General features: G+C 41.4%; 2 long non-coding RNA genes across 2 annotated transcripts in view; both read left to right on the forward strand.

Moving 5' to 3' along the window:
- The window catches only part of LOC132662964 (uncharacterized), a 10,735-nt gene extending 4,396 nt beyond the window's left edge, over nucleotides 1-6,339 (forward strand). Inside the window, exon 2 of the long non-coding RNA XR_009602774.2 lies at nucleotides 6,048-6,339. This is a non-coding gene — a long non-coding RNA (uncharacterized LOC132662964). The remainder of the gene's footprint in view (nucleotides 1-6,047) is intronic.
- A 33,887-nt stretch (nucleotides 6,340-40,226) lies between these two features.
- Nucleotides 40,227-60,076, forward strand: LOC144615812 (uncharacterized). Its single transcript, XR_013554424.2, has 3 exons — nucleotides 40,227-40,424; nucleotides 44,299-44,372; nucleotides 59,953-60,076. It is a non-coding gene; the product is annotated as an uncharacterized LOC144615812 (long non-coding RNA).
- Nucleotides 60,077-71,993: the final 11,917 nt, after the last annotated feature.

Below are 71,993 nucleotides of genomic sequence, written 5' to 3' on the forward strand. Positions count from 1 at the left end.
TTTAATATAGGTACTGAAAGGTCTCAAGGTAGCAACATGGCACTTTTTTCTGGAAGGTCATCAGCCCCATCAACATCACATTCTCTTGTGGGAAAATCACACATGATTAATTGAAGGTACAGAGTCATCTGGAAGATATATTCAGATGATGCGTACATTGAATAAAAAGCATTGCCTTTTGTCTCATCCTCAGAGGAATTTTTAGGACCCATCTCTTTAAAGTGCATTGAAAGAAATGATCAGGACTCAGTTAATTTCATTCAAATCCCAAAGACACCAACACAATAGATTTGGCAAGGGACATTTGCGATTCTCCTCTCACATAGCTCAGATTTCTTCATCATTCACAGCAGTCATGTTCAGCAGCTCTACTGCTTACAGGGAACTGGTGGGCTGCCAGCTGCAGCATTGTGTGGATCTGGAGATCTTTCCAATTAGACAAGAGTGGGAGGCTGCCTCCAAGAGAGATGGGAAGATGACTACTCCATTTACACTGTGAAAGGGAAGAGAATTTGGCCCTCTGGAGGAGAGATCTCACAATGTATTGGACATGGCTGCATCTTCACTCAGGTTCCTGCAAAGGATCCATGCAGTGGACCAAAATATAGGCCTTCTTTTCTCCAAGGGCTGAGCTGAAGCTGAGCATGGCAAGACCACACTGGACCCCTACAGTTCCCAAAGCCCCCCCGCAGCTACCTCACACCCCCCCGCAGACTGCCTTTGCAGTCTCTCCCCTACACCCAGATGGGAATAGCCATGGATTAGGCACTGCAGAAGAAAAGATGTATGAACTGGGAGATGAAGGCATAGCAAAATAAATTACCCAAATGTAGAACAGAGAGGGGAAAACTTTAAAAAGTGAACCAAACATCAGTGACTTGTAGGACAAATCAGGCAGTCTAACTTACATGCAGTTGGAACTCCCAGAAAAGGGGGAAAAGGGGAGATGAAAAAATATATATGAAGAAATACTTATTTTCCAAATTTTATAAAAGCTTTATAAACCCAGAGATCCATAAAGATTAGAAACCCTAAGGAAGATACAAAGTGAGCCACACCAAATCACACCATAATTAAATTCCTGAACCCCAGTCATAAAAAGATTGTCTTAAGAGCCGGACAAAAATGATGCTTCATGTACAAAGAAACCAAGAATGACTGTAGATTTCTTGTAAGAAATTATAAAAAAAAAAAAACCCATAAGAGAATGGAACAAAATGTTTAACATAGCAAAATAAAAAAGGGCCATCCTAGAATTGAATACCAAGTAAATATCATTAAAATGAAGAAAAATTGGAGACTCTCCAGACAAATAAAAAAAAGCTAAGATAATTCTTCATAAGCAGACTTGTATTATGAGAGGTGGTAAAGGTGAAGGAACATGATCCCAGATGGGAACTCAGATCTCCACAAAGAAATGAGAAGCAACAGAGATTTTAAATATCTGGGTAACTATAAAATATTTTTTTCTTGGGATGCCTGGGTGGATCAGTCGTTTAAGGATCCGACTTTGGCTCAGGTCATGATCTCACAGTTCTTGGGTTTAAGCCCTGCACCAGGATCTGTGCTGAAGCTCAGAGCCTGGAGGCTGCTTCAGATTCTGTGTCTCCTTCTCTCTCTGCCCCTCCCTGGCTCATGCCCTGTCTCTCTTGCTCTCTCAAAAATAAACACTCAAAAATTTCTTTTAAATACTTTTCATTATTTTAAGAAAATAAACTCCTTAGAAGATAGTTAACTGTTTAAAGCAGACATAATGACAATATACAGCAGAGTTTGTAATATAACTAGAAATAAAATACATAACAGTAGCACAAAAGATGGAAGGAAGAATTCAAAGTATATTTGATTGTTCTTATGTGTGAGGAAATATATCATAGATTTTGATCATTAGAGATGAATATGATAAACTCTAGAACAAACATACACATTAAAACAAAATAAGGGGGTGCCTGGATGGCGCAGTCGGTTGGGCGTCCGACTTCAGCCAGGTCACGATCTCGCGGTCCGTGGGTTCGAGCCCCGCGTCAGGCTCTGGGCTGATGGCTCGGAGCCTGGAGCCTGTTTCCGATTCTGTGTCTCCCTCTCTCTCTGCCCTTCCCCCGTTCATGCTCTGTCTCTCTCTGTCCCAAAAATAAATAAAAAACGATGAAAAAAAAAAAATTTAAAACAAAATAAGGATAATAAGCCAATGGTGGAGGTAACAAAAAGGGAAAAATAAAATGTATTCAATAAAAAATGAGGAGGGAATGATAAAAAAAGGAACAAAGGAGAAATAGAAAATACAAAATATAGAAAACAAATACAAGTTGGTAAACTTAAGCCCAAATATATCAGTAATTACCTTAAATGTAAATGGTTTAAACATATGCTACAATACACTAACCATTGGCCACATGGAGCTCTTTAAATTAATTAAAAATTTACTAAGATAAACTATTCAGCTCCTCAGTCACACTAGCAATATTTCAAGTGCTCAGTAGCCACCTAATTAGTGGCTAGCATATTAAATAGATAATCTATAACATTTCCATCATCAGAGAAAGGTCTATTGGAAAACTGGTATAAATATTCCAATTGAAAGCAAAATTATGAAACTGAATAAAGAAAGCAAGATGTATCACCCAAAATAAAACACATGTGCACACAAGCATAAAGATGGGGAGGGTCAAAAGTTAAAGGATGGAAAAAGATATACCATGCAAACACTAATTATAAGAAATTTGGAGTGGTTCTATTAATGTTACACAAAGCAGACTTCTGAAAAAAGCACACAACCAAGGATGGAAGAGAACATTTCAAAATGACAAATGATTCATTCTATTTAACAACCTTTAATACTAAAGAAGATTTAACAATACTAAACATGTTTGTATCCAGTAAGAGATTCAAAATTGCACTGCATATACCTTCCTGCATGAAACAATATGAAAAGTTGGATAAAATATGTGAAACAATGGTCTTCAAGGAATTAGCAGGCAACAAAGGATGGTGGTTCCTTTAGAGACAGGAAACAAAGAGGGTGAACCCTATAATTGTTTCATCTACAGGCACTGATGCAGGGCTGGGGAGCACAAGTGGAGCTTGGTGGCTTGCTGAATGGAAGACACAGAGCTGATGATTGAGGGAGATGAAAGCAGCTAGAGATTATAGGACAGAATGCCAGAGAAGAGAGAGTTGTATGAAGAGAGAATTCCAGAGATCACAGAGCTACACATATGTCAAAACTTTAAAAACTGTAACTTAAATATGCGCAATTGCTGCATGTTAATTATAGCTCAATAAAGCCCCTTTTAAAAAAGATAAGGACATATCTGAGCAATTTTATGCCAATATATTCAAACAACATAGATAAAATGGAAAAATTCCTTGAAAAACACAAATACCAAAACTGTCTCAAGAAGAAATAGACAACTGAAGAATTGTATATGTATTTAAGTAATTGCAATTGCATAATTGCAGTATGCTCACAAAGAAAATTATAGGCACAGATGACTTCATTGGCAAACTTTCTGAAACATTTAAGGAAGAAATATACCAATTCTATTCAATTTTTTCCCCCAGAAATTAGAAGAGGAAACACTTTCCAACTTATTTCATGGGGCCAAAGACATTACAAGAAAAGAAAATTGCAGACCAACATCATTCATGAACATGGATTCAAAAATCCTTAAAGAATCTTAGAAAATCAATTCCAGCAATATATAAAAATAGGAACACATCATGAAAGCAAGTTTCATTTAACATTGGAAAATCTATTAATGTAACTCACTATATCAACAAATCAAAAATTAATGAAAAACAGATTTAGGAAAATCATTTGACAAAATTGAAAATCCACTTATGAAAAATCTCTCAGCGAGCTAGAAATAGAAGAGAATTTCCTAAACTTGGTAAAATGCATCTATGAAAAACTTACAACTAATATCTTTAGAGTAGTGACAGGAAAAGAGTATGTTTCATTCCTAAATTCAGGAATAGGATAATGTATCCTAGTTCACTGCTTTTATTCAACATCATACTGGAGGTCATAGTCAATGTAATAAGGCAAAGAAAAAAAAGATACAAAAGACATAGATATTGGAAAAGAAGAAATATAATTCTCATTATTTGGAGACAATATATTTGTATACAAAGAAAATCATTAGAATCTGCAAAAAAATAGTTATTAGAACTGAATAACTGATTCACAGGTCAATAAAAAAGTGAATTCTATTTCCATATACTAACAACAAACAATTGGAAACTGAAATTTTAAAACAATACCATTTACAGTATCACCAAAAAACAGACACAGTTAGGGATAAATTTAAGGAAAATATGTCAAAGAAATATACAGTGTACAGTATAAAACATTGCTGACAGAAATTAAACAACACCTAAATAAATGGACAGTTGTACCATATCCATGAGAAAAAAGTCTCAATATTTAAAAAAAAAAATTTAGTGTTCATTTATTTTTGAGAGACAGTAAGAGACAGTGTGTGAGCAGGGGAGTTGCAGAGAGAGAGGGAGACACAGAATCTGAGCTGTCAGCACAGAACCGGATGTGGGGCTCGAACCCGTGAACCGTCAGATCATGACCTGAGCTGAAGTCCAATGCTTAACTGACTGAGCCACCCAGGCACCCCAAAAGACTCAATATTTTTATTTATTCATTTTATTTGAGAGAGAGAGGAAAAAAAATTCCAAGCAGGGTCCATGTGCAGCGTGAAGCCCGTTGTGGGGCTCGATCCCATGACCCTGTGATCATGACCTGAGCCAAAATCAAGAGTCAGAGGCTCAATTGACTGAGCCACCCAGGAGCCTAAAAAAGACTCAATATTATTACGATGGCAATTCTCAAATTGATGGATAGACTTAATGCAATCCAAATCAAATTCTCAACAGACTACTTCTGTAAAAATTAGAGAATTCTGAAATTTATATAGAAATTTAAAGAATCTAGATTATCCCAAGAATTTTGAAAAAGAATGCCAAAGTTAAAATATTAACTGATTTATTACCTGATATTACCTGATTTAAATATTACAAGTTTACAAGTTTACCTGATTTAAAGACTTACCATAAAATTTACAGTGATCAAGACAATGTGGGTATTGGTGCAAGAATAACTATATAGGCCAATAGAATCAAAACATGAGTAGATAAAGACCCATATAGCAATGGATTTTTAACAAAGAGGTCAGAGTAATTTAATAGGGCAAAGAATTTTTCTAAAATATGGTACTAGAACAACTGGATATTCATATTGGGGGGGAGGGGGCGGGAAGGAAGCTCATTACCTTCCTTCTAGCATAAACAAGTAAAATAAAACTCAAGGTGTATCACAGACCTAAATATAAAAACTAAAATCATAGAGTTTTTAGAAGAAAATATTGCAGCATATCTTAGTCATTTGAGAGAAGACAGTGATTTCTTAGAACATAGAAATAAATAACCAAATAGGGAAAAATTATACATTACACTTAATCAAAATCTAAAATTTTTCACCAAGTCACCATGAAGAAAATAAATAGGCAAACCACAGATTATGATAAAATCTTAGCTGAACCTTTATCTGACAAAGGGCTTATATCCAAAATAAATAAAAAATTCTGCAATTCAGAAATAAAATAAAAACTCCATTTTAAATGGTGGAAGGAAAAGATATGAACACACATTTTATCAAAAAAGATACACAAATGGCAGGTAAGTTTATGAAAAGATGTTCAACATATCAGTAATCAGAGAAATGTGAATTAATATCACAATGATATAGCAGTATACATACACTAGAAAGGCTAAAATAAAAAAGATTAATACCAAATGTTGACAAGGATGTGGAGTGTGGCAGACAGACTCTAACATGGCTCCCAATGACCCCTGCTTCTTGATATTCATGCCCTTATGTAATCCCTTCCTTGAATGTGGGGGAGACTTATGTGGGTGAGCCAACAGAACATGGCAAAAGTGATGGAATGTCACTTCTGTGTTTACATAAGATTACAGCTTCTATCTTGCTAGCCAACCATCTCTAATGGCTATCTCCCTTGCTATATTTGATGAAGTAAGCTGCCATGTGAAGAAGCCCATGGGGCAAAGAACTGAGTGTGGCCACTGGCCAACATCCAACAAGTTGCTGCAGCCTAACAGCCCACATGGAAATGAATCCTGCCAACAACCACATGAACTTGGAAATGGATCCTTACCCAGTTGAGCCTCGTATGAGCCACAGCCCTGAAAAGACCTTGATTGCAGCCTCTTGAGAGACCATGAAACAAAGGACCCAGCTAAACACTGCCCAAATTCCTGACCTGCATCAACTGTGTGATAATAAATATGTGTTGTTTTAACCCTCTACATTTGTAGTAGTTTTGTATGCATCAGTAGATAAGTAATAGATGGAACAACTGGAACTGTCCTACATTTATGGTGGCATAACCATCTTGTAAAACCTTTTGGCAATTTCTTATAAAGATAAACATGCACCGAACTTACCCTAAGACCCAGCAATTGCACTCTAGGTATTTACCCATGAAAAATAAAAGTATATGTCCAAACAAAGATTCATACATGAATATTCATAGCAGCTTTACACATAATAGCCCACAAGTAGAAACAACCTGAATGCCAATCCATAGATGAATGAATAAAGTATGGAATATCCATACAATGGAATAATACTCAGAAGTAAAGGAGAATGAACTGATTAATACATGTAAAAATGTTGATGAATCTCAACATATCATGTTCAGAGAAAGAGACTAGGCATAAAAGAATATGTATGATGCCATTTATATTAATTCTAGAAAGCACAAATCTAATTTATGACAATAGAAACAGATCAGTGCTTATCTACACCTAGAAGTGTGCAGTTAGGATAGCAAAAGCTTGCAAGACTGACTTTTAGGACTGTTGCCATATTCTAGATCTTGGTACAACAGTAGTTACAATGAGTTGTCATAATTCATTAAGCTGTTCACTTAAAATTGGCACATGATTTGTATATAAACTATTCCTTGATAAAGTTGGTTTTTAAAGAATATAACTCAAAATGGATTAAAGACTGAAACATCAGACCTGAAACTGTAAAACTCCTAGAAGAAAGCAGAGGGTCAAAGCTCCATGACATTGGTCTTGGCAATGATTTCTTGGATATGACACCAAAAGCACAGGCAAAAAAAGCAAATATAGGCAGGTGGGACTGCATCAAACTAAGAAGTTTCTACACAGCAAAATGAATAATTAACAATGAAAAAGCAATGTCCAGAATGGGAGAAAATATATACGTGAACCATGTATCTGATAAAGGGTTGATACCCAGAATAAAAAACTCCTACAATGTAATAGCAAAACAACCAAATAAACCAGTTTTCAAAATAGGACAAAATAGGACAAAGGGGCATCTGGGTGGAAAAGTCGGTTAAGCATCTATCTCTTGATTTTGGCTCAGGTCATGATCTTGAAATTTGTGAGGTTGATCCCTGTGTCAGGCTCTACGTTGACAGTGTGGAACCTGCTTGGGATTCTCTCTCTCCCTCTCTCTCTGCCCCTCCCTCACTTGCATGCACTATAAACAAACAAACAAACTTAAAAAAAAAAATAAAATGCAGAAAGGGTTTAAATAGACATTTCTCCAAAGACAACATACAAATGGCCAACAGGTACATAAAAAGTTGCTCAACACCAATAATCTTCAAACACCTGTTAGGATGGATATTATTAAAAAAAAGAAAAGAAAAAGAAAAAAACAAAAAACAAACAAATGATAAGTATTCATGAGTCTGTGGAGAAATTGGAATTCTTGTATGCTGTTGGTGAGGATGTAGATGGTACAGCCACTATGGAAAACAGTATGGAGTTTTCCCAAAAATTTAAAAATAGTAATACCATATGATCCAACAATCCCACATCTGGGTGTTTTTCCAAGAGAATTGAAATCAGGAATCTTGAAGAGATATTTGCACTCCCTTGTTCATTGCAGCCTTATTCACAATATCCAAGATGTGGAAACAACCTAAATGTCCATGGACAGGTGATATATATATATATATATATATATATATATATATATATATATATATACACACATACACACACACACACACACACACATTAGAGTATTCAACCTTTAGGGGGAAAAAAAGGAAATTTGATCTTCTGCTACAAAATGCATAAACGGTGAGGTTATTGTGCTAAGTGAAATAAGCTAGTCACAGAAGGACAAAAATACTGCATGATTCCAGTTATATGAGGTATCTAAAGTAGTCAAACTCATAGAAGCAGAGAATAAAATGGTGGTTGCCAGGGGCTTAGGTAGGAAGGGGAAATGGGGAGTTGATAATCAACAGTTTTAAAGTTTCAGTTATGCAAGATGAATAAATTCTAGAAGTCTACTGTATAACACTGCTCCTATATTTAACAATACTGTTTTGTACCCTCAAGAAAAATTTTAAGAGAATGGACTTTATGTTAATTGTTCTTACCACAATTTTTTAAAAAAATAGATCTTCTGGGTGCCTGGGCAGCTCAATCAGTTAAGCATCCAACTTTGGCTCAGGTCATGATCTGTGCCCGCATCAGGCTTGTGCTAACAATGTAGAGTCTGCTAGGGATTCTCTCTCTCTCTCTCTCTCTCTCTCTCTTCCTCTCCCCCACTTGCACTCTCCATCTCTCTTGCTCTCTCAACATAAATAAACTTAATTTAAAAGAGAGAGAGAGAGAAAAATACGTCTTCAAACAGACAATTTGCCCAAGCTGTATCTACTCCTGAACCTAGACTCAGTAGGTGCACCTTGGCTGCGCAACCCTGGGACCCTGGATTTCCCTTTCCACAGCACTTTTCATACACTTGTGTCATGGATTGTTCAACTGTGGGTCTTCCGGTCTATAATATAAGCTCTCTAAGCACAGATCTCCTTGGTACTTACACAGTGCCTAGCCCAGAACAGATATTTGTGGAATAAGTATAACAATTTTTATAAAATTTTGTGGAATTAATTGAAACTGTCTTAAGTTCTTCTGTCATCGTGTAGGGTCAGACAGTCTGTACCAAGCCATTGTGTGGTCTTCATAAAATTCTCCATTAAAGACTACATTCCACTCTGAGTTGTCCACAGCCAGGTTTCTGTGCCAGATTCACTTTGATGGACAGCTGTGATAAAAGTGTGATGCCAGAAGTGGGTTAAACTAAATTAAGAAAACCATATCCCCAGCTCACTTCTGTTGGGGCAGGCTACTCATCACACTTGACAACTCTCAGCCCTGATTAAGAACAGCTGGACTGAGCTTCTTTGCACATTTTCCAGTTTTAGGGAATTGAGGAAGTTTCTTACCAGTTGTTGCAGGAAGGATTGGTAATCTCTTCTTGTGTGATCACCATCACCCCAACCCTCCCCCCCCACAACCGTCCCCCCCCAGAGCTCTTTGTTCTTACTTCTGTTCGAACATTCAGACTATTTGATTGTCATTATTGCTTGTGTATCTGACTCTCTAGTCAAGCCTGATCTCTGTAAAGGGAGAGTCAAATTCATCATTTTAGTACCCATTTTTTCATTCATTTCAACATTTCTGAGTATCTGCTGATTGTCTTGGACTGAGCTAGAGACATGCCTAGTATGGTTTATTGATCACATAGTGGACCTTCAATAAACATGTGCTGCTATTAGTCTCTGTGTCTCTGTTGGTAGTATTCCCCAGTCCATTGGAAATCAAGGTTGGTACCTTTCAGAACAACAGTCTCTCCTGGTCTGCCCAAGGTGGCCTTACAACTAAATATAATGCAGTGATTTTTAAAGAATGAAAAAGAAGACCCTGTAGCAGAAACAACAAACTCCTTTCTGAAAATCTTCCTCTCCTTCTTCCTTAATAATGGAACCTGGATTTTTACTGGGGCACATTGCCACCTCTCTGAAAGACTGTTTTTCCCCAGACTCTTGAAGCTACATGTAGCCATGTGATTATATTGGCAAATGAAATGTAAACAAAAATTTTATGTCCATTTCTTTATTTTTTCCCTATTTATGTTGATTTTCTTTTTTTAAAGTTTTTATTTTGAATTCCAGTTAGTTAACATACAGTGTTATATTAGTTTCAGGTGTACAATATAGTAATTCAACACTTCAATACATCACCCTGTGCTCATCACAAGTGCACTACTTAATCCCTATCACCTATTTAAAATTTTTTTAATGTTTATTTATTTATTTATTTATTTATTTATTTAAGGTGTGCACATGTGCACAGGGGTGAGGCAGAGAGAGAGGGAGAGAGAGAATCCCAAGCAGGCTCCGCACTGTCAGCACAGAGCCTGACACAGTGCTCAATCCCACAAACTGTGAGATCATGACCTGAGTCAAAATCAGAGTCAGATGCTCAACCAACTGAGCCACCCAGATGCCCCCCATCACCTATTAAACTGATCCTTTCACCCACCTCCCCTCTGATAACCATTTATTTGTTCTCTGATAACCATTGATTTCTCTCTCTCTCTTATTTTTTTTCTTTGCTTGTTTTGTTAAATTCCACATGGAATTCCATACCATCATATGGTATTTGTCTTTCTCTGTCTGACTTATTTCACTTAGCATAATACTCTCTAGCTTCATCCATGTTGTTGCAAATGACAAGATTTCACTCTTCTTTCTAGCTGAATAATATTCGTGTGTGTGTGTGTGTGTGTGTGTGTGTGTGTGTGTGTGTGTGTATCACATCTTCTTCATCCATTCATCAATTGATGGACACTTGGGCAGAAAATTTATTTGAAGAAATTATAGCTGAAAACTTCCCTAATTTGGCGAAGAAAACAGATATCCAGATCCAGGAGGCACAGAGAACTCCCATCAAAATCAACAAAAACAGACTTACACCAAGACATATGGTAATTAAATTTGTAAAGTATAGTGATAAAAAAAATTTCAAGATCTCTTTAAAGGGAATGAGCATTCCCTTCTTCACTCTTACCCAGCTACTACCTGGAATAAAGATATGATCATTGGAATTCTAGCAGCCTTTCTGGACCATGAGAAAGTCAAACTTTGGAAATAGTAGACTGGTGATCTGGAGGGAGCCTGGTTTCTGAGGACTTAGTGTAACTTTCTTGACAGCCCTGGACATGCCATGTCCATACTTTTTTCTATTAGATGAAAATAAACTTCTGTAATTGTTATAGCCATTGTTATTTTGGGTTTCTAAAAGGACAACACTCAGCCAGTAATAATGCTTGAATTCCACCTTTAGACCTTTCCTCTTTGACCTAAGAATTGTAAGTTTTTAAGTTAATGCAATTACAGAGACTTCCACTCAAGTCTGGAAGGTGCTCTGCAACCTGAAGTGTGTGCAAATGAGGAAAAAAATTCTGTAGATGGCAGAGGAGAAAAGAGAGACATACATTATGACAGGTTGACATCTAACTATTGCTGTAAATGTCATCCTGCTATACTTAGGACACCATCCTTCACCAGAACCACAAAGCTCTGCATGATCAGCACTCTGCCTTTTTCCAACATCCTCCCCTTGTTCACATAGCTCCAGCCACACTGACTCCCTTGCATATGTACTCTCGCACAATCTCTCTCTCTCTCTCTCTGTCTCTTTCTCTCTCTCATGCACAAAGCTTTAAACCCATTTCCACCTTAGGGATTTTGCACTGGATATCCCATAGCCTGGAATGCTCTTCCCTCAGATCTTCACGTGACTGGCTCCCCCTTGTAGTTCAGGCTTCAGGTTTACATGTCACCCTCCCACCAAGGGCTTTCTTGATGTGTAAAATAGCCCTGCATGATATTTTCTCATTTATGTATTTATTTATTGTCTATCTGCCACTCACACCAACTGAAGGGATGTTTGACAAGTCACTTTATTTACTCTATTTGCCACTGTATCCCAGAACTTGAAACAGTGCACATGACTATTTGTTGGCCACTTGTTGATTGATTGAGCAAGACTGAACATGAAAAGCCTTCTCCCTGGAGCAGCTGTTGCTCTGCTTTCGCTCATCCCTACTTGGCTTGCTGTTTTAACACATCCTTTTCTACATCTCAAAAAAAGTATTATGTGCCAAAATGGAGCTATTTCTTTTAGGCCTAATTTGTATAAACCATTTTGTAACACCTAGTGGTACTTAGATACTAGCCTATATAGTTCTTTGGACTGTCTTAAATTATTTAAATGTCAGTAATAATCCATTTATAATATTTTTTTCTGAGACCAGTTTTTAAGGAGTGTGGGATAGATAGAATGTGAGAACCTTGGTTATCTAAGGGGAAGTAGCACCACCAAGGGGACAAAATACACAGAGGAGTCTGAGGTACATAAAGTTTCATTTAGAACCTATAGCTTCACATAGTCTATTAGTTGAGTTAAAGGTTCAGCAGTATGTAACAGACCCCAAATACCAGTGGCCTAAAGAATTCTGAATTGTTATGATGGTTGTACTCTGCGGAGGCATTAGGGACCCAGCCTCCTCCTACCTTGTTTTTCTGCCATTCCTAGAGCATTGCCCTCCCTGCAAGGGTCAGAGAGGACTCACCACCAACTCAGACCTTGGAAGGAAGAAGAGGGTGGGGCAGGCGGCACTCCCTGCAGAATGCACACACTACCTCTGCTCACATCCCATTGGCTAGAACCTGGTCACATGGCCGTCCCCAGCTGCAAAGGAGGCTGGGAAGTGAATCTCTTTTTTGAGCAGCTGTATATCCAGACACAAATCAGGGGTTCTACTAAAATAGAAGGATAAAAGGAAGACTGAGGGATTACTGGCAGCTCAGCTCCACACAGTATGTCTTGGTTGGAAGGAGTTTTATGAACAGCCCACATAAGCAGGCTTATAAAAATGGTACATAAAATAAACCCATTCACATATTTCTACCAGTCCATGCTTTCCTGGGAAATCCAAGTGTGGCAAAATAAAGAAAAGCTAACTGCTTTTCCACTCCCCCAGCTTCTTACTGTTCACACATTGGTCAAATAAGGGAGCAGCACATTGTCAGGCTTTCTCCAGGTATTTCTGCATACAGAAGAGCAGGTGTGAAAGTCTGAATGTCCATTCATCCACAGACCCTAAAGTTACAGGTGAATGGAGAAGCAAGAATTAACAATCTAATGTTTTATTTTCAACACAATATGAAAGTTTAAAACTAATGTAAATATCAATCACTTTTGTGTTTTAAATGGTTAAATAAGATTTCCATCTTCCCCATTTTCTGCTGATCCCTGAACAACAGCACCACATGGCTGGTCTGGCCCCTTCCTCCATTCTGAGATGAAATGTTATTTTTCTTTCAGAGACATCCATATATTTTCTTCTTCTGTGATTTTAGAGCACAGTAAGAATAGGAGCTGCCTTGGGGGTGCCACAGGTCTGTGTGGCTCTTGTCTGGGAGTGAAAAAGCAGCTTAGTGAGGATGTGAAGATTGGGGGTGGGGGCGCAGGAACAAATACTGCTGTCGAGCTAAATGATCCTTTTTCCTTCCTTGGGTCATCAACCAGGATAGCCTTGGTACATGCAAACAACAACACTGAATCCAGTCATGCCTCACACAATTTTAATAAATTCTGCACATCTCTCCCAGAGCTCAGTTCAGGTTAGGATGTGTGTGTTCCCATCTACCATAAGGGCACGAGACTGGCCAAAAATGTGCTTTTCTATTGACTTGCTACTTGACTCCCTTAATCTGCTGCAAGACACATTATACCTTTGTAGAACTCAGGGCAAAGGAGGGAGTCACTTAAGGCACCACAACAGCCACTGAAAACTGAAAACCCTTTCCTGGGATTCTCTAGACCCAACAAGCAGATGGTTAAGCAGCTGTCAAAATCAGCATCAGCTGGAACGCAATGATCTCTTTTTTCTTTCTGCCTCCACATTTGTCAGGCAACTAGTCTGTGCCAGGCACTATGCCAAGCACTGCTGAGACTGCACAGGACAGATAGACCCAGTCCTTCCCTCAGGAAGCTTAACAATGGGATTTCAAAGTCAAACTCTACCCACTCCCATACCCATTCAATTCAAATTTGACTGAATCAAGACTAACCCTTTTGTTCTTGGTTACAACCCAGACCCACATGCCTCTGAAACAGGCTGCTCTGTTCCCTGACCCCCCAAATGGTTGTCCTTCATGTAGTACAGTACTGAGAGGTTTCCCAGGATGCAAGACTTGTAGTAGTGCTAAAAGCAGAATGTCAGGGCAAACCAGGCTGAGTTGATCACCCTTCTTCAAAATGAAACATCACCTTGTAAAGAAGGAAAGTAGAAGTAAAAACTCAAAGCAGTTTCTCACCTGGACTACCTTACAACTCACACAAGCATGGCTTTCCTCCCACAATACCTGTGTTCACACACAAACACAATGGAGTACAATTTCATAAATTTTATTTGTCCAGATAAAATAGGCTCCTGGTGGTAGCTGTAGAACGATCACTTTCTCACAACAGGTCTAGCACATAGTCTGTCCTGGTGGCCTGAGCTACATATCTCCACCCCCAATTCCCCTTAGTGTTACTGTCACTCTACCTTCCACACCCACATTTTAGTCCCAGAGCCAGATCATTCTGGACCTCCAGATATTTGCTTATATGGCATCCTCTGCCTGTCCTGCCAACTCTTCTTCAGACATCCACTTTGTTTCTGTCCCCACCTTTCCCTCTACCTCTGCCTCCATCACTGTGTCCACCATGCCCTGGGAGGTGCTAAGGGTCAGCGGTTAAGAGCACAGGGTGTGGGAGTCAGATACATGGAGTTTTCTATATTGCTTCTTTCCAGTGGGCAGTTGGGCAAATTAGACTCTTCAAGCCTCAATTTCCTCATCTTGACAATGGGAATTATAATATCTCCCTAACATGTAAGACAACACATCTGCATAGGGAGTGACACAGGTAAACCCTTAACTGATGTAAACACTCTAGTATATCCATTTGTTTACAAGCCTTTATTCTTTGGTTCTTATATTCCTAGTGCCTGGCACTGAGATGTTTGTTGAATGAATGAAGTGTACTAGAAAGATGAGGGTTTGACTTCTTCTAGAATTGGTCATTGAGAGCATTTTCTTGGCAATTTAGGGAAACTGTAGAAGTGACTGGTTGTGCCCTTGCAGCTCAGAGGGATGAGCTAACAAGGACATTCTGATGCTCCCTATATCTAAAAGTAAAGAGCAATTTGGAACATGTATAAGAAAGCCCTTCAAAATAGCCAATTCAACAGTTGCATTTCTAGGAATTTATGCTAAGGAAATTATCAGAGATTTATACAAACATTTACACAACTTTTAATCACAGGTTGTTAATAACAGTGTCTGTTGCTAATCAGAGTGAGAATTATAAATAGCCTAACTATCCATAGGGACTGGTGGTTAAATAAAAGCCCAGGAAGAGGAGCTATATAGCAGAGTGACTGAGAACACAGGTCCTGAAGCCAGATTCCCTTCTGTCCTGCCACTTACCAGCTATGCAATCGTGAACAAGCAATTAACATTTCTGTGCCTCTATATCCTCATCTGTAAAGTGGGGATAAAATGAGGAATATAGACTTTTGATACAGGTTAGCTCTATGATTATTTTCCTACCATTGAAAGTCATATTTTAAAAGTTTAATGAGATAAAATTTTCACAAATATATAATTAATTTTTCTAAAACGGGATACAAAAGCATATGTTGAACATAGCACTAATTTTAAGTTCTAAAATGTAGCTTTTAGAACTAGGGTAATGTATATGGCAACCAACAATGGTTATCTCTGGGTGGCAGAGTTACAAGAAACTTTTTTCTTTTAGTGCTTTTCTGTGTTTTCTGTTTTCTACAATAAATAGCTTCTGGCTACATTCATGCTAAAATGATAAGGTGGGTAGAATCTTGAGCTGAAATCTTGAGCTGGGGAAGGGTACCTTAGTCCTGGTCCCTGCTCCACCTCCAGCTGGCTGGGAATCTAGGCAAATTCCTTCCCCTCACATATGAAACAACAGGATTGGCTAGAAGCAGACCTCTGGAAGTCCTCTCCAGCTCCAAGCTCCTCTGAAGCACATGGTTCCTAGGCAGAGACATGCTGGACGCTTGCCAGAGAGGCTGAATACAGAGCAAGCTGAAAAAAAAGTTACTTTTAATTAAATGAAATGAAAGCCAGTTTCCTTACAAAGACGAATTCTGGCCGCCTACTACCTCTATTAGGCATACGTAAAGGCCTGTGATGAGCTGGCCCCCCTAACCTAAGTGTCCTGGAGCTGGCAGGCACAAACTCGGCGAGATTACAGGGGCTACAAGAGGCCAGCTTCTTGAAAATATTCCTTCTATCAGTTTCTCAAGTATCTTAAATCCCTGCTCTCAATCTTTTATCTGCAAAAAGCTCTGTTAAAATATCGATTTTTTTTCTATTATTCTTATCCAGTCATATTTATCTTGCTTCCCTTGGTGATGGACATTTTTCTGGACACTGCAACATAGAAGTGTTTGAGGTTCTGCCTCTGATCCAAGGAACTTATAGTAGGAAAGGAGGTAGAGGCAAGAAAATAAGCAATAGTAGCCCCTGTGAAGCAGGAGGAGCACTAGGGAAGCTGATAGGAGGGTGAGGAGAGTGGATCAGAAAGTCTTCCTGGAGACATAAGTCTAACCTAACAACAAAAGGCAGTCCAGGTAGGCTCATTCCTCCCCTTAGATCAGAAACACCTGAAATTTCTCTAACATCAAGTGAAATGGGAAGATTTTGGTATAGTAAGCTGTGATAATAATCACAGTGGCCACTGTGAGAACAATACAAAAAGACACACTCAAAAACACAATAAAACCAAATAAACATGGAATATGTAAAAAATTCAAGTAATCACAGGGAAGAAAGAAAGGGAAAACAGAAACAAGAACCACAGAAAACAGATAACAAATAATAAAACGGCAAATTTAAGTGCTAACATGTCAATGATTACTTTAAATGTAAATAATCTAAATGCACCAATGAAAATAGATTGGCAAAGTGGATAAAAAGTCATGACCCAAGTATATACAGCTGAGAAGAAACTTACTTTAAATTCATTGTAGGAGGAAACAAAGTTGAGAGTGTGGAAGGGACTTGCTTTGAGTCACAGAACCAGTTGGTGGCAGAGCAGGGACTAGGATCTAGGTCTCTGTTGCCCCTGCCCCCCACCCCAAGCTCAGAGTCCCTGCTCAGTTCACCTAGTTGTCCCTCTTGTCTTTATTCTTGAGGCACACTTCTCATGGCATGTCAGGTAGGCGGTGGGAGTGGTCCTTTACCTTTAATTAGAATTGAAGTAGACGAATGTCACACTGAATGACTTGGCTGCAGCTCCCTAGGATCATCCTGGAGTATTCCTGCCTAGAAATATTTTTCTCACTGGTATCATACTGCTGTGTTGGATCCACACCCTTCCTCAGTCCATAACTCTGCCCCTGTAATCCCTTAGACCACTTCAAGGGTGACAGTCCTCACATGACAGGCTTCAAATTGAAACAGCTGACCATCTTTCTGCCTCATTGTGTGATGTTGACATGGTGTCACCACCAGCCCTCTATAGTCTATGGGTTGCAGAGGAGATGTGGAACTCTGATTTCCTGGAACTATCCTTCCTGTATGGCTACAGGTGGAGTCTTGCCAATGAGATGAAATAGAGGTGAAAGAGGCATTCTCAGGAGGAAGTGGTAGGCAGCCAGCGAGTGTGAGGTCCACAGAAGCTTCCAGGTGAATATCACATGCCTAAAAGTGTAGGCAGTAGACCTAGTAGGTGGCTAAGAAGGTTGGCAGGAACTTTCTGGAGTTTTTTGGGGGACACTTAGAAACTTCCAGTTGAGCTCCTGAGAGGCTCTGGCTGCAGAGGTGCAGTCTGAGACCTTTAAGAGTGGTTTCACTGTCCTTTGCTCTTCTAACTTTTACAGTGATTGTAAAAGCCCTGGTTCTGTGTTAAAACTCATCATTTTGCATCTGTGGCTTCTGCTTTCCTGAACTGTGGACTTACTGGTTCCATTCACTAAACATTTCTGTATTTCTTCCTTCTGGGCTCAAGGAAGTATTGCATGGCCATGCAATTTGTGCTGCCCATTCAAATGTGAGGGAAAGGATATATGAACATTCTAAGAAGCTCTAAGAGGAACTGCAGAGTTCACCATGTGCCTTTCCCTCTACATGCCCTGATGGAGTCTATGTCATCCACACCTACACCTCTGATCATCACTGGACATGTAACACAAGTGAGAAGTAAATGTGACATGTCACTGAGATGTGATCGCAACATAACTTTGCCTATCCTGACTGATACAGAAACAATAAATACAGAGCTAGGCCAAGACCTTAGTGCAGACATTTCACTTCACTGTGTGGTTATTATACTGTTTGAAGATGGCATATAATTTAAATTACAGCTTGAATGAAAAAACTGAAAGAGAATTTGTATGTCTGCTAAAAACAGCAGCAACAAAAGCAAAAACACCACAATTTCTCAACTGTCTATATTTGGAAGATTGGAGGTTTCAGATTTGTGAACTTTTTTTCTTCTTTCATTCAAAAAGTATTTCTTATGCAACACTTGTGAGTCAAATCCAAGAGTAGATACAAGAAATAGAAAGATAAATAAGATATAGCTCCTGTTTGGGGCACCTGGGTGGCTCAGTCAGTTAAGCGTCTGACTTCAGCTCATGTGATGATCCATGAGTTTGAGCCCCACATTGGGCTCTGTGCTCACAGCTCAGGGCCTGGAGTCTGCTTCGGTCAGTGTCTCCCTCTCTCTCCCTGCCCCTCCTCTGCTCACACTCTGTCTCTGTCTCTGCCTCTGTCTCTCTCTCAAAAATAAATATACATCATCTGCAGATGGTGTATAACCAAGGCACAGACAATATGATTAAGGGGAAGACATAATATTTATTCATTTCTCCAGATCTATTATACACTAGCTCTAGGTGAGCCATTTTACGTACTTTATCTCATTTGATCTTTAACATAACCCTATTAATGGGAGTTATGATTAGATTTGAGGTATTAGACTTGAGGCTAAGAGAGGGTAGGAAACTCATCTAAAATTACCCAGCTGGTGAATGTCAGAATTCAAGCACAGATTGGCATACCTACAAAGCCTAAGTTCTTTCCAACACTCATGGCATGGTAAGTGTTAGAACAGAGACATGGCCATGGTGCCAAAGGAGCCAAGACTGGATCTGTTGCTGTTCTGTGTTTTAGATAATGTCAGATCAAAACACTCTTCCCCCAAACCAGTTACAAATAAGCTTGGTACAAGAGAAAAGCTTTGCTCCTTAGGATTCCCAGATGTTCCCAACCCTTTAGAGATGGTTACCTAGGATACCAGTTCCTCCCCCAGGGACAAGTGTGTCTAGCAGGAAGGAAGGATACAGAGAGTGGCCCATACTCCTGAGCAAGTCCAAAGAGCATCTTGTCTGTATTATGCCTACTAGTGCTCCAAGGCAGTGAGAAAAGGGTTATCCTCATTTGTAGTTGAGGAGCGCTTGCCTAAGACCAGTTAAATGACCTGTGCCTGGACCTCTGCCCCCAGACTTGAACCAGGAACTGCTCAAAATAAAGTTTCTATCATGGTTTATACAAAGTACAGAGGGTCCTTTGCTGGGCTTCTGGGTCCTCTTGGATCTTTCAGGCATTATCTGTTGGTGTTTAGGTAAAGAATCAGAAACGGTCATCAATTTCCCCCAGAGAAAGAGCCACAAGGCTCATGACTTTCCTTTGCAAGTCCTTGGGATAAATTAGTGAGTTTTAATGCCCACGTGTTACATGGTCCAGACGAAGGAGGGCAGCCTCCAAGACTTATTTAAGGTCAAAAGAGAGAGGGAAGCTTGTGTTGTGGAAAAACCTGTTTATGCCTAGCTTGTAATCAACTTTTAGGGTCCTTTGTAATGAAAAGGCAGCCTTTCAGATATTTGGTGTATGATTTTTGTGGCATGATTCCAATGTCAGTAGATTTGCTTAGCAATTCTACCATATTTGCTTCTATTTTCTGTTTGTCAAGAAGCTGAAGAGGAGGAGAGTTTCCTCTATTGACCCTAGGGATTTTCGATTTTCTGTTTGTCAAGAAGCTGAAGAGGAGGAGAGTCTCCTCTACTGACCCTAGGGATTTCTCCAGAGATAGTTTGGCAGCCACTTTTATTCAAAGGTTGTCAATTGATTTTAAAACAAAACAAACAAAAAATAAAACCTAGTTTGTTAACATTCAGTAATCCCCAGTCTTCATTCCCAAGAGTAGCCTCCATTTATTTTTCTTGTTCTGGTTTTATGCTTTTTCTATTTTTACTATGCCCTGTGAAAATAAAACATGCTGGAATTTTAACAAGATATCAGTTTCCAGTATATAATATTGGTGCGAAGTTATACTTCATATTTCTTTGTATTTTCTCTTGATTTTTCTCATATCTCTTATAGCACCATATGGGCTGCATTTATTACCTATTCTGTCTGTTGTCTCTGACTGAATTTTTAATTCATAATCAGCAAGCTCTGCAAAAAAAAAAATTGTCAAGTTATAAAAGTTGTTTTACTCAAGTCTATTTCAATTTAGTTAAGTATCATCCTTTCCAGTTTTCTCAGATATTCTCATCTAGGAATTATAAGAAAGGACTAAATGGAGTATAATTTTATATTTGTGAGTACATACCATGTGCTAGTCACTCACTGTAGCAATAAAGATGCTTTCAATTGCAATAATAAAAAAACTCGACTCTAAATGGCATAAACAATAAAGGAAGTTTGCTATCCTGAATCTTAGAAGTCCTAAGGTAGGGTAACTCCAAGTTGGCCAATTCAGGGACTCAATGACATCAATGACATCCTCCCTCTTTGCCCTCCTCCACCCCTTGCAGTCATAACTGGCTTATTCTCAAGAGGACAACACCCAATAGAAGAAGAGATTGATTCTTCCTCTGAAGCTATTCCTATAAACAAGGAAACCTCTCCAACAATATTCTAAGGAAATATTCCCTCATATTACATTTGGCCACAATTCACTTCCAAGCCTAAACCCACCACCAGCAAGAGGAGTGGGACTAGCTACTTAGGTTTGGGATGGTTCTAGCCTCCTAACAGCAAAAGATTCTCAGCTAAACCAGGAGGAAAGGAAATGGATGTGAATGAACAATCAGAAAGGACTGCTACACAACCTATTTCACCTAGTCCCCACAACAACCCTATGAGATAGCTATTGTCATCCCCATTTTAGAGATAGGAAACTGAAGCCTAGGAATTTCAAATCCTTTGCCTGATTATCCATACATAGAATATAATAGACCCAGTATTCAAGAATTGTTCTCCCAATGAATTCAAACTCCTTTGAAACCATTTCATATTCCCACTTGGGGGTTACAATGTTTTTGATAATTAAGAGAAAGTTAGGTACTCACCAGGTGGAAAGCTCATGGCACAAACCCTACAAAACTTTAGAGTTGGGAAGGATTTTTCATATTCCACCTACAGCATTCAAACAAGTGGTTTAGAGCATGCACCCTGTGTGAACTGCCATATTGGGAGCTGTTAGATATACCATGATGAGTAAGATGTAGCTTCTACCACTAGGACTCACAGCCTGATAGGAAGGAGAAAGGTATACAAATAACAATACCATATAATAGAATATGGTGAGTGTCAAGAGAGAAGTACCCAAAAGCATTAGGGGAGTGTTCAAAAAAAAAAAGAAGAAGAAGAAAAAGAAGAAAGAAATGTTGACCATAAAAGGTTGGGCTCTGGCAAGGTACCTTGGAGATGACATTTCAATAAGCAAGGATGGGTGGAAGGAGGTGGATCCCAGGATTGGAGCCCTGTGCTGGAGCAGTAAACCACAGGCCATGTGGAGAAAACATCAGAAGTTAAATTTGGTTAGAGGATAGGAAACAAATTACCTTGTAAAGCAAGGCTTGATCTTGAACTGAAGAACTTATTTTTGGTTTATAGAATTGAGAAAAAAAATGAAGATTTTTGATCAGGTGTGGCATGATCAAAATTGCCTCTTATAAAGACTAAACTGTCAATAGTGCATATAGTAGGATGCTTTGCGGATAATTCTTGGTGTGCAAGCAATAGAAAACCAAACTCAACATGGCCTGTCAACAAGAAAATTTATTATGTCATTTAAAAGATGCCTGGAAAGTTGGGTTGTTCCAGGGTTGGTTATTTCAGCAGCAGCTTTCCAACCTGCTTCCCTGCCATTCTCAGGATATCAACATTGTACTCAGTGGGGCTCCCCTTGAGAAAGGGGCTTCTGCAGTTTGCAATCATATACAATAACATCCAGAAGAAGAAGAGACAATCCCTTCTTGCCGTCCTTCTCAGGAAAGAGGGAACTTGCAGAATTCTTTCTCTTACATCTTCTGATAAGGAAAATGGGACCACCATGACTGGCTTTACCCAATTATTAAATCCCCCTGAGAGGAGCACCTGGGTGGCCCAGCTGGTTAACCATCCATCTTTGATTCAGGTCATGATCTCCCAGTTTGTGGGTTCGAGCCCCACGTCGGGCTCTGTGCTGACAGCTCAGAGCCTGGAGGCTGGTTCAGATTCTATGTCTCCCTCTCTCTCTGTACCTTTTCAGCTCACAGTCTGTCTTTCTCTCTCTCTCTCAAAAATAAATAAAACAAAAATTTTTTTTAAAAAATCCCCCTGAGAAATGATGAAAGGTGACTCTCCCAACAAAATTAGGAATCTGTAAATATGGAAGAAGGGAGGGATGGATGCTGGTGAGACAATAAATGGGGCCTAATACATGTTCCATAAAGGAGGAATCTGAAGCCTAAGACCAGCTGGAAGGCTATGACACCATTCTAGCTAGAAATAATTGCTTAATCTGAGATCACTTCTATAGAAGTGGGAAAGTCCTATTGTTGTATGACATATGATCCCTGGATTTATAATATTCTCTGCTTGATTGTCCCCAGAGATAGAGACCTCTCAACCTCCTGAGGCTACCACATTCCATTATTTAACACCCATTGGTGTTGAGCCAAAACCCTGGCTCTTTTTCATAGGGATGGTTTCTAAGCCAAGAATTCCCCATACTGTATTTATGCAACTGAGGCCTTTTTTTGTTTATCTTGAATCATCTTTACTTCTCTCTCCATAAATGTAGTATTGTTGGTTTCAGTACAACATTCCATCCTGATCTTTCAACAACCATTTATTAACTCTCCATTGTATACAGGTATTATAGTAGGCACTAGGGATAGACAGATGACTAAGGAGCTCACATCTTAGAGGGGATATGGACACATGGACAAGTAATTACAAACCTAGTGTGACAATGCTATGATATGAAGCAGGGTTACACAAAGCATGGACTCCAGAATGCCTACCTCAGAATCCTATGGGCACTTATTAAAAGCATGGAATCCTGCCTTCTCCAATGTACTAGGAGTTGAATCTAAACAGCATCATTTAAAACAGTATTCTGGTTGATTCTCATGGACATTATGCTGAACACCTACTAAGATATTGCATGAATAGGGAGGCACAAAGGGAGGACTGAAACTTCTGGGACTCTTTGAATAGTGAGTCTGTCTTCCAACCATGACTCATCTTTCCTGGCTTATGGCATTTGCAAAAAGGATAAACAAACTTTCACACCTTCTCTCAAGTCCCTGAGGAGAACGTTGACTAGGACAGACCTGCAACAAGCCCCTCTAGATGTCATAGAGCCATAAATCAACACTCTCCAGTGGAGTGGTCCACCAGCAATGAATCCAGTTACCTGTACTGTTATTCAGACTACAATTTACCATTTTATTGCAAAGGGAGCCATAGGAAACAGTGTCCAATATCCGAAGCCAAGATTGATGTCACCCATGATATTCCACTGCTCTTTGTGCCTCAGACACTCTGCTTTTGATTCTATGAAAAAGAACCTTCTATTGGATTTTCCCTGACCCTCCTTGACACTTCTTGGTTAAGTAGAGACTCTGACTAATACAAGAAAATTAATTTCTGTGGCTTTCACATTGGAGATTGGGCTGGGAAGATGAGAAGCCAGTATTTGGGCTAACAAAAAACTATTTAAACTAAAGAGAACCAATATTGCTGCTCTCCTGATCCATCCACCAACTGTCACCAGAACAACCACATCAGCTCTTAACAGGTCTCAATGCATCCACCCTCACTCCTACAGTCAATTCTCCATCAGCACTCAGAAAGTGTCCTGTGTGAAGTCCTCCAATAACTTCCATTGCAAGCATTGAAAAAAGCCAGCCATCTCGAGATGACCTTCTGGGTTCATCTGGTCTCTGGTGATGCTCTGACCTCATTTCTGGCCACTGTCCTCATCAGTCACTAGGCTCTAGCCACACTGACCTCTCTGCACTTTCATCTCAGGGCCTTTGTAGTCTTCATGGCCCCACTTAGAACGTGCTCCCCCATATCTTGGCATGGCCACTGCCTCCTTATTGCTCACATGTACATGTATTTTGGAGACATGTGGAAACTCTCTCTAGAATTTGTTAATAAGATGACTTGCTGATGATATATGGCTGGAGGGGCCATCCACTTTCCTGTTCAAACGTAGTTATTCAAGAGTGAAAGGAAGACCTCTTTATATCAGGCCACATCAGTAAACCAGGACTATCCCAAACAGAGGTATATGGCCACCCTAAATTATAGATAGTTATGACTACAATGCCTTTCTTCTCTACTAGATGATAAACCACATGAGAGCCAGGGGGAAGAACAGTGTTTGTCACATGATAGATACACAAGAAATATTTTCAATGAATTGAATGAATAATGAATAAATAATAGGTTGTAGTTGTTATATTTACTTAATGGGAAAACTAGCTTTAGCCATCCAGGCCACAGAGCCAGCATAGGAATACTGCATTGAATTGCTGATCCAGTGAAGACCACAGTAGTTTGCTTCCATTTTAGATTCAAAGGGACTATCTATAGTTTCTTGTAGTTACTAGCAATCTCGGAAATGTATCAATTCCACAGAAGTCCTCCTCAGAAGCAGATTATTTCCCATGTGGCTAGAACTTTCCAGTTCACAAAGCCCCCACAAGTATTTTCATGGCCATCCTATGATATGAATGTGGTGTTTTCACCCCTGTGCTACAGATGAGGAAACCTAGTCAAAGGAAGCTTACTGACCTGGACTGAGGAGGCATCAGGAGGCATTGTCAGTGCCCTCTCACATTCACATCATCCCGGCCAAGTTCTCCCACACGTAGCCAGGCCTTCTACTGCGAGAATCTCTAGCTGTCTGCCTGAGGACTACCCCAGGCCTCCCTCAGCCAATAGGACAGGAGTTGATGCAAGTGCCTCCAGCTTGAGGAGAGCACTTGTTGGGATAAGCACTGGGTATTGTATGGAAACCAATTTAACAATAAATTATATTTTTTTAAAAAAAGAAATGGCATAATAATTTCATGAAGAAACTATTAAAAAAAAAAAAAAAGAATACTCCCAGCTTCCAAATGGGGACAATTCCAAAGTGTGCTCTGTACTGCCTCCCAGAGGCTTCAGGTAGACTGAAATCCAGTTCCCCCACAGTGTGAATTGCTAATCAAAACACCTTGTCTTGATTAAAAACAAAAACAAACACAAAAAATAACAAGTGTTGGCAAGGGTATAGAGAAATTGGGACACTTGTGCATGGCTGGTGGGAATGTAAAATTGTGTAGCCAGGGTGGAACACAGTATGGCAGCTCCTCAATAAGTTAAGCATATAGTTATCAAGTGATTCAGCAGTCCCACTTCTGGGTTTGTACCCAAAAGAAGTGAAAAGCAAAGGCCCCAAAAGATACCTGTACACCCATATTCATAGCAGCATTATTCCAGCTAAGACATGGAAGCAATCCAAATGTCCTTCACCAGGCAAATGGATGGACAAAATGTGGCGTATACATACAATGGAGTATTATTCAGCCTTAAAAAGGAAAGAAATTCTGACACACGCTACAACTTGGATGAGAATTGTAGATATTATGCTAAGTGAAATAAATCAAATGCAAAATGACAGATGCTGTATGGTTCCACTTACATGAGGAACCTAGAATAATCAAAATCATGGAGACAAAAAGAATAGTGGCGCTGAGGTGGGAGGGGGCGTTATTTAGGTTAAACAATATTGTTTAGCTAGGTATGGAGTTTCATGTCAGGACATAGAAGATGTTGTGGATAGTGGTGATGAATTCACAACAATGTGAATGAATACACTTACCACCCCTGAATTGTACACTCAAAAAGAGTTAAAATGGTAAATTTTATGTTAGGTACATTTTACAATTAAAAAAAACAAAACAAGGGAAAAATATACTTTGTATTGGCTGCCTTCCCTAATTCACTCATTTCCCACATAAAGTATTGCACTCAAACCCTGATCTCAGTGTCTGCTTTCCAGGGAAGCCAACCTATGACAAGGTTCATAAACTACAGAGCTAGGAGGTGAACCCTAATCATCAGACCCAAGTCTTCAGTCATCAAACTCCATGCTTTTTAGCTGTCTCCGGTGCAGCATCCATAAAATAAACTTTATCAGCTAGAAGTCAGCATTTCAAGATTTTGCCTTGACAGTCCTTATTCTTTGTGGCCCTGTTGACTAATTGCAAAATAAATCTCTTTGTGTAGTAGAAAGGAAAGATGTAACATATGCATCTTATTACTAGAACCTAGTTCGTGTCACCATAGAACTCCATCTGACCCTTTGTCTGCAGTTGGCTATTTTTTCTGAAGTCCACAAGGAAGAAAAGGATGTTGAAAAGGTTCAGAGAGAAGAATTTTATCCAAGCTGTATATGGATTCTGAATTTTGTTTCTTAAATTTATTTCAGAAGTATTTAAATTCCAAGCATTTAAAATCTATCTCCAGGCTTCCTTCAGAGAAATACAGTATCTGTTAGTTTCTCCCCGTAGGTTAGGCAGTTCCTGGATGGCCATTTCTACCTGTATGACTTCTGATGAACACTGATAAAAGCCTAGAGAAAAAGTATCACTCATTCAGTCTCATGGGTTCTGACTGAGAATGGCAATGTGCAAACTACACCTTCTCTCTACGACCCTTGGAATCCTCTGTGGTAGCACAGATTGACGATTTTGAGATTTTAAATCTGTGGTCTTTGAATCATGAGTACCAACCCATGAGTAAATGATTACACCATTTCTTTCAGTGAAATGGAAGAAAATAGAAGGAAAGCATCAGGGCATACAGTGATGTAACCATTTGATGAAACTTGCCTTATTTGTGTGTTCGTGTGTGTGTGTGTGTGTGTGTGTGTGTGTGTGTGTTGTAATTGGATTGTTTTGTAAAATGTATATCTTATTGTAGGTTTGGGTGTGTGTGGTGGGGGGGGAAGAACTGAAAGCCACTGTTAAAAGGTAAGACTTTTAGCTCCATCAAGAGAATTTTCTGCATCATTTACTCTGAGTATCAAGTATTTTCACCTGTCTCCAGATACCTTTGCTTTCTCCCCACTTTGTTGGCTCTACATTGCCATCATTCCCTTCTAAAATATGCAAAATATGAGAGCATAACTGTGCTCCAACTGCCCTTCCCAGCTTTCCTAGATTGTGTCCACCTCTAACACAATGAGTCATTGACTCAAAAAGCAGCCTATTATTTCAGCCATGCATATAAACAAACATCACTAACAAGACTCAACTCACTGGTTCAGTGTTTTCATTTTTCAGTCATTTGTTTGGCAAGATGTTGACATAGCCACAAACCCCTGCCGCTGAGTAAATGAACTGGGAGGTCAAATTAAATATGCCATCAACAATAATCTATTTAAATGAGACATCGTACTGAGATGAGTCTCCTCACCTCTCAGAAAACTTACAAGTTCATTCTCCTATAAATGTTGAATAAAACTCAAACACTTAAAGGCCATAACCCAGAGAACTGGGACCCATGTTGAGGTTGGCCACTTGCAATACCGTTTCTTTGAAAAACAAGCTTTTAAAAACTACTCTTCCTTCAAGAGGTCGTGTGGCACTTAGCAACCCCCTTGTCCAACCCCCTTGTCTCCTATCTTACTTACCCTCTTCTGAGCCCCTTCACAACCCACCTCTTTCTTCTCTAGGTTAAAATAATGACTGTGCTGAGTAGTGTCTGCCCCCTACAAAGTAAAGTGCACATTAAGTTGCTCAGTGTGATTTCAAAGTAAGATCATCAATTTGGACCTGACTTCAGCCCAGCTCGTGTCTCAACACTGACCAAATCAACCAGCTAACAGTGGTGTTTGTTTTAACTTAGGACATTGTGGTCACAGTCATTGGTGTAATACAATTCCAAAGGGAAGTAAAGGCTGGAAGGTGGGGTGGGGAATGGGGGATGGGATGCTGTTCCATCATTCTAGAGACTCTACTATAGCAGTCTTTATAGTGTTATAATTATTGAACACTGTCACAATCCCCACACTATCTTTGAACTCCTTGAAGGCAGACATGGTCTTTTACTTTAGCAACTGTGCATACAGCAGGTGAGTATTCTCCTTGGCTGTGAATATCCTAACATTCCCTTAATCCTGAGAAGATTGAGGCCCTCTGCCACAGACTCTCAGCTTCCTCCCCTTCTACCTCAAAAGACATCGGTATCTTTAAAACTGTCACCTTATCACCTTGACAACCACCTGCATTTAATGGCCTTAAGTGCCCATCTCTCCCCTGACTGCATTCTCAAAAATCAGACATATTCTACAAACTTTTTCCAATCATCTCTGCACAGTACTCTTCCCACTGAACCCCCTGGTGTTATTTTAACATCATTGAATACTCCTCCTCCTTAAAACTCCAGCTCTTTGTCTCTGAAGCACTTGGCTCTCTGGATTCCCCTCCTTCCTCTGGAAATGCTTCTTTCTCCTTCCCTGGCTCCTTCTCTGCTTTTGCCTATGACATAGGCATTTTTCAGGTTCTCTTTTGGACATTGTTTATCTTCCCCTCCCCCCACCCCCATACTCATTTCATACTCATTTCCATAGTCTAGAGCAGAGGTCAGGAGCCTCCATCCCTCTGGCCAAATTTCACCCTCTCTTGCCCTTCCCTCAACTCCCACTCCAACTCTAGTTTTTTAAACAAAGTTTTATTGGGACATAGACACATCTGACTCATTTACATATTGTTTAGGCTGCTTCTTCATTACAATGACAGAGCTGCTACAGTGACCCTATGGTTCACAAGCCTACAATATTTACTCTCTGGTCCTTTACTGAAAAACCTTGGCAACACATGCTCTAGACTCTGAACAATGTCCAGATCCACTTTGCTCACTGGTCTTTACTCATGCTCTCCAGACTCATATTTCAGTTGACTGCTGGACCTTTCCATGGGATCCCCACTAACATCTCTTATCCAAGTCCACACTATCTTCCTCACCAAACCCATTTCTGCTCTTATTTGTCTTGTTCCAATCAGTAGTCTCATCTATGACCTACCTGTGGTAAAACTGAACTTTTGCAGCCAATTTATGGAATCAGAGCCATGGAGCTATGAAGGTCTCCCAAGTTCAGTTTTAGTAATATCAATTATGGACATTGAACTCATTTTATACTTAAAAATCAGCATGACATTAGCAAAAACAAAAACCCAAGAAACCAAAACAACACTTGAATTCAGTTCCCTCTTCCTTTCAAATCTGGCTCTAAATTATAGTGCTGGCATACTCACTTTAATATGGCGTCCCATCTCCATGACAATAAGAGAGGCAGAATTCCATAAACATGGCACTCTGTTCTCTCCACTGACCTAAAGAGCAATCAATCATTTTGTCAACATTTAAGTGCAGTGCTACCTTCCTAACTTCTGTTTGAGTAGCTGCAAGACTGAATTACATATTACTGAAGAAAATAAAAAGACCAATATGTAAATAATACCACAGTCAAGTCTGTTGTATAATTCACTTTTTCTACACCCTCCCCCTCTAAAAAATACCCTTTCAATTTATCACTTCTCAAATTATTGGAACAGAATATAAATTATTTGGCCTATTAAATTCTGCAAACGTACCAAGTGAACATACCGAGATATCCTTGGCAGTGTTGGGAGTCCTCTCTAAAAGCTCTTTGAACTCTGCTGGCTCTTTAGCAAAAAGGATGTAAAAGACTTTGTAAGCATTAGCAAAGACAAAGAGCAACAGTTGCTTGCTGTTTGATTTGTCCTTTCATCTGTCAGATCCCTTGGCATGTGCTATTTGTCAGACAGGCGTGCTGGGTGCTGGATATGCCAAAAGAATGACACCACAGAGCCTCCCTGCATATCCCCCACTAGAAGTCTGACAGAGAGCTCAATGAACCTGCTCACTTTGTAAATCAAATTTAATGGGGCCACGGAGCAAGTGATTCATAATATTTATGGAATGAGTCAAGGTAGGAATGACATTCCCTGGATACAACTTTCCATCAATTACAGAAGGAAGGAAGTGACCATTTAAGTGCTATGATATGGCACGTGATGCATTATTTCTTAGTCTGTATAATATAGGCTGGGTAAAATCCTGAGCCTTGTCAGAGAATGATGGCAATTCAAGAAACGGGTTTAATAATCAGATTTCCACACACAGGGACTACATCATCTTTGTTATAAGGTGGTAGCAGTCTTCAGCTCCAGTGAGCTCTTGCTTATATTTGAATGGCTATAGTTTCAAAGAGGCTTTAAAATATGTCATATCTTGGGGCACCTGGGTGGTTCAGTTGGTTAAGCATCTGACTTCGGCTCAGGTCATGATCTCATGGTTTGTGGGTTCGAGCCCTGCATCGGGCTCTGTACTGACAGCTTGGAGCCTGGAGCCTGCTTCAGATTCTGTGTCTCCCTGTTTCTCTGTCCCTCCCCCACTTTCTCTCTCTCTCTCTCTCCTCTCTCTCTCTCTCTCTCTCAAAAATAAATAAATGTGACAAAATTGTTTAAAAAAACAAAATTGTTATATCTTTGTATTCCACTCAATAAAGCTGTGGGCTATGTATTTCATCTCCATTTTGTAGCTAACAAAACTAACCATCAAGAAGTTTAAATGGATAATAGTAAACCTCCTGCCTCTGTGTCTGTCAGGTTTGTCCCCTGAGTTCTCTAAGGAGCCACAGAGTTCTTCAATGAGCAGGGAGCTGCAGTCCATATCTCTGGCCCACAGCTCCCGAATTGCTATTGATTCAGCCCTTTCTAACTTTTAAAGATTGAAGGAAACACATAAAAAAGTAAACAAAAGAAGACCTTGTGATCCCATAGGAAATCCTTTCTCCATTGCTAGTCAGTGGATGCTGGAAGACAGAGGAGAATGAAAAGGAAATAATAAAACCATTAAGTCACAACCAAAACTCCAACACTGGGTTTCTTTAGGAGAGAGAGCTTCAGAAGAGGCTGACATTTGGGCCCCAACACATTCTGGCTAGAGAGCAATGGGCAGGAGGAGGCCTTTTACTTCAGGCCATGCTCTGGGATCAATTCAGGCAGCTCCCCTAGAAAAACTAGCCACAGGCAAGGCGGAAGGAGGACAACCCTGAACCTGGCTTCCTATTCCCTCTCTTTCCAAAGGCAGTTCATTCTTTGGCTTTTTTACCTTATCCCATTTTAACATGCTGTCCCTGAATCCAACCTCTGACTTCCCTGCATAGAAAAATCAAAAGACCCTCCACCACAAAGCTCAGTGAGGACCCTGAAACCCTGCCTACCTGACTGCAGCCACAACTGCCCACAGTTGGAGACACCAGAGTCAGCTGCCTAGATATCTTTTTTGGCTAAAATTGACTGACCCTCACACTAAACTGGGAACTTTTCTGAAAATGGAAACCAGCTTCATCAAAGGTAAATAACAAGGAACCTTGTCTTTGTGGCGCAGGCATCTGCCAGAAGAGAAAGAGCAAACAGTGACGAACGTCTCCCATGGGCAGACTCTTGGCCAGCACCGTGGATGGGTCTCTTGGATTTTCCATGCATACAAATAAGAAGCCTGCTCAGTGAACTGGTCACTTAAATAGGTTTTTCCATCTGTGGAGTTTCAATTTAAAACACAGACAAAGCCATCTTCAGAAAATGTTCTTTTGTATTTATCACTTCCAATTCACTTAAATTAATTAATCTGCAATTGTCCTCACAGCTCTGTGATGGGGAGAGTTTCTAAGAATTGAGTCTCTTCTAAGAACATGCGCTAGTTTGCTTATTTGATTTGCCAAATGCAGCAAGGGAGTATTTTCTCTACACTTTCCCAAGATATATTACAGGGCTACTAATTTATTCTCTGTTAAATTGGGCATCTCTAACTTGAGAAAGTTGTTAAAAATGAATAGAAGAGAGAAGAATGTGATCACACTCTGTGAACAGAGTTCATTTGAATTATTGGAAACTTATAATAAAGTCCACCAGAATTAAAAAAAAAAAAAAGAATAAATGAACAGTGGAGATGGAGCATGAGATGATACTGCTGCCAACAGAGTGGTTTTTCTTTGTTTGTTTGTTTGTTTGTTTGTTTGTTTGTTTTTGTCTTCAGGGACACGCAATTAGTAAACAGATTCCTCCTTACTATAATACCCCACCAGGCAGACAGTCAACTTCACTAATTCACATGTAAGGAGAAAAGAAGGTAAAGTCCTGGCTGAATCGATGTCAAGCCACATTGTCAATGATGTCTTAAGACCAGAGCTGTTGTGTCACATCCCCTCCACAGAGAAAAGCAGTTAAGAGCAGGAGCCCCAGAGCCAGGCTGACAGAGTTCAAATCTCAGCTCCACCACTTACTGTATGGCCCTGGGAAAATTACTCACCTGTTTGTAATTCAGTTTCTTCCTTGGAAAAATTAGGACAGTAATGGAATCCTTCATAAGATTATTGTGGGGACTTCTTGAGTTAATATATGTGAAGCTGTTAGAATGCTGCCAGTAAACCATGTATGTATTTGCTAGTATTCTATGTATACAGGAACAGAACCTAAGATAACCAAGTATTTGCTAAGAAGGGGTGTTCTGAGAGCCTTTTTTAATGAAGACCTCAAAGAAAGGTCTTTTTTTATATGCAGACATGACAGTCCTATATTGGAGTTGTAGTTGTTTTTTTTTAAGTTTTTAGAAACAGCTTTATTTTTAAAATAGAATATTCATTGAACTGGTTTGAGTATAAGTTTACTTTATTAAATCTATCCCTTCATAAAAAGTATGATGAATTATCAAAAGTTCACATCATCTGGGTCTAAATAATAGAAATGTGTTAGATTCCTATTTTACCTGGTTTCTATGTGAGAAAACATTTTGAAGCAGAGAAAGGACAGCCATACACTCCAGAAATCACCATCAAATTTGGGATCTTTTTACAATACATACCTTAATGATTTTCTTTTCATAAGAACAGGAAATAGGCCCACTACAGAAAATGTGGGAAACTCGGATAAGTAGGCAATAGAAAAAGAAGAAAAAATAAATTTTTGTACTAATTTCCGAAGCAATTACTATAAATGTTATGATGTATTTCCTGCCAATATGTTTTCCATTCTTATAATTGACAACATCTATTGTTTTTACATAAGAATTACGTTAAATATAAGATTTATCATCTTCCTCTTTTCTTCTAACCTTATAGAATAAGCATTTTTCCATGTTAGTACTGTGCTTCACATCTTATCTCATAACTCAGGAGTTAGTGGTGTCTGTTCTATTCCTGCATCAAGACCTCATCTTTCCTTCAGAGATGAATAGGCAGTCCAGCTCCATCCTCCAGATATGTGTGTGGTGGTGGGGGTAGGTAAAATAAAACTATATTAATAAAATCTTATCCTTAGAGTTCTCAGAACCATAATGCATTTATTAGCATCTCAACATATGAGTTAAATTATACATGCTGACACTGTTTTGAACCAACTGTGCCAGTACTAATGTCCCAAGTTTTCAATCCCAGTGGAGGATTATATTGATTAGCTCTGACTACCATAACAAAGTACCACAAACTGGGTGACTTGAAACAATAGAAATTTGTTTCCTCACAGTTCTGGAGGCTAGAAGTACAAGATCAAGGTGTCAGTAGGTTTGATTGCTCCTGAGGCCTCTCCCTTTGGCTTATAGATGGCCATCTTCTCTGTGTCTTCACATGGTTTTTCTTCTGGATGTGTCTGTATCCTAATATCCTTTTCTTATTAAAAAAACAAAAAAACAAAAGCAGTTGTATTGGATTAAGGTCCACCCTCATGATATTATCTTAACTTAATTACATCTTTAAAGACCCTATTTCCAAATAGTCACATTCTGAGGTAGTAGGGATTAGCAATTCACCATATGAATTTGAGGGGTGGACACAATTCAGCCCTTAACAAGGATTTATGAGACCATACTACTATACCTGTGAGTTTGTTTGTTTGTTTTTGTTTTAACAGAGGCATACATTTCTTTTTAGTGATGTCAACTGCAGATCTAGAATACCTGAGAGCTGAGGCTGTTGCTTATGTCACTCTTGGCTACTCAGATCTCACCACAGTGTTTGACACTTAATAGGTAACAAAAAGGAGAAGTAAAGTGGGGAAGAAATTAGGTGCACAGAACAAATACACTTTATCAGTCTGTTCCAGCCTTCAAAGACTAAAAGAGGAAAGTGGTTAAAATTCCATGTATTTATTTTCTAATTCAGCACCTAACTTTATCCCCAGTTATGAAGATGAGCAGTGACTTACTTGTCCAGAACTAAAACATACTAGCTCTTTTTTTAGTTTGAGGGAATATTTTACTCTTTTCATATGTACATTCAAAGACATTTTCTTCTTACATGACATTAGTGTCTTTTTAAATTTTTTTAATGTTTATTTATTTTTGAGAGAGAGTGTGAGCGGGAGAGGGGTAGAGAGAGAGGGAGACACAGAATCTGAAGCAGACTCCAGGCTCTGACCTATCAGCACAGAGCTTCGCCCAGAGCTCGAACTCACGGACCATGAGATCATGACCTGAGCTAAAGTCGGATGCTTAACCAACTGAGCCACCCAGGCACCCCATATATGATGTTAGTTTTTACGGAAAGAAAAGAAAGGAAAGGAAAGGAAAAGGAAAGAATAGAAAAGAAAAGAAGAGAAAAGAAAAAAGAAAAGAATGAAGGAAGGAAAAAAAGGAAGGAGGGAGGGAGAAAGAAAGAGAGAAAGAGAACAAGAGAGAGAGAGAAAGAGAGAGAACCCAGAAGGGTCATTTTCTTCTATAAGTTTTTCCCCCCACTCTTGTAACTTTTAAGAGCATAAGTATAAGATTCACTTATATCATTTCACTTAATCCTCCCAATAGCCCAGTTGTTATCATCAATATTTTGCACTAAGCGAAGTCTCAAACAAGTGAAGGTATTTGAACAAAACACACAATTATTAATGCAGAATCAGATCTGAACTTTCATCTTCCAAACCCAAGCCCCATGCTTATTCACCTCTATTCTTGGTATTCCACCACCAGTGGAGATTCACATGTTGGGCTCCCATGTCTTCCACCTTAAAGAACAGTAGGAAGTTGGGGAAGAATACTAAACTACAGGGTATGAAAGTTGGGCCCTCCATCAAATCAACTGTCTTACTCTGAGCACATTAATTTCCTGTTACCTTGAGTTCTCATTTGAAATAGGATATGTTGCACAATGTTATCTTTAAAGTGTCATTAGTTATGTAAAATTCTATGTTGGGCCAAAAAGAAGTTTACGTGCTGCTGGTGGGTAGGACCCTGAAGTAAGATTTGATAGCACTCTATAATTCTTGTAATTAATTTCCAGTAGATGTCTGGGATTTTTGCTATCACCACATCAAAGATAAGCTTTACCTGTTTCATTTTGCCTCCATTCTCCTGGGTCTTAGTGAAGGAACTCTATGTAGGCTTTGAATGGACCTGTACTTTTTAAGAATTTTCTACGCTATTATTTAACAAGCATTTATTGAACACCTGCTATATGCCCATACTGGACCAAATAGAGAAGATAAAATTATGATTTAGAAATTATTTTAGCCTTCAAACATTGTCATTAAGTAGGGAAATGGCAATGTTGCCATATTATATTTTCTAAAATGTACAGTTTTCAATGAAAGATTATAAAACACAGGAGATAGCAGAGTATGGATCATGAATGGGGCGGGAAGTGGGGTGAGGAGTGGGGAGAGGGTAGAAGCAGTTAATAGAAATGGACCCTGAGGAGGCCCCAGTGTTATACCTACTAGTCAAAGTCTTTAAATCAGCTATTATAAATATGTCCAAAGAACTAAATGAAACCATGTCTAAAGAATTAAAGGAAAGTAAGACAATGATGTTTTACCAAATTGAGAATAGCAATAAAGAGATAGAAATTATCCTACCTAATTTTGGAGTTTAAAAGTATAAGAACTGGAAATGGTTAATTCACTAGAGGCGCTCAACAACACATTTGAGTTGATGGAAGAAAGATTTAGTGAACTTGAATAAAGTTCAACTGAAATTACCCAGTCAGAAAGAAAAAAGAATAAAGAAAAATGAGCAGAGCCTCAAAAATGTATGGGATACCACCAAGTGTTCTTGCATATGTATAATGAAACACCCAGAAGAGAGAGAGAAAAAGAGATGGAAAGAATATTTGAAGAAATAATGGCCTAAAACTTCCAAAATATGATGAAAGACATGAATCTGTTCATCCAAGAAACTCAATGAACTCCTATAAAACAAACTCAAAAAGATCCATGCCTAGTCACATCATAATCATACTGTTGAAAGACAAAGAGAGAATCTTGAAAATAGCAAGAGAGAAATGTTTAATCATGAGAACAAGAGCTCCTCGATAAGATTAAAACTCAACTTCTCATTGGAGCCCATGGAAGCCTAAAGCAGTGAGATGACATATTCAAAATACTGGCAGTGGGAAGGAAGGAGGAGAACTGTGAATCAAGAAATCTGTATCTAGCAAAACTATCCTTTAAAAATAAAAAAAAAATTAAGAAATTCTAAGATAAGCAAAAACAGAGAAATTCATTGTTGACAGACCTGCCTTATAAGAAACAGTAAAGGGAGTTCTTTAGGCTTAAATAAAGGATAATAATTGGTTATTTGAATCTATGCAAAGAAATAAAAAGCACTGGTAAGTGTAACTGCAAGGTAAATATATAATAGATAATAAAGTATTTTGTACCTTTTTTCTCCTCTTACCTGACTTAAAAACAACTCCATAAAGCAATAATTACAAAACTGTGTTGATGAGCTTAAAATACATAAAAATGTAATATATATGAGAGGAGCCCTGAGTTGTCCTGAGATGTGCTGAGGAGGCTCAGTTTTATCCTGGTTTCAGAGCAGTCAGCACTAGTTCTTAACAAGAGCATCAGATCTGGTTTTTGAAAGCTCATCTGGGCTTCAGAGTAGCTGATAAAGTGGAAGGGTGGAGGAGGAGGGAAGAGACAGGATTAAGAAAGTCTTGCTAGAAGCCAGATGTAATAGCCCAGGAGAGAGAAAGTGGCTGGTCGGTCTTAATGAGAAGGCAGCATGAGAAAAAAATTCATTCTTTTAATACAGGCATCCATGTATAATCTAAAAAACTGTGGTCCTGGCTGTCAAAAGGTGGTGTTCAATTCTGTTACCCAAAGAGTGCATCATTCCTCTGATAAAAAGATTTGAGAGTGGAAGCTGTAATAAGAATATAATGAGCTGAGAGAGAAGGCACTTCTCCAAATCCCCTGAGTCATATTTCATTGGTTACATTTAAAAGTTCTATCATTAAAAGAAGTTTAAATTCTGTGATGGAAAGAAATGTCATTTTCATCACTGCTTTAATGGAAAGGCTCATCTTAGAGGCAGGGAGATGCTTAGACAAATGGATGAAGGAGACTTGGTATCTGTGATTAAGGGGGTGAGTATGAACTTCCGCAGGCCCGATGGCTCTAGAAGACTATGGTTTGTGTTGTTCCTATTGAATGGCTTCATTTCTTTAACATTTTCTAAATGCCAAATCAATCATGGACACTTGTCACATATATTAAGTAGCATCGTGAGAATTAATAAACTTCCATTGGTCAAAAAGACAGTGTTGGGGTCAAAATAAAAAAGGCATTGTCATCTTTTATTAAAGTCCTACTTCCAGAGAATTGTAAATTCACTGATGGGGCCCTATGGGAATTAACAGAAGCATTCTACCTGTAGTTAAACCCAGAGGTGGAGTTCTGAATGCTTTGAAAAAGGCAATCAGCTGTCAGAAAAAAAAAAAAAATACTGCAAAATAACTATGTTCTTTCTTTCCAGATGAGATTACAGGACACTGGAAGACAAAGCATTAGGAACTATGATTTCTCTATAAGAATCCTTCCAAAGAGGAAAGGATCGTTTATTATAACATGTTTTTATTTGTGATGGTCAGAAACAGAGATCCATCAGAAGGACCTTGAGAAATAGAGGAGTTATGAAAATATCATAATACTATCTAACATTTTTAGGTGCTTACCATATGCCAGAAACTGTGCAAAGCCCTGTATGATATCACGTAGGCTTCACATTGACACTATGCAGTTGACAATATTACTCTCCTTATCACATAACTAGGGAGATGGAAGTTCAGAGAGGTTAAGGGACTAGTCATACAGCTTGCACGAGGTAGTGTCTATGCAGATCCAAGTGTGGAGCCCAAACTCTTGGTTAAATTGCCTCAAATTATCAGATGCATGTGCTCTGGATCTGGAACAAGAAAGCTCCCCAGGCCCAAGGCAATGCTAAGGGATGTCTTTCTCATGGCCTTTCCATTTCTATCCAGTCCTCACCCTGTACATTAGCAATTCTGCTCCTTCATCACTTTCACAAGTGATCCAGCCTGCCCTGGCCCAAAATCATTGGAGCCCCATTGCTAGCCAGCCATGTCTCTCAGGAACTGATTCCAAATTCCTGTGAAAAGAATCTTCTAGGTCCGGCTCATCTCATCCTCTCAAGCCAAGCTCACAGGTCAGAACCCCTGGCCAGCCAGTGCTAATCGCCCTTGTGGCAACTGGTCCAGTCCAGTCAGTGAGGCCGAGGCAGGGCCCTGTGGAGCAGAACAGAGCCACCCAAGCAGCTACAGTGGGGCAGGGCAGATGCCCCCAGAAGGAGAGAGTGGGCAGGGCAAGCAAAGATCAGCGTCTCTAGAGCACACCTGAAGGGCAGAGCATTCCTCATCAGGACCCACTTACTGGATCCAGGCTCCTCCTCAAGAAGACGTGGAGACTGAGAAACTACATGATCTATTGATGACAGGGTGACAGAGGGTTAGGAACATGGCTATTGAGGAAGATCTATCACTAGTCCATACACCAAACACAGCAACCTCATTCTGTTACATCTTTTCTTCCAATTAGACTTACAACTGCAAGTCTCTGTCTTCCTGGGCCTCCAAGGCTAATCACATTTATTTTTCAAGTCTCTCGAATAGGTATCTCTGGTGTCCACACTTGGTTGCAAATCCAGGTCTGTACCTCAGGTTACATTCATTGAACACAGTATTCTGTTTTGCACCGCTGCAACCACTCTGTGAGGAAGGACTGTTTGAGCCCCCTTATTATAGATGAGAAAACTGAGGCCATGAGAAGTGAAGGACCTTGTCCAAGTCACAGCTAAGAAGCAGTAGACCAGTGCTCCCAACAGACACTTCTATGCTCTTAAGCACTCAGCCAAGAGCCTACGATACGCCAAGTGCTGGGTATAGTGGGGGACATTGTAGACAGGGTCTTGTCCCCATCGAAAAAGACACAAAGATAAAGTTTTACCTACAACTTGTGTCAAAAAGGGGTTAACCAAGCAGGTCTGAGGCTCCTTTGCATAGAAAGCCAGCTTGCAGTGTTGGGCCTGGGCTGACCTTTGAGAACTGGCTTCCAAAGTGTCCCTGATCAATAGTTAACTGCTAAAGGTGGCTCCCTGTGCTTCCTGTGTTTGTGCACATGATGCGGTTTATGCACCTGCTTTCCTCCAAGGGGTCTGGAATTTTGGTATGTGCTAGGCAGAGGGTGTGCATGCAGTCAGCCCCCAGTACAAATCCTAGGTGCTGAGTCTGTAACGGGCTTCCCTGGGCAGAAACATTACACACATATTGCTGCATTTTTGCTGTTAGGAGAGGAGGTGCTCTGCATGACCCTCACTGGAGAGAGAGAGCATGAGGAAGCCTACACACAGATTCTTCCAGATTCCACTTGTGTCTTTTCCCTGATGATCTAGGTGTGTATCCTTACTATGTCACTGTTACAAATCTTAGCCATGGGCACAACTACATGGTGGGTCCCGTGGGTTCTTCTAGCAAATCTCCAAATGCAGGAGCAGTCAACACACACACTATGCACACACCTGCTATGAAGACAGAACAACACAGGTGACATGGGAGACAGCAGGAGCCCAGTTGGAAAGACCCCCTGTGGATGTTCTCTTTCAGCAGAGACCTGATGGAGTTAAGGAGGTAAAGGGCAGGAAGAACGTGTTCCAGACAGAGGAGGAAGGATTGAACAATGTCCACTGCGGCTGCACCCCTGCAAACCAGGAGGGCCGGTGGGTCAGAGCCACAGACAAAGACTGCTCAAGGGAGCCTTGACTCCATGCTAGGCCTGCTGGCAGACTATTAAAGGATGGTAGCAGGTGAGAAACATGGTCAGGTCACTTTTTCAAAGATAACTCTGGCTGCCATGTGGAGAGTAGATTATGAAAGTGGAAGCAGGGAGAGCAGTGGGGAGGCCATTCATGGTCCAGGTGAGACAGGGTGACTGGTAGCTATGGATAGAAAATGGGCTCAGAGGACATTTTATGACAATGGCTTCTGACAGTGGCCTGCTAGCTGTCTCCCTGATACCCAGTGCTCAGCCCAGTCCAGCTCCCGGCCTGCCTGAGACCTCATGCTGAGTCCCCCTTCCCAGACAATCCCCACGGCTTTCCATTGGGGGTGACAGGGCAGGCCTGTGTACCCTGCCAGCCTGCAATGATATTCCCAGTCTGTGATATAAGTTTGCTGGCTGTCACTTCTCAGGAGTATTTATTTTGACACTTTGTTCTTTCTATTTTTTTTCTTAAGGGTGTTATAGTATCTTTTCATTTATGAAAGCACTAGAATAATTGATGGGAAGGAATTGTGTGTGTGTGTGTGTGTGTGTGTGTGTGTGTGTCCTTCCATGACAAAATAAAGTTGGTAACCTGCTTTCATCCCTTCCCATCTTCCATGCTTTAAGAAAAATAAATGGTCTGTGAAATCCAGAAAAGTCTCTGGTGACCACTGGGGGCCATGTCCAAACTCAGCCCTGCATGGGGCTCTCCACAACCTTGCCCGCACCCACCTTACCTTCCAGCTTCTGTCTCCCCACTCCCCTACCCTCTGCTCCTGCTTCCCAAGGCCTTCCCACCAGCCCCTCTTTCCCAGGTTGCCTCAGCCCTCAGCATTCTCTCTGTCCTAACTTCTTCCTCTGACAGATGCCCTACTCCTCCCATTGGGCAAATTTAACTTGTCCTGAATTTCTACCTGCTCAGAACCCTCTACTCCTAGAGGCTGAGACTGACCAGTCTCTACATTGTCTTCAATGTGAGCACAGGGCCTCCCAGGACTGACAGCAACATGGCCGGCATGGACACCTTTGTCCTGACTCCATCCTTCTCTGTCCAGGTCGTTGTTGACTCGCCCTCAGTTAAAGCCAGGAGAGGAAATGAGTTCAAGGCTTAAAAGCAGTATTCCCAATCTTTCGATGGTAAAGTAAGCAGTAATCACTCCCCATTGTTATCCAGGTGCACCATCCTAGAACAAAGAGGTCACTTGCAGAATTACAGGGAAGCCAGTGCACAGCAATGAGGAGAGAATACAGTGTACCCGACTCTACCTCTCACGGAGCTCTCAGAACACAGCTGCAATGATTCTAGGGCAGTAGAAATAGTTCTTTGACATAGCTGGAGTTATGCAAGCTATAATAATGATACATTTCCTTAAAAACTCAGATTTCAGGGTATAAATAGATTGCTTTCAGGGGATTAGAAAATAGCTTCCCATACAGGGAGTACCTGCTCCCCAAACGAAGCATATCTTGGGAGCTTCAATCTTCTCAAGTGCAATGTCATTATCCTAAGTAAAAAGTTTAAAAAGGTGAGTGGAAGGGGCACCTGGGTGGCTCAGTCAGTTAAGCATCAGACTCTTGATTTTGGCTCAGGTCATAATCTCACAGTTTGTGAGATGGAGCCCCATGTTGGGCTCTGTGCTGTGAGCTCGGGATTCTCTCTCTCCCTCTGTCTCTGCCCCTCCCCTGCTCGTGCACTCTCTCTCTCTCTCTCTCTCTCTCTCTCTCTCTCTCTCACAAAATAAATAAACTTAAAAAATAAGAAGGTGTGGGGATGGGCAAAATAGGTGAAGGGAATTACTTCCAGGTACAAACTTCCAGTTATAAAATAAATAAGTCATGGGAATGAAAAGTAGAGCGTAGGGAATATAATCAATACTGTGATAACCTTGTATGGGGACAGATGATGACATTTACTGTGGTGAGCATTGCATCATGCATAGAATTGTCAGTCCACTATGTTGTACACCTGAAACTAATAATGCAACATTCTGTGTCAACTGTACTTCGATATAAATAAATAAATAAATAATCAAGCCATCAGAAAGTCAGTGGTGAACTGAGCACTGGGCTATGTACTACAGAAATATGAACTATTAGTTGAGGAGACAAGAAAACAATACTAAACAATGTAAAACTAAATACCCTTACGTTCCTCTGCGGGACTGCTGAGGGAGGAAGGGATTGCCTTGTAAAAGAATTTTGATCTAAAATGGAACCGGAGGATATAAAATGAAAAAGTTTATGCACATGCCCTCAGGAAAACAAAACTTAAGGACTAAGAGACCAATAGTCCCCATAAAATGCCTGATATACAGAAAACTGATAACACTGGAACTTTCTTAAATGATAAGGAACTGGTCAGGCGTTGCCTCATATCAACTTTGGGAAATTTTACTTATGGTTCTCAGAGGCATGGTTCCCAGAAGCATCTCAGGTCAGGCTGGTCTCACAAAATAAGCTGAATTGAGCTTTGTTTGTATGACTGCAATGGTTTTGTCTGCTTGGAAAGTTTTCAAAGCTTATCTCCAGTTTTTTATTTTAACAGACCCCTCCTTACATTTTGTGCTAACAAACAGAGCCCACCCTAAGCCTTCCATCAGACTCGCCTGTGGCTCGCTACAGCATGTGTGTCCCAAACTGCAATTCCTCTGCTATTTCTGAATAAACTCATCTTTTTGACAATTTTGAGCTTGCTTCAGTTTACCTCTTTATTTAGATGGACGTCCTGTGTATGATGCAATGCCCTTTACGTGAGGACTTAGTGATAAATTCTACTTCAAATACAGAGCCAAGGAAGCTATTTCCTAAAAACAAACAAACAAACAAACAAACAAACAAACAAACAAATCTTCCCCATACGAGGACCCTCTGGACCAGCCAGTTCCCTGCCCACCAGCAGTGCCCACAGCAGACCACCTCCACCAGAGCAGTTTCCATATGGCGGCTTCCCCAGTCCTGGCTGACCCAGCCTGCTCACCTCATCCCACTGGGCCCTGCAGCCAGGTCTCCAGTGTCTCCCTCTTCCCCAAATCTAGCTGAATCTAATGCTTCTGGCTTCTCTTTTGCCTCCTTTTGCCTTTTTTGTGTCTGCCTCAGCTCAGGGTATCGAAGCTCCTGTCCTCTCTCTCCCCTATCTCCAGGTCCCAGACAAAGAGGGGAGTCAAAGTGGCAGGGCCCATCCTTTCCCAAGAAGGGGGAACTTCAGTGGAGTGATTTTTATATCTCTTTTATCCACTAAGGAGCATGGAGAAAAATGTAACGTTTGACCCCTTAAGTATCCAGAGTTTTCTTTCTTCCTTCTTTTTCTTAAACCATTTTATTATTAAGAGTTACATCAAAAACAAACAAAAAACAAAAAAACGAACAAAACAAATGTGCAGCTAAATGGATTAACCCCTGCAACCAACTGTCCCCCTGCTTCCTTCCCATCTCCCCACCTCAGGAAAGGACAACTCTCTAAAAATGCTGGCCTCTTTCTTCATCCTGCTCCCTCCCCCAGACCCTGCAGCCAAGCCTGGGCCTGTTACATTCTATCTCCCATGACCACCCCTTAATGACGGCTGAGCTCCTGCTCAGCCCCATGGTCCCACCCCACTCTCCTTGCTAATGAGGGAGGCTGAGCCCTGCAGGCTGCTTGGGGGCTCCAGGCCTCATCTCCCACCTGGGCTCAGCCAGTGGAAGATGGGGTAGAGATAGCAGTGACAAGTCTTGGGCACAGTTGGGGTCAGTGGCAGTAGCCAAATCTCCCTCATCCTCCTGCATCCTGAGAATGGGCCTGCTGGGGCCCTGAACTCGGTGACATCAACTTCCCCTCCTCATGTGGGAGTGGTAGTGGCTTCCCACCTCCCCACCCTGTTTGCTTCTTCTCCTTTTTTGCCAGTATAATTAATCTGGGCCCTCACACCTCTCTGTTTCAGATGGATGAGATGCACCCTCACCTCTGCCTCCTCTTGGCGTCCAGAGTTGCTTTACTCTTGCATCCCAAACAGAGGTGGGTAAACTCCTGTCTGGTTTGACTATGACAATGATACTTTGTACCCTGGCCCTGAATACTTACTCACAGAAGCCTCTTCATCCTCAAAATTACCCTGGTAATTTAAACTTCATTTCCCACATAACAGCCAGGGGGATCCTTTAAAAACACAAACAGGTCATGCCACCCTCCCTGCTCAGAACCCCCAAAACACACCCATTAGGGTGGTTACTATTTAAAAAAAAAAGGAAAATAATAAGTGTTGGTGAGTATGTGGAAAAATTGAGAACCTTGTGCATTGTTGGTAAGAATATTAAATGGTGTTGCTGCTATGGAAAACAGCATGGAATTTCCTCAAAAAATTAAATATAGAATTACCTTATGATCCAGCAATGCCACTTCTGGGTATACACCCCAAAGAACTGGAAGCAGTATCTTGAAGAGACATTTGCACACCCATGTTCATTCCAGCATTATTCATAATAGCCAAGAGATGGAGTCAATCCAAGTGCCCATCAGTGGATGAGTAGATAAACAAAAGGTGGTATATACATACAATGGAATATCATTCGGCCTTAAAAAGGGAGGATATTCTGCTTACAACATGGATGAATCTTGAGGACATTATGGCTAAGTGGAATAAGCCAGTCACAAATGGACAGATACTCTAGGACCTACTTATGGACCTAGAGTGTGAGGAACCTGGCTAGAGTAGTCAGATTCACAGAGACAGAGAGCAGAATGGTGGTTGCCACAGGCTGGGGGAGAGGGATGGGGACTCAGTGTGCAATGAGTACAGTCATAGTTTTGCAAGATGAAACGGTTCTGGAGATGGGTGTTGTGATGGTTGCCCAACAATGTGAATGCACTTAATACCATTGAACTATATACTTAAAAAATGACTAAAACAGTACATTTTATAAACTCTCCAAATACATTCATCAAAACTGAAATAAAATCCTTGAGCAAAACCAAAGCCTGGAGGGCCTGTGTTGGCAGTCTGCCTGCTTTGCCAAGCACGGTCCCACCTGCCCCTCCCACTGTAGTCCGCTCTCATGTCTGTCTCCTCTTCCTGGAGGCTGCACCCCTCACATCTTTATTCACACCACTTGGTCTTTACAGAGACATAACCTCCTCAAAGAGGACTTCCCTGATCAGCCTCCCCTCTTTCTTGCTTCATTTTTAACGAATTGTGTGAAATAAAATTACATGTGTTCAAGGAGTTTAGGGGTAGGTGGTGGAGGACAGCTAAGACCATCATGGGGAGCTCTTCCTCTGCCCCCGGGGGTGGGCTGGTGGAAAGGAAGTTTGAACTGAGAGACAAGAGGCAGAGGGAGCGGTTGGGAGGCTGTGGGGCTGGTGGTCACTGACCTGCCTCGGTTGTGACTATAAAAATCACTCACTACACAACAGACCCCCTCGTGATTTGTCCATCTGACTTCATGATCTGGTTTCTCCACATAGCCTGTCTCAACTTCCTAAATAGCTTTCAGTCCTTTAGCCAAAAATATACCCCCAGGTGAGCATGTGTACCCTCATAGGCGCCATTCTTGGAGAGAGCAAGGGAGGAAGGAAGGAAGGGAGGGAGGGAGAGAAGCTGGCATCCTGATGAGAAAGGGTCCAGGATGTAGGCCCAGGAAAGGATGGAAGGGTCTGATCACAAGAAGCCCATGGCAGCTCTCTGGGGAGATGTGATTTCTGGCAGACTTGGGCACCTGTTCACTATCATTCTCTCTTGTGCTGCCACGAAACTGTTTACCCTCATTGTGAAGGTCAGGCCAGCCATATCCTCTGACTTACCTAACCCTGAGGACAATAGGTTTTGATCAGCCACCAACTGACATCTACCAGTGTGGTCCTCTGGGGTCAGCCTCTCATCAGATCTAATGACTAATTTGGAACACAACGAAAACGAGAAAATGTCCAGCTTTGTATTGAGCTGGGCAATGTTTGCTTAACATTCAGAGGTGCAAACAGTGTGACTACCAGACACTGAAAAATGGGCTGAAAAAGAACAGTAATAGCCAATGTCACTAAGCCTTCCATCATGTGCCAGTCACTTTATATCTGTTTTCTCTGCATTGCACAAAACCTTGTGATAGGAGAATTATCGAAGCTTCTTTACAGAGGAGGAAACTGAGGCTCTGAAGGGTTTATGAACCTGCCTGAGTTCTTTCTCCAGGGCCTTTTATCCTTGCTCTTTCCTGTCTACTGGCCTCATGATAAAGGCCACTCTATTAAATCACATGCACCGCCCGTGGGTTAATCACATCCACAGAAACCCAGGGTTGAGTATGAGTAGTGACACACACCCCTTTAGAAATACAGAGGTCTAGTGTGTTCAGCTGGCATAATCTTGTCAAGTCACTCAGAAACCATCTGTTTGTGTCATCTTGATGTTGGTTTTTGCTTACAAGCTGTGTATAGTCATTAGGACAAATTATTTTATGGCCCTCACAGGTAAATGACATTTTCTTGGTAATGAAAGGTAATCTGCTGTCATCACTATATTGCAAGGCTCCTGCCTGTGAGCTTGGTCCCTTCTTCCTATCTGGAACTGTTCAGCTATAGAAAGATTCCTCCTCGGCTTCAAAAAAAAAAAAAAAAAGAATCAAGTTGATATTTTGCTGAATTTGAATAGCAACCAGAAAAGAAGGTCAAGTTTTAAAAGAAGCAACACGGGAGGGGATTGTAATTAAATCTGCTCTGGGCTGGGTACGGATGATTCATTTCAAGTACATAGCATTCTGCAAAGCACGTGACCGAAGGTATTTTTCTAAATAACCTCAAGTGCTAGTCGAGTTATTCTTTAAATTGCATGCCAGCGATATCTCCTAACTGGTATTTCGCTTGGCGGGCACTGAGCTGCTGCCACAGCCCGGATTTTCCTGCAGGCAGAGCCCGGCCTTGTTTTGATAATCATTTATGCTGCTCTCTGCTTCTGCCTAGAAGGATCGCACAGTTGCAGAGATCCAGGGAGGGGTGTGCTTGGTGGGCTCCAAACTGTCAAAAGCACCTCTGCTTGGGTAGGGGGTCTTCTCTGTGGCCCAGAGCCTGGGGTCCTTGGGGTGGGCATTACAAAGCCTTGGGTTTTCTACAAATGGTGACATCAGCGAAATTCCATCTCTTCCAGGAATCTTCCATCAAAATAATTAGGAGACCCCAGGCAGCTGTCTTCTGGGAACATCCTTCTAACAGCAACAGTCCCCCACCCACCAAGCCACTCCCTACATCCAAATGATTCCCGAGGTTGCAGTTAGATTAGTACATGGTGACTGTGCCCTTGGGAGATGCTAGGTTCTGGCCTGACAACCTGACCTGACCTAGGATGAGCCCATCAGAGACCTTTCAAAGCCAGGCATTCTGTCTTGTGAGCCACATAAACAGGGAAACTCATCTCAAGAAGACAGGGAGAACTGATAAAATTTGTGGAGAGGAGGAGGACGCAAGTCAGAAGGAGAGGACTCTGTTGGTATCTGGGTCCCTGGTCTCAATTTTTTTTGAAACCCAGCTATCCTTAAATCCTACAAGACACCAGAATACCCTCAAAATTAATTTCCTTTGCTATTAGGCTAGTTCAAGTGGGACTTCTGTCACTTGCAACCAAAAGAGTCCTAAGAATGTCAAGTGACTCTCTTTCATTCATGACCTCACTGTGAGGTATGAGATCTCTGTAACTGCACTCGGTCTACCTAGACCAGCATCTTCTTTACTGGTGGGCTCCTTTAAGAAAGTTTGATATATTGGGGCGCCTGGGTGGCTCTGTCGGTTAAGCATCTGACTTCAGCTCAGGTCATGATCTCACGGTTCATGAGTTTGAGCCCTGCATCGGGCTCTGTGCTGATCATTCAGAGCCTAGAGCCTGCTTCGGATTCTGTGTCTCCCTCTGTCTCTCCACCTCCCCTTCTCTCACTCTGTCTCTGTCTCTCAAAAATAAAAAAAATTAAAATTAAAAAAACATCAAAATACCATAGACTAGGTATCCTTAAATAATAGAAATTTATTGTCTCACAGGTTTGGAGGCTAGAAGTTCAAGATGAAGGTATTGCCAGTTTCTTTCCTAGAGCCATGAGGGAAAGAACTCTTCCAGACCTCTGTTCTTGGTTTGTAAATGGTGGTCTTCTCCCTGTACCTCTTCCTAACATCCTTCCTCCATATGTGTCTGTCTCTGTGTTCAAATTTCTCCCTTTTACCAAGACAATAGTCATTTTTTTAACCCAATGACCTCATTTTCACTTCATTATCTCTATAAAGATCTTGTCTCCAAATAAGATCACAATAAGTGTTAGGGGTTAGGACTCCAACATATTTTTGAGGTGGAACATAATTCAACCCACAAGTCCACACAATGGAATACTATGCAGCCAGGACAAAGAAGGTGGTATGCCTGCACATTCTGAGAGTAAAAATCTCCATGCATGTTTTGTGAAAAAAACAATCTTTATGTCAGTGTATTCTGATCCTTCTCTGAATTATGCATGTGCACGAGTGTGTATGCATGACATGAACAGTTCTACATAGAGGTGGTTTTGTAACTTATGGAAGGAATCAAGAAAAGTTCATGCAAGTTACCTTTTTGAAGAGAGATTTGAAGAAGGAAAAGACACTTTCACTTTCCATTTGTACCTTAATGACTTTCTATATCTATGTTGTTTTAATCTCATGCATGTATAAATACATATATTATGTGCATTTATGTGTATATATGTGTGTGTGTGTGTGTGTATATATATATATATATATATACATGTATAAATATATACACACTGTATATATATACACTTCTTTCTTATGCTTTTCTGTATTCTATTAGAAATGTAAGCTATTTCTTGTATTAAAGATGCAAGTTGATTTATACCTAAGTTCTTGGGAATGGGTTTTATGTGCCAAGCATGATATACATTCTGTGTATCTGTCTGTACTTGTAAGCTCTTAAAAGGTTATGTTTGTTCTTATCCACATATGTGGTGCCTTGCACAATTGTCCAGGAAGTCAGATCCTTTTTGGTGTTTTGGAGGCAGTGGTGGAGAGGGGTGATGGTGATGATGATGGAGAAGAAAATGCGGTTGGTCACAGCTTGGAAGTTGCCTAGAACTTCTCCCTTCAATGACAAAACCAAGGCTGTTGCTTATATACCAGAGAATCATCAGGCAAGACCTTGGACATACCATAGGCTCATTGCATTCTGATACTTGCGAATTTTTGTAGGTCCAAGAAAAATGTCCTTGGAAGGAATGTCTACTTCATTATTTTTACCTTTAGAGCCCCACTTTAGACGAGTTTTTTTAAATCCCACTTCCAGAAGAAAAATGAAGCCCTAAGGTCCTGGGACATCCATTGAACATAAATAATTCCCTTCTCCCCATGCATCTAGAATGGTCCTAGATAAGTGTTATTCTTGAGAACACTGAAGGAGTAGGCACTCCCCTTATGCTTTGTAGGGCTTAATTCTCTTGTAGAACTTGGTTAAAAAGGATGCCCTACACTCTACTACCTCCCTGCAGTGAGCCCATGCCACATAATTAAATATCTTCTATTCCTAAGAAGGATCCAGGACTTGCTGTGGGCTGTGTAACATAACAACAGCCAGCCCAGACTGTTTGTAGGGTTCCAGCCCCATCCCAAAGGTAGGTACTGCATGGCACATCCACTCTGGGACCTAGAATCTAGCCTCTGCTGATCCAAATGGCAGCCACATGGCTATTTGCATTTAAATTTAAATAAAATTTAAAATTCAGTTCCTAAATCGCCCTCGCCACATTTCAAGTTTTCAGTAGTCACCATATTGAACAGCACAGATTGGAGAACATTTCCATCATCACAGGAAGTTATACTGGAGAGCTCAGTGACTGTCAGATGGGCCCAGAACTATACCTAGAGGGGGTCCTTGCTCCAGATTCTGTCCAGTCCCCACAGAGAATGCCTGAGAACATCTAAGCACACACTATGGATGAGAGCTATGCACAGCCTAGTCACAAAATAAAGCAAAAAGTAGCCCAACAAGTTTTTGAAGCTCTAACAAGATCTTTTTGGTGAAACAAAATACTTTGGAAGACATGAGTAGGAGACAAAGATTTTCATTCATTCATTCATTCATTCATTCATCCATACATTCATTTTTAGAGTTCGGGTACAAAGGGTTGAGTTAATTCTACTCCTCAGCTCATGGAGCATTGTCACCACTGGCCTGAGTCAGGTGCCACTCTTGTTTATTTTATTAATTCTCTTTTATCATTTTTCTACTGCTATCCTTTGCTTCCTCTTTATATGACCATTCTATTTAAAATGTGTGCACTTTGTGGAGCACCTGCCTTGTTCAGGCAGTGGCACATGTGACAAGCCCCATGTTGGGTGTAGAGATTACTTAAAAATAATGGTTTTTTTCAAATTAAAAAAAATTCTAGTTAGTTAACTAACATGTTAATGTTAATATTGGTTCAGGAGTAGAATTTAGTGATTCACCACTTATATATAACACCCACTGCTCATCCCAACAACTGCCTTCCTTAATGCCCATCCCCCATTTAGCCCATTCCCCACCCACCTCCCCTCCATCAACCCTCAGTTTGTTCTCTATAATTAAGATTCTATTATAGTTTACTTCCTTCTCTTTTTTCCCTTCCCCTACGTTCATCTGTTTTGTTTCTTAAATTCCACATATGAGTGAAATCATGTGGTATTTGTCTTTCTCTGACTGACTTATTTTGCTTAGCATAACACACTCTAGCTCCACCCACATCATTGCAAATGACAAGATTTCATTCTTTATGATCACTGAGTAGTACTCCATTGTACATATGTATATGTGTGTGTGTGTGTATGTGTGTGTGTGTGTATATATACATATATATACATACATATATATATATACACATACATATATATATACCACATCTTCTTTATCCATTCATCAGTCAATGGACATTTGGACTCTTTTTATAATTTTGTTATTTTTGATAATGCTGCTATAAATATCAGGGTGCATGTACCCCTTCGAATCAGTAAAAAATAAAATCTTTATAAAAAAATAAGTGCACTTTGTTTGCAGGGACACCTGAAGGCCAGGCATGTTTTGTATGTTTTGTGTGCCTGTGTTTTATGTTGATGTTGTCTCGCTCATTCCATTTCTTTCTTTTTCACTCATTACTCTATGGTAGAAAATGTGAACGTATTGACTTGAGGCAGGCCAGCAAAGAATGGAACTTCCCTAAGGACACAAGGATGAGTCTGAGAACAGAAGTAGGTGTCTGAGCCTCACTTCTTTCCATGGTTCTCTTCCACCTGGAACCTGGCCTGCGGGGGAACACAGTGCTCACCTGTCTGTGAATGTGTACACATTGTTGGGCCTGCCATGGTTTAGGTCAGGTTATTGTGTAACTTTTAGCAACTCTCTCTTCCTGTTTTGGTATTATTGGTTTCTTCATTATGGTTTTCTTTATTCCTGAAGAGAACTGTCCACATCTCCCCATGCCTGTCCCATGCTGTGCTTAACCCATCCCAGGCTCAGGAACAACCCTCCTCACCCTGCTTTGATTCTATGTGCCAGGCTTTGAAACTGAATTACTGATTTACACAGATGGCCAACCTCCTCGTTTATGCCATAGTTCCACTGACTAGCTCCACTGCAGTCAATTGAATTACTGTTTACCAACATTAAGTGTCCCTACCTGGGAGAAGATTATACTTCCCTGCTCTATTGAACTTGGGCCCTGCTGTGTGAGAGTGGCCAGTGAAATGTGAGCTCTTTGCCATGTGCGCTTTTTCCTCTGCTTGGGTCTCCAAGTGAAAATGACATGGTAGAGCCACCACCAACACATGATGGCATGCCACTTGGATGAAAAATAGACCTTTGTTATTGTAAGGCCCTGAGGTTTAGGGTTGTTTGTTACTGCAGCATATCATTGTCTAACCTGACTGGTACAACCTCCAAGCCTGAGTTCTTACCTTCCCAGCCATGCAATGCTATTGCTGCTGCTATTCCTAATAGCTAACATTGAGCATCTACTATGCCCTTGATATTGGAATAGGCACTTTACACACATTGTCATGATCAATACCAGTTCATATTTTATGACCACATTGCCAATGTGGAAACTAAGTATCAGTTTCCTTAAGTAAATTACCCAAGGTCACAAACATAGCAGAACAGGTTTGGCAACATATATCTGACTCTAGAGCCCAGGTTCTTAAAGCCATGAGACTCAAATTTCTCCCAAGACTGACAACATGCATTTCTTTCACCATTTTCCAGCATGAGACCTCCCCATATCATCCCAAGACATCTGGTTCACACCTCTCAGCAGCAGCTATGCCTGGGGTAGCAACAACTCCTCTAACTCTGCTCTTTTACATCTGCAGGATATTGGGAATCTTCTGCTCTGCCGTCCCTGTCCTCCCTGCCATCTCTGTAGCTGGGTCTATCCCCAAGCTCGGTCCTGACCGACACTGACCTTCACACTGCCCCACCTTGTTCTTCTCCTCCAGGCCTCCTTTCTCTGCCATCCCCTAAATGTGCACAGTTTCCATGTTTTGTTCTATACTAAGCCCACCTCTTTTCTCTGTGTAGAGTCTCCACTAGAAATTTCACCAGATCCCCTTATTTCAACAATTATTTCCATGTGAATGTCTCCTAAACTGGTGTTCCATTCTAACCTCACTGCTAAGCCCCAGTTTTTCTTTTCTCCCTCCTGGAGCCATCTTTCTAGAGGCAGAAGATGAGTATCTCCAAAATGAAGTTCACATCTTACACCCCGTTTCTTCTCCACTCAGTTTCTCCTGTCACCTTCATTTCTAGTAAGGTTCCTACATTGTCTCCATTACTGTTCATTCATTCACCCAACATCTACACGTTCTGTGAAACCTGGGAGGAGCTCCCTTTGGTCCCCCTCCTGATCCTCACAACTAGTCAGCCACCAAGTCCTGCGGCATCCAGCCACTGTTTTCAGAATACACCTCCTCATCTTTGATTATTCTTTTCTTCTAAAAGGAATGCTGTCCACATGTGCAAACAAAATAATTTAGGCTCCCCCTTTCAAAAAAGGAAAATCTGAAGTCAGAAATATGAGTTTCCGCTGAAGAAGGAAATTAAAAGGAAATTATGAGATAAGTCACTTAAACCAAAAAACACCTTATTTATTTGGATGCTATGCTCTTAAATTTCTTTATCCTATTTTTAAGGAAGCTGGCTATACAACCTACTGAATTAGCTTTGTTTAGCCAAGTAAAGTAGTTTGAAACAGAAGACTTCAAATCAGATTAAATGCTGTAGTCACCATTGTAAGTGACAGATTTTCCTCTGTTGTATTTTTTTAAATATGAAATTTATTGTCAGATTGGTTTCCATACAACACCCAGTGCTCATCCCAAAAGGTGCCCTCCTTAATACCTATCACCCACCCCCCCCTCCCTCCCACCCCCCGCCAGTTTGTTCTCAGGTTTTTTTTTTTTTTTTTTTTTTTTTTTATTTATTTTTGGGACAGAGAGAGACAGAGCATGAACGGGGGAGGGGCAGAGAGAGAGGGAGACACAGAATCGGAATCAGGCTCCAGGCTCTGAGCCATCAGCCCAGAGCCTGATGCGGGGCTCGAACTCACGGACCGCGAGATCGTGACCTGGCTGAAGTCGGACGCTTAACCGACTGCGCCACCCAGGCGCCCCTGTTCTCAGTTTTTAAGAGTCTCTTATGTTTTGGCTCCCTCCCTCTCTAACCTTATTTTTTCCTTTCCCTCCCCCATGGTCTTCTGGTAAGTTTCTCAGGATCCACATAAGAGTGAAAACATATGGTATCTGTCTTTCTCTGTATGACTTATTTCACTTAGCATAACACTCTCCATTCGACGTCAAGTGATAAGGACTGTCTCACTAGCAAATTGTTTTTTTGTGAGCCTATGTTTACCTGCCTGAATCAATAATTATATTGCCACAGATGTAAAGTTTCATTAGACATGCTTTAGATAACTATAAAAAGTCATAAAAGATAATTACTAATTTTTAAGTTATCTTCTCTTCACCTATACCTGAACTTAAAATAAACCTCCTGTGTATTTTTTCTTTTTCTTGAGTATGCTAATACTTGTATCCTTTTATTCACTAAAATCTTTGGTATGATTTCCAACATTTGACACCCCCCCCCCTTTGCTCTCTTCACTATGCTTGAGTACTAATAAAATTTTCCATGGGGCACTTGGGTGGCTCAATCAGTTAAGCATCCGACTTCAGCTCAGGTCATGATCTCATGGTCTGTGAGTTCGAGCCCCGTGTCAGGCTCTTTGCTAACAGCTCAGAGCCTGGAGACTGCTTTAGATTCTGTGTCTCCCTCTCTCTTCACCTCTCTCCTGCGCTCTCTGTCTCTGTCTCTCTCAAAAATAAATAAACATTTTTTAAAAATCTTCCTGCTATTTTGTTGTGGGCTGGATGGCCTTCCCTAAAAAGTTATGTGGAAGCCCTAACCCCCAGTACCTGTGAATGTGAAGGAAGGAGGTCTTATTTGGAAGGAGGGTCTTTGCAGTTGTAATCAAGTTAAAATGAGGTCATGCTGGATTAGGATGGGCCTAATCCAGCAACTGGTGTCTTTATAAGAGAAGAGAGTTATTTGGACACAGACACACTGGGGGGAATGCCAGACGACAGCAGAGGCAGAAATTGGACTGATGCTTCTACAAACAAAAGAGTTCCAGTGATTCCTGGCTGCCACCAGAAGCTGGAAGAAGCAAGGGTGGGGGGGATTCTCTGCCAGAGCCATCAGAGGGAGCATTGCTGACACCTTGATTGGACCTTGGGCTTCCAGAACTTTGAGAGAATAGATTTCTGTGGCTTTAGGACACCCCAGTTTGTGGCAACTTATTATAACAGCTCTAGGAAACTAATTATTAAGTAGTAAACTAACCTAATGTACAGTACAAAGAGTTCTCAAATACTTGACCACACCTTGCCCCAGCTCTCCAAATCCTGCCTGATTTTCCAGACTCAGCACAGTACCTACCATTTTCCTGAGAGTTGTCCAAGTTGGCCTTGTATTCTGGAGAAGCAGGGATTCATCAGCTTGCATCATTCCCTAGATACCTAAAACATAGATGAGAATGGTGATCTCAAGCTTGTGCTGCCTTTTCTTGGCAGTGGGGAGAGATTTACCCTCCTTTTGACCGCCATCAGGGGGCGGGAACCATGCCCCAGGGCCAGGAAAGTGGCATTTTGCACAGGGCATGGGGCCTTAAGGTGGCCCTTCCTTTCGACCTGCTTCCCCCTGGTGCCCTCAGAGCCTGTGGTTGTATTGTCCCTCACTCCCATGGCACAATGCAGTGGCTTTGTCACAAGTCCACAGAGAACCAGGGTGGAGTGGAAGCCAGGGGAGAATCCTTGCAGAAGGGTCAGGGGTGGGGAGGTTGGCACAGGGAAGCTGGTGCCGCTGGGCGCAGGGATGTAGGAGTGCAGCAGGCCATGCAGGAAGTGGGCCGGGAAGGGGTGCTGTGTGCTATGTCAGGCTGATGACTGAGGAACAGTGAACTCCTGGTAATTGTAGGGGAGAAGACTCTGCATCTCACACTGTTTGCACTGTTTTTCTCTCCCTCCCATTAATACAATCTACTTCTGGCCTGAAACCATCATTATTGAAATAAAGAGTGCTGGGATGCAGAGCAGAAAAAATGAGCTTGAGTCTAACTACTCTGAGCTTTAGACATTCTCACTAGAAAATGATCATCGACTTGCTCTTTGTGCCTCCAGAAACTGTGCAGGCAAAACCAGGCACTGCAGGTGAAAAGTGCTTTGTAGGTGTGGGAGGATATACAAGGGTTAGTTGTGAGCTCTTATCATCGTTGTTGCCCATCCGTTAATTAGTAGAAGCTCCTCAAAGGCAGGAATAGTTTGCAATGGGCTTGGTGCAGGGGCCAGTGCTGTGTTCTGCGTGTTGCTGGCACTCAATACACAAGATGCTACTGCACAAATGAATGAATTTTGCTCAAGGATCAACTTTCTGAACTCCCACTGCACAGCCTCTCACCATGCCTGCCAACTGGATCTTCTCTTGCTGCCCTTGGCCCCTCTGCTCAGGACCTGGCCCTTCTCAGGAACCTTGGCCCCTGGCTGAAGTCTGGCCATCTGAGGACAGCAACATGGGATGTAGGTCCGCCAGGGGCCACCTGCTCACTAAAGGACCTTGGGCAAGCCACACCATCACCTTCTTCATTTTATCCACCCATTCCATGAAGAGACAGACAGAAATGCCAGCCCAGGGTGAGGGCTGGTGGAGGCAATGTCAGGGGATATTCATTCTTCCAGACAGATGCTTTGTAGTGTCTGACCTCGTCGTGGACCAATCAGTGTTTTCTAGTTCCCTGGAGCGTCAACTCTCTACAGGCATCTCGCCAATTGGCCCCATGTGGCAAATAAAAAGCATGTGTGCAATCCTGGCCTGATTCTTCCAGCTACCCTGGCTTTGTTAAGGAAGAACAATGGGATAATGATGCGGATTTGTAAGATCTCAATTGAAAACTGCAACATCCTACCAGACACGCACTGTAGTTGAATTAACACATATATGTTCATGTAAAAATTAATAAAATCTGCATGATCCCTTCACACAGACAGACACACACAGACACACAGACACACACACAGACACAGACACACACACACATCCCTTACCTCAGTATCAAACCTCCCACCTGCATCCACTCTTGTTCATCTTTATGCCAAGAGAATACAATATGTGGGAATAGAACCTCCTACTCGAGTCACAAGACCAAAGTTGGGATCTAAGCTCCTGTGTTACTTTAAACAAGTCACTATACCTCTCTGAACTTCAGTTTCCACCTGTAAATTCCATCTATAAATCTATGACTGTCCATCTACACTCTGATGGTAATTAGACCTAGCTCACAGGATGGTTATATATGTATCACAGATGCAGAAGCATAGTAAAAATAAATCATCACTATCATTTTCCTCTTTCAACATATCTATAATTATCTTCAAACCTGATGATTTTTTTAAAACCTGGTGATTGTTATGAAAGCCAAATAAGGTAAGTAAAGAAACTACAAAAGAAATAGCTACGCCATCACAAGATGGCTCTCTCAAGCTCCACATGGAAACAAACAAGATGGTCTTTACATCCTACTTCAGACCTTGAGGAGGTTCAGACGAGCCTCCAGCTTTGAATAGAAGTAGCTGCTACCTCCCCAGGGCCAAGACCACCCAGAAGAAGACCTGGGAACAGGGGAGGAGGAGAAGATGAAAAGAAAGGCACTCCAGAAACCTCTGGATCCCTTGAGAGGGGGAGAAGAGCCCTCTCCAGACAGAAGACCCTACGGGCAAGGCTGTCCTCTGACCTCCATCCAGCACTGCTCATGAGGGATGCTGGGTGGCTAGGTAGACGCTGTGCTAGCTAGATGCCTTCAGGATGCCATGACCACTGGCCGATCCCGCCTTCTCCACCAACCAGTTCATACTGAGCTCTCTAAACCAGGGTCTGTGTGCTGCCAAACAGCGGAAAGTTGTTTCATTTGGCTCATCCCCCTTTCCCACCCACCCTCCCCATGGTGTGCTGGTCTGTTTCACATGTGGTAGTTATTATGGGTTGACTTCCTCAACCTCCAGTCCTCCCTATTCTGATGCGTCTTCCCACAGGGAAGGAGCTGGAAAACCACAGTTGACATGTCCCACACTTCTTGGCAGCTCGGCTTCAGGGTGAGACTTGCTACCTACATATCAGACGGAGATACGGACGACTCTGATTCTGAATGGAGTTACCCAGGGTGAGGGTATGCCTACCTGCAAAGTGCCACACGAGGCCCAGATGCCATGACCCTAACTGAGGTGGCATCTTCCTGGTCAGGGGAAAGGCATCAGCGTCCTCAGCAGCCTGACTCTGTGGGATGATTTTGGACATTGTTCTCATGAGATTATTATATAGCCTTTCTTCGTCTGTCCCTGAATTCTGACGGCAAGCTACATCCCTATGGAAATATCATTCTGCTCAGACAGAGTAGATTCTGTTGTCTACAACTGAGAGCCTGGACCAACACAGTCAGTTACATTTTGCCATTCCCTGAGAGAAAAACACACCCTTCAGTGTGCCAGGGAAGCTCTTGCTTAGAGAGATATCCTAGGAATGTTTCTGTGAAGCAGTTTTCTCATAACCTGGCATCAGCAGGTTGATACATTCTGATATGTCCAGTGCCCAGTGTAAATAAATATAACCAAGCCTTCAGAAAAAAAAAGCATCATTTTGCCTCAGCCCTCAAGCCCTCCATAGTTTGACAGAGGCAGGTAGGAAAGAAAAAGATCAACAAAGGGAAGGGTTGCACAAAAATGGCATCTGAAAAGGCTGGTTTTCATTTACCTCTTACTTCAGGTAGTCATTCAGGCTTGACACGCATACATTCACTGCCTTTTACGAACGAAAACTCACAGTTCTAATGGGGAGGAGGTGGCAAATCATTTCACGCTCTTGTGTCAAACATCATCCGCATTTGGGTTAATTCCAGAGCTAATACCATTCTTAGGATCATCTACATGATTTCTATTAGGTTCATAAATATAACTTCTGTGAATACCACCCACAGTGGGGGGAAAAAACAAGTGATATTAAATAATTTTTGGTAAGATTCTTCTCCGATATTTTTAGGAAAAGACATTTTGAATTTTTAAGTTGTGTGAGACAGCCTGTTGTCGGGCAGGGAAGAGAGCCTGTTTGCATGAGAGTCATCTCTGCATGGAAAACAGGGTTTCTATCCCGGGCCTGGCTGCGTCTACCCTGGCAACGCTGACGCACAGAATGTTATTGGAATTGGAAAAGGTAACTTGGGGAAACTCAGTGCTGGCGTGTCTGAACCACGAGAACGACATGCTCATTAGGGCGCCTTTGCACCCATTCCCTACGTTCCTCGTGAACCCGAAGCCATGTACAAAAGATGAGGCAAACCGTGGGGGTGGGGAAAGAGACATGTCTTTTCAATATGAAGGAAGAAAAAGGAAATAATGACTTCCTCTCTGAAAACTTAAACTGGTCTTATGGATTGAAAACTGGATGAAATTCTGCTTACCATTAGGAATTTTAATATTAAAAATTGCCAAACCACTAACAATCATAACAGAAAATTACCATATGGAAAAGTTATCAACATGTCCTTTGGAAGGAAGCAGAAAATCACTGCAATGTTTTTAAGTATCAAAAAAAATCCATTAAACATGTTTCTGGGCATTTTTCCTCCCCTTGGGGTGAGAACAGCATTCCCATTAACAGCAGAGTGAACTATTCATGTTCTCAGAAGTAGCAATGGGCTAATTGCAGATGAAGGACATAAATTCTGCTCAAGAGCCCGGGCACGGCTCCCACACCCTCACAGGGGCCCGCTCCTTTGGTTCAGGCACTCAGATGGAAGCAGTACTTTTTTCTTCCGGAAGCCCTAGAGGGAAGCCAAGGCCCCACACATGAAGGGTCTGGATAACTCTTATTTTCCAGCCATTACTGCAACCTCCTCCTTGATCCGACTGTGAGGGAGTAAGAGGTGCAGGCAGTTGTGGGGTGTGTGTCAGGATTTAAGTCAAACTTTATTTTTTTTTTAATTGGCCTTTTCTTCTCTTTCTATGACTACAGCACACTGCAGATTGCTTTGATCGATCTTTGCAACTACCATAGGTTGAGAGTCCAGGTGTGATAGTTACTAATTGCTTCATGGGACATCAGTCAGAAGAGAGACGCCGGCTGTGATGACGGGCCAGGTGAGGAAGGTTCACACCCCACCTCCACCATCCACCCAGTACCCAGTGCCCAGAGAACAGGCAGGTGTTCCGGGTTCTCGGCAGGGATGTGGCCACGATGGCCAGCGGCAGCTGCTCTGCTCCTCTCGATCCTTGCATGAGTCTACATTTCAGTTGTATTGAAAAGAAAGTGTGCAAAATTTCCCTGTTCTTTACCCCACAGGGCCTGGGGAGGGTGATGGCTCAGAGAGAGGGTTGTGGGGCAAATCTGGGGACAGAGACAGGAGGGTGTGATAGTGGGGTTCCAAGTGGAAAAGCTCTCCAGCTGGTAGCTCCAAATGGATAGAAGGTAACTGACATCTGGTGGCAAAGTAGTCCTGTCCCAACAGTGAGTGTCCCAACCCCAGGTACCAGCTGGGGGCTGCTGTGCTTGGAGCCCAGAACAAAACCTGAGCCGCAGTTCACCCAACAACACCTCTTCCCAGGGCCGGGAACCCCTGTCTTCCCTGCAGCCCACACAAAACTCTGATGTTCTAGGTCATTGATTCCTTAGTCACAGTGCACTGAGGATTCTCTGAGCTGAATACAGGCTGCTTTTTGCCCTTTCTTTCTTTCTGGTGAGGCTTCAGATTCCATTTTATGAAAAAAAGGAAGGGGAGGGAGAGGCAAAGGAAGGAGACAGTTGGGAAGGAAAATGCCCAGAACTAGGTTGCCCATGATTGCTTCAGATGAAAGAGCAATCTTGTTTTTTGAGATCAGGGGATCAAAACTGTGCCTACATCAAAAATAAAACAAACAAAAACAAAAAACAAAAAGAAAGAAGAAAAAGAAAACATTTGTTGCTGTTATGGGGATATTAAACACACATCCCTCAGGTTCCTGGGTGGCTCAGTCAGTTAAGTATCTGACTCTTGATTTCGGTTCAGGTCATGATCTCCTGGTTTCTGAGTTCGAGCCCTGCATCGGGCTCCATACTGACCGTGCTGAGCCTGTTTGGGATTCTCTCTCTCCCTCACTCTCTGCTCCTCCCCCTAACCCCGTCAAAATGAATAAAATAAACTTTGAAAAAAAAAAAAACACAAACAAACCACACATCCCCAGATGAAACCACTGTCTTCTGGGATCAGAGCCAGAAGCCAGGCCCTTCTCAGAGCTCTTCTTGATGCCTTACTCAGGAGAAACGTCGAAGCCGACTCCCTGCTCCCCCTCTCCACCAGCACCTGTCCCCTGCCTTACCACAGGCTGAGTCACCTGTGCACCTCAGTGGTGGACCAGCAGTGACTCCTCTGGTCCCATCACTTCTGAGCAGATGGAGGAACTCACATCTTTCTGCCCACAGCAATCTGAGGAGATTGCCACAAAGAATTCAAGGAAACTAAAAGAAGGTGTTCAGCATGAGTTTTAAAAATGCGTGTGCAACACCCACTAGGATAGCTATTTAAAAAAAAACGGAAAATAATAAATGTTGATGAGGATGTGGAGAAATTAGAGCCCTTGTGCGCTGCTGGTGGGAATGTAAAATGGAAAACAGTATGGAGGCTCCTCAAAATGCTAACCATAGAATTGCCATATGATCCAGCAATTACATTTCTGGGTATATACTCAAAAGAAGTGAAAACAAATTCACAAAGAGAGACTTGTACATCCGTCACAACAGCCAAAAGGTGAAAGCAACACATGTCCATCGATGGATGAATGGATAAATACAATATGGTCTATCCATACACTGGAATATTATTCAGCTCTAAAAAATAATGCATTTCTGACACGTGCTGCAACTTGGATGAACCATGAAGACATTACATTAAGTGAAATAAACTAGTCATAAAAGGACGAATACTGTGAGATATGAGATAGCTAGAATTGTCAGATTCATAGAGACAGAAAGTAGACTGGAGGGTGCCAGGGCCTAGGGGCAGGGAGGAATGAGGAGCTGTTCAATTTGGGAAGATGGAAAAAGTTCTGGAGATGGATGGTGCTGATGGTGAACTGTATACTTAAAGATGGTTAAATGGTACATATATATGTGTATGCAACTACCTTAAGCCCTTTGCATTTGGATTTGGGCAGTAGGAAATCTTTAGCTGGGTCACTGACTAGGAGGAATGGAAGAATACAGGAAGCCAGAAGCCTGACAACCCGTCCAAGGACCGCTGCCTGCCCCTGCACAGAGAGTAAAGGAAGAGAGCCTCTCTATCCTCCTTTTTATAGACTCAGAGAAGTTAAGTCACCTGCCCATGTGAGCTAGGAACTAAGTAGTAATATGGTGACTGTAGGACCTGAGGCCAGGTTGGCCTGCTTCTGAAGCTCTTGACCCTGCCACAAGCTATACTTGTCCCCTCCTGCAAAATATATCAACCCCTTTTGAATCTTCTTGCAAAAGGTATCCACTCCCCACCATCTGCATCATCCCCCTAAGGGCTTCCTGAGTTCAAGTGGATCAGTAGTCTGTGTGACTACAGGCCCCACGTTGTGCAGTACACAACCTGCACAGCTGAATGCCAGAGCTCTCGTTAACATTTTATGTTACTTAAAGAAAGGTAATACAATAGTTCACTAACATATTAACAGGATTCCTTTACTGCAGATACTTCTCTGGTAGAAAAAAGGTCCTGTTTTAAGTGGCTAAGACATATGACAGACAGGATTGGGTGACAAAGGTCAGGAGGAAGGTTTGAGGAGATGCCCAAACAAGCAATGCCACTGTGTGTGTCTACACAGATGTGCTGTTCAGTAATGGAATGCTCCCTGGCATCCACACCTCATTTATATTTGACATGAAATGCCCTGAGTGGCCCCTTTGCCCTACCTGCATCCTCCACTTGCTTTTCATTTGCTCAATAATAAATGCAGAATTTAATTGCTCCTTCAGGGATTTCTCAGTTCATTCATTTGATTTCAACACAATTTCCAAAAGTTCACAGGATGCCTCTCCCAAAGTCCTAACGTTAGCAAATCTGCACGTATACAGCCTCTATGATGCCAAATGATCCTAGTGGTGACCTCCATGGAACCAGACATGAAGGGGACATGACTGGACCACAGCTCCTCTTAAAAGGAAAATGAACTTTCCTGGAGACAAAGGGGACAGATGCCGTGTGGAGCTTCATGGGCTGGGAGGATCAGGTGGGCTGATGCTACCAAACCCCCCAACCACAGGGGCACGAGGAGGAGAATGGAATGAGGAGTCTACGGTGGGAAGTTGTCCCTGAGGCAATCGGGGACCAGAACATGGTGGGGGGAGGCTAAGCCATGTACATCTCTTGACACCTTCTGGTCGACTGCATACACTGGGAATATCACTTAGCCTCCCTGAGCCAGTTCCCTCATCAACAAAACGGGGCAATAGGTGCCTCAGGAGGTTGTTCAGTGAGCATTCCATGAGAATATAACCCCTGGCACATAGTAAGAACTCTGTAGTTCTTAAAATGAGCTCCAGGTCTCCTTCATACAACCAATAATCATGTGAGTAGTATTCAAGGCTGAGTACCGACTACTGTGCTACAGAGGGAGTACAGCCCATGACACATCTGCCCCTGAGAATGCTAGAAGAGGGTGTTGAAACTGAACAAACTCCAGAAACCTCAGCTCGGTATCTGGGATACAAAATGTAAGCTCTGGTCCACTCAGAAGCCCCCGAGAGGACATTGATTTTTTTTTTCCACTCTTCTTCCAACATGGCATTGACTTATACACAAAATGTCCTTTCTGCTAACTGGTTCATGAAAGCTAGAACAGTCAGTACTTATTTTTTAAAAGGAAGTTGTTAAGTAAAATACTTCACTCCAGGACACAGTATAGCTTACAACCCAAAGCACATGAGGTTTAATTTAAGGCAAGACATTTAAGTATAAGGTGCAGCAGGGAAAGGCTGTGAATTTTGCATGTGTTGGATGCCATTCTCTCACTGCTTAAGTTAAGGACACAGGAAGTTCCCTTTGCCAAGTAGGCAAATGGGGTATATAAGGCTGGAGCTAGCCAGTCATTGGTCGATGGGGTGGATGGGACTCAGAGCCATGAGGCTGTGTGGTAGTCAGAAGGGAGACATGAGACCCCAGCTGTCCAAGCAGAGTTGGTTTTTGTTCCTACTTCCCAAATAATCTTAAGTTGATACAACTTTAAAATACTAGCCCATAAAGATTGGAGTAAGAATATATTCAATTATATGTATAAAATAATATGTCCATAAAATATACATAAGCATATACAGATACATATATGTGTGGGTAGATATAGATGATAGATGATAGATAGGTAGATGATAGATAGAAAAGGGAGAGAGAGAAAGGAAGAGAGACATAGACAACAAAGAACAGTGAGGATGGAAAGATCACTTCTGGCAGAAGGGTGCAGAGGCAACTTCTTGGAAGTGGTAGCAGATGAGCAAAGCCTTGGGGACCAGAAGAATTTGAGCAGACAGAGCAGGAAGAGAAAAGCAAAAGCAAAAAACTGATGTTGGGATAGCATAAGTCACATACAAGGAATGCACTGTAGGAGTAATGGAAAATAGAACAGAAAGCTAGGTTATGGTCAGATTAAGATGGATCCTGAGGACGCCAAGGAGTGTGGATTTGGTTTGGCAACCACTGGAAAAACTCCTATGTTGAGACCAGGGTGGTTATAGAGTCAGAGCCATATGATAGCACAGCTCCTGGCAGGGTTTCTAATCACTTTCAAGGAGTCATGGGGGAGCAGCAGGGAGGTGAGGGATGTTTGAGGGGCTGAGGACAGTGGCTGTTTACCAATTAGCATAGAAATATTTTAGTACATGGACCACTGGTCTAACTGTACCAGTGTTCGCTGGCTCAATACTGGGCCTGTCAGTGGGCTCTCTAAACCCACTCCCTTTGGCATATGTTTCAATTTCCCCAAGATGACCTGTTTCATTAATGAATGGAAGTCTTTTTTTCCAGGTCCTTGGGTTTCATCTTCTTTTGTACAACTCTTTTGTGAAATCTCTTTAATGAACTTCATAGCAGGGAGTTGTGAAGTCCTTCCTTAGGCTGCAACACTGCCTTCTTTTTCTTCCACAGTTCATATCCTGGGATTGTGTATGGCCAGTTAGAATGCTGGTGACCATTCCTAGTTAGGGCTGAACTACAGAAGAGAGAGACCATGGAATGGGAAGGAAGAGATGAGTGAAAGCAACATTAGGAAGCAAGGATCCAATAGGATTCAGTTACTGAATGGCAAAGGAAGACGAGAGTGAGAGAGAGAGAGCAGGGGGGAGAGAGAGAGAGAGAGCATTTCAAGGCAGAGTTCAGCTATTAAGCTCAGGTAACTGGAAAAAAAAGTAGCAGCATTAATAGCACTAGGAAAGATGGGAGAATGAGCTGGGGTGGGGGGAAAGGAAAAGGAAAAATCAAATTCATTTTAAACAAGTTAAGTTGGAGGACTCCAAATGGAAATATCAGCAGGCAGTTGGGAATGTGGAAGACAGCCGGGAGGAGCTGTCAGAACCAGAGATAAAGATTTGAAAGACGTTACACTGAGAACCACAGGACTGAAATTGTGCAGAAAGAAGGAGATGAGCAAGAAGCTCAAGATAGAAACTTGGGGACCTGCTTGCTTACCGGGTGGCAGCAGGAAGAAGTGAAGGAAGATGGAAGGGGGAAGGGCATGGTGCGGAGGGGAGGTAGGTCAGGGCCTTGGCATGAAAGAAGCATGACGCTGAATGAACAAATGAAATGAATGAATGAATGAGGCACCAAGAGGGAAGAACTGGACAGATACAATAATGGGCTTAATGGGCTTTTTTCCCCATTTTTAAAAAATTTTATTCAGATGTAACTCACATATAATTAACCCATTGGTAGTACACAATTCAATGGTTTCTAGTATATTGACAGAGTTATACAGTCATCACCACAACCAATTTTAGAGCATTTCATCACTCCAAAAAACCCTATACTATTTATCTATCGTATCTCAAACTGCCATGCCCCTTATTGTAGGTAACTATAATCTACTTTCTGTCTCTATAGATTTACCTCCTCTGGACTTTCATATAAATGAAATCTTCAGTTATTGGTCTTTTCTAACTGCCTTCTTGCATTAGCATAATGTTTTCAAAGTCCAACCATGTTGTAGCATTTACTAATAGTTCATGCCTTGTTGTGGCCAAATAATATTCCATTGTATGCATATGCCACATTTTTGTGTAGTTCATTCATCAGTTGATGGACATTTGTGTTGTTCCCAATTTTGGCTCTTATGAATCATGCTACTATAAACATTCATGTATAAGTTTTCGTGTGCACATTTGTTTTCATTTCTCTTGGGTATATACTTAGCAGTGAAATTGCTGGATTGAATGGTAACACTATTTTTAACTTTTTTAAGGAACTGCTAGTCTGTTTTTCAAAATGATTGCACCATTTTATATTCCCACCCACCCCCAGTGTATGAGGGTTCTAATTTTTCCACATCCTCACCAACACTTGTTATTTTTTTTTTTTTTTTTGGTTTGGCTTTTATTTTTTTTTAAATAATAGCCAACCTAGTGAATGTGATGAGGTATCTCATTGTGGCTCTAATTTGCATTTTCTTAATGACTCCTTATGTTGAGTATCTTTTCATGTATTTATTGGCCATGCATACATCTTCTTCAGAGAAGAATCTATTCAGATCCTTGACTGTTTTTTAAATTGTGTTACTTGTCTTTTCTAATTGAGTTGTAAGAATTCTTTGTGTATTCCGGATATAAGGCCCTTACCAAATATAAGACTTGCAAATATCTTCTCCCATTCTGTGGGTTGTCTTTTCACTTTCTTGATGGTGTCATAGCAAGTTTTTACTTTTGATAAAGTCCAGTTTATCTATTTTTCCCTTTTCATTGCTTGCCCTTTTGGTGTCATATTTAAGAATCCTTTGCCAAATCCAACGTCATGAAGATTTACCCCTATGCTTTCTTCTAAGAATTTTATAATTTTTTAAAAAATTAATGTTTATTTGTTTTTGAGAGAGAGAGAGAGAGAGGATGAGGCAGAGAGAGAGGAAGACATAGACTCCGAAGCAAGCTCCAGGCTCCGAGCTGTCAACACAGAGCCCGACATGGTACTCGAACTCATAAACCGTGAGATCGTGACCTGGGCCAAAGTTGGACACTTAACTGACTGAGCCACCCAGGCATCCCGAGTTTTTTAGTTTTAATTTTTATGTTCATGCATTTGATCCATTTTGAATTTATATTTTATATAGTGTGAGGTAGGGGTCCAATTTCACCATCATGTGTGTTGATATCCCATTGTCCCAGTACCATCAGCTGAAGTCTGTTCTTTTCCCATTGAATTGTCTTGGGTATCCTCCTCCAAATCAATTGGCCATAAATTTGAGGGTTTATTTATAAACTCTCAATTCTGTTTTCTTAATGCTTGCTATCCATGCACTATTCAAATATTTGTATTTATTTGTTTAAATGCTTGTTTATTTATTTTTAAAGTTTATTTATTTATTTTTGAGAGAGAGAGAGAGAGAGAGCATGTACACAAGCAAGCAGGGGAGGGGCAGAGAGACAGGGAGAGAAAGAATCCCAAGCAGGCTCTGCACTGTCAGCATGGAGCCCGATTCAGGGTTCGAACTCACGAAATGTGAGACCATGACCTGAGCTGAAGTCGAGTCAGATGCTTAACTAACTGAGCCACCTGGGTGCCCCTAATATTTTTATTTTTATGTTAAAGTATAAATGTCTTCTTCTTGACTTGTTGACCCTGGCCAGTGTCATTTCCCTTAGACAACTAGCTACCCCGCATCCAAACAATGCCTACCAACCTCGTACAGTGGCCTTTTAACTTAATGTCCTTCCCTGCCAGCTTCCTCTTATCTGAAGGCCACACTTAAGCGTACTGGCTCCCCACAAACTGAAGTCACCAGGTTTTGGCTCAGCGCTATGATTTACACTTGGCCAAACTGGACTCATGAAGAGCTAAATGAGAACTAGGTAAAAGATAGGAGGATAATATTTTACAGCAGCTCATTTTCCATGGAGCAGGGCAAGTGGGGAAGGAGAGGAGACAGGAGAGAGCAGAAAGGACTAGAAGGTGCTGAGAGAAAGGGAAGGAATAAAGGAAAGTACAATGGGGTGAAGAACTGAGGAAGGGAGCTTATTAAAACTTTTAGCAATCACTTGGTTGAGTGTGCCCATAAGCCAGCATAAGTGCAGGGTGGCCAAAGTGTAGGTTTGGGCAGCAGAGAGACTCATGTCTCCATCCTGGCTCTGTAGGTCAAGGGAACACACATTGAGAATCACTTGTCTGAATTTTTAAGGGTCAAGAAAACAAAATGTCACCCATTGGCATCTTAAATTCTCAAGTGAAAAGCCTTCAAATAAAGGCTCTGGGACTCAGTCATCCCCAACATAGACACTGCGCACCATTTGAACCTCACTAATATCATCAAAAATAAAAGTGACTTTAATTATAAATTTCTAGAATGTAAAATACAATCCAGCCCAGTCACCATTATGAAAGCATCTTTCACCTTAAGGCAACCCCTCATTTGCTTCAAAACAAATAAATCTAGAGTGACATGTAGTAGCACATGCATGCTAAAAACATCGAGTGAGGTTGTCCGTATTACAGAATCATGTTCACTGTCAATGCCAGTGTTACACTGGAGTCACTGAGAAAAGCCTCTTTATCACCAAACCCTCACAGGAAAGCATACTAATAAAATAATGCTTGCCCATACGAGGAAATTCATAATCTGTTGCCTTCTTGGGAGGGGCTATAAATAGCTCCTTGTAGAACATTTTTCCATAATTAGCTTTTCACTTCAAGTGAACTAGGTGTAATAAATTTCATATCACTAAATGTTCTTCCTGGGCAAAGGACATGGTAGGTTATGTATTTGTTAGTATAGAAACAACTATTCAAACAGCACTGAGCAGGAAGTCAGAGATTTCAAAAAAATGAGACAGAAATGGAAACCACTCTGGAAAACAAACTGAAAATGCCCACGTAAGGTTGATGTGCTCTTACAAACAGACACATGTAAAGGCAGTAAATTGCCTCTTCTTCGTTCTTACATGGGACATGTGCTGAGAACAGCCAAAGACAATGGTCACTTCTGTGTCAATCCGGCTGTGTTTCTGCCCTGTGCTTAAAGTGTATTCCTCACACTTGTTGGAGAAATGCGTGTCTCCACAGCTTGCCTGTGTGCCTTCATGAATGAGGCTGAGAGCAAACACCTTACAGAGCTGATGTGATTTCTTCCACCCTTGTATGTGCTTTAGCCCTGACTCTACAGTTGCTCTGAAATCCTCTCAGCTAATTGCAGGAGCTGAAAAACCCCTCCCATCCTTCTGGCACATTTACAGCTCACCCACATTTGCATCCCTGGAACCTTCTTTCCCCTGCTCCCAGAACCCTGTACACAAAAGACTTCTCTTCCATTCCAATTTTCTACTTACTTCAGGGCCAGTGTTTCTTCCATGTTGCACAGGCTCACCCGAGATGGCTGTTTATTTAAGGTGAAGTGGTTTAAATACCTCTTTGAAACACTCACCATTTGAGCTGAGTATTTCCCCAAGAAGACAATCTGGTTCCAGTGAGAAAGGCTAATACCCCCAGCCACTACATTAACCAGAAGGGTGACCAGAGGTATGAGCTTCTTCCCTGGGCAAACCTTCACCAGTCCTACTCTCACAGGCCAAGAGAGGGAGGCTTGACCAGCACCCAAACTTTCCTTTCCCCACAGGAACTGTCTCCCTTTCCCAACCTGCAGCCTAGAGCTGGTCTGAACATAACATATGTTTACAAAAGGACATGCCCGTCCTGCTATCACCAAAGTCCAAACAGAGCCCTTGGAGAGGTGCCAATATGCCAATAACACACGTAGTGACCCACTGACTTTATCTCCTTCTATGAATCATCAGGACCAAGTGTTGCTCTTTTGCCAACTCTAACCCTGCATCCTGAAGTGCTGTTTCAAACACTTGGAAGATAGCCGCCTCAAGAGTGGAATAAAGATATTAATAACCGATGTCCTGAGAGGACCAGAGAAAATGGAGACAAGAAGTATTCGGCGATGTTAGCAGCACATGCTGCTTCAGCATCGTTATCCAGCAAGAGCTCACGGACAGTGAATGATGCCTCTGATAAGCTTTGTGTTGGCATCCCACACAGCTGAGTGCTGGATTGGGTGGGAGGGAGTGGGGGCCTGGCAGTCTTCAAGCCAGAATCAGACCCTGCCTGCCACGTATTTGCCAAGTGACTGAGGGCACCTTGAGCCTCTCTCGGTCAGATTCTTTATCTGTTACCTGGAAATCATAAATCACTTTTTTTTTTTTACAGGGCCTTATGAAGATGAAATGAGGTAATGCAAATACCTGGCACGTAAGCATTAGATAAATGTTACCTTTTAGTACTTGCAAACATGATTTACTAAAATATCATTAAAAAAAAAAAAACAAAAACCTCTTATCCAGACAATGGAATATTATCCAGGGCTAAAAGGAAATGAGCTCCTAAACCATGAAAAGACATGGAGAAAATTTAACTGCATTTTACTAAGTGAAAGAAGCCAATCTGAAAGCCCACCTACTATGTGATTCTATGACATTCTTCAAACGGCAAAACTGTGGAGACAGTAAAAAGATCAGTGATTGACAGGGTTTAGTGGGGATGGAAGGATGAATAGGTGGAGTGCAGAGGATTTTTAGGTCAGTGAAAAATGCTGTATGATACCATAATGGAAGATGCATGTCACTATACATTTGTCCAAACCTACTGAGGGTTCAACACCAAGCGTGAGCCCTAATGTAAACTATGGACTTTGGGTGATAATGACAGGTCAGTGTAGGTTCACTAATTGGGACAAATGTCCCACTCTGATAGGGGATGTTGATAGTGGGGGAGGCTGGAGAGAGGGAGTCAGGGAATATATGGGAACTTAGTACTTACTGATGAATTTTGTTGTGAACCTAAAACTTCTCTAAAAAATAAAGACTATTTTTTTAAAGATTCTCTTTAGAAGAGAAATGAATAGGATCTAAAATCAAAATTTATTATTAGAGAAAATGCATATGAAGGGACTTCCTCTAGGGACTTAACTATAAGGAAAGATCATGCTCAAGTGCCCATATCACCAGTAGTCTTACCATCTCTTCTTGGGATGTGTGTGTGTGTGTGTGTGTGAGTGTGTGTGTGTGTGTGTGTGTGTTTTGCGTGTTTGCATGCATGCACATACACATGTATGATTTCCTCCCGTGGTCCTCAGAGGCAATGCAATTAACTGGCGGCAATTGGCTGAAGCTTTGGAGCTTTGTCACCTCCAGACTCCTCCAGCCCAGATTTCCTCCCTGGGTCCTCCACACCAGTTTTGTAAGGAAATCTTACTTCATTCTTGAGTTTGCCAACCACATGATCTAATAGGTACAGGTGCCAAGTCTTCACTCTACCAGGCGGGCTGCACAAGGCCTTGATTGTCTCCTGGTAGCATCCTCAGGCCCACAAGAGAGCCTGCTGCAGTGAATGAATCACCACTCTGCGCTTTTCTATTGCTGTGAAGCTTCTGCAAACCAAAGTGTTCGAATTCTAACCCTGACATTTCCATTGCAAAGTGTATATTCTTGAATCTTTCTGCTCTGGGTGCCCATCATTGAGTCTCTGATGATTGGGCTCTGAGGCCTCTTCATCTTTACACTGACCTCACTTTCCCTTCTGCCTTGGCTTCTTCAGTTTCCTTCCCTTAGCATGATGCGATTCTACACAATGCCACATAGTATTGTGTTTTCTTTTTCTTTTTAATTGTAGAGTGAAATCTGCTACTCAGAGATAAGAATCCATAAAGGGACTTCTGGACACCCATTTAAAAAAGAAGGCCCTCTATCATATGATTATTCAGAAAAACTGTGGTGATGTCATCTGGCATAGAACTCTGGCCTTATTGTCTACCCTAAAGTTTCTGTTGAGTTTACTGACTATCCATACCTAACGT

Source organism: Panthera onca, chromosome A3, assembly GCF_046562875.1.
Source record: "Panthera onca isolate mPanOnc1 chromosome A3, mPanOnc1 haplotype 2, whole genome shotgun sequence".
Taxonomy (NCBI): Eukaryota; Metazoa; Chordata; class Mammalia; order Carnivora; family Felidae; genus Panthera; species Panthera onca.